The sequence below is a fragment of the Suillus fuscotomentosus genome (assembly GCF_016647785.1).
Source record: "Suillus fuscotomentosus strain FC203 chromosome Unknown F5891scaffold_83, whole genome shotgun sequence".
NCBI classification, from domain to species: Eukaryota; Fungi; Basidiomycota; class Agaricomycetes; order Boletales; family Suillaceae; genus Suillus; species Suillus fuscotomentosus.
In genome coordinates, this window is record NW_024539595.1 from 43,307 (window position 1) to 101,224 (window position 57,918).

The 57,918-nt window shown below is 47.4% G+C and overlaps 14 protein-coding genes and 1 non-coding gene across 15 annotated transcripts; 11 read left to right on the plus strand and 4 right to left on the minus strand.

Annotated features, from left to right (window-relative positions):
- Positions 1-1,114: 1,114 nt before the first annotated feature.
- Positions 1,115-5,907, minus strand: F5891DRAFT_1281702 (uncharacterized protein; the record flags this gene model as incomplete). Its single annotated transcript, XM_041370495.1, has 11 exons — positions 1,115-2,877; positions 2,930-3,074; positions 3,127-3,323; positions 3,376-3,538; positions 3,598-3,780; positions 3,837-3,944; positions 4,010-4,138; positions 4,191-4,319; positions 4,362-4,842; positions 4,887-5,104; positions 5,740-5,907. 11 exons carry the CDS (start codon positions 5,905-5,907, stop codon positions 1,220-1,222), a joined length of 3,579 nt encoding a protein of 1,192 aa, XP_041219776.1. The 3' UTR covers positions 1,115-1,219.
- Positions 5,908-6,373: 466 nt separating this feature from the next.
- F5891DRAFT_1116208 (uncharacterized protein) lies at positions 6,374-7,263 on the plus strand. The gene is made up of 3 exons (XM_041363794.1): positions 6,374-6,703; positions 6,752-6,790; positions 6,847-7,263. The coding sequence occupies exons 1-3, from the start codon at positions 6,408-6,410 to the stop codon at positions 6,968-6,970; spliced, it is 459 nt and encodes a 152-aa protein (XP_041219777.1). The 5' UTR covers positions 6,374-6,407; the 3' UTR covers positions 6,971-7,263.
- On the plus strand, positions 7,043-7,642 carry F5891DRAFT_961830 (uncharacterized protein; the record flags this gene model as incomplete). The annotated part of the gene is made up of 1 exon (XM_041375848.1): positions 7,043-7,642. A coding segment is annotated over one exon (600 nt), but the record flags the coding sequence as incomplete, so codon positions are not given.
- Positions 7,643-8,335: 693 nt separating this feature from the next.
- On the minus strand, positions 8,336-8,425 carry F5891DRAFT_t111. The gene has a single exon. It is a non-coding gene; the product is annotated as a tRNA-Ser (tRNA).
- A 628-nt stretch (positions 8,426-9,053) lies between these two features.
- On the plus strand, positions 9,054-9,974 carry F5891DRAFT_1195469 (uncharacterized protein; the record flags this gene model as incomplete). The annotated part of the gene is made up of 6 exons (XM_041368130.1): positions 9,054-9,350; positions 9,396-9,447; positions 9,503-9,618; positions 9,659-9,770; positions 9,817-9,842; positions 9,897-9,974. The coding sequence occupies 6 exons, from the start codon at positions 9,054-9,056 to the stop codon at positions 9,972-9,974; spliced, it is 681 nt and encodes a 226-aa protein (XP_041219779.1).
- Positions 9,975-10,205: 231 nt separating this feature from the next.
- F5891DRAFT_1063239 (uncharacterized protein) lies at positions 10,206-15,444 on the plus strand. Its single transcript, XM_041362995.1, has 13 exons — positions 10,206-11,383; positions 11,613-11,971; positions 12,147-12,166; positions 12,237-12,385; positions 12,498-12,613; positions 12,732-12,847; positions 13,258-13,383; positions 13,440-13,470; positions 13,521-13,804; positions 13,876-14,015; positions 14,067-14,630; positions 14,695-15,011; positions 15,068-15,444. Exons 1-13 carry the CDS (start codon positions 10,325-10,327, stop codon positions 15,195-15,197), a joined length of 3,411 nt encoding a protein of 1,136 aa, XP_041219780.1. The 5' UTR covers positions 10,206-10,324; the 3' UTR covers positions 15,198-15,444.
- A 143-nt stretch (positions 15,445-15,587) lies between these two features.
- F5891DRAFT_1063244 (ubiquitin-related domain-containing protein) lies at positions 15,588-16,243 on the plus strand. Its single transcript, XM_041362996.1, has 5 exons — positions 15,588-15,677; positions 15,732-15,749; positions 15,804-15,833; positions 15,890-15,972; positions 16,030-16,243. Exons 1-5 carry the CDS (start codon positions 15,660-15,662, stop codon positions 16,112-16,114), a joined length of 234 nt encoding a protein of 77 aa, XP_041219781.1. The 5' UTR covers positions 15,588-15,659; the 3' UTR covers positions 16,115-16,243.
- Positions 16,244-17,313: 1,070 nt separating this feature from the next.
- On the plus strand, positions 17,314-18,375 carry F5891DRAFT_1195472 (GTP-binding protein; the record flags this gene model as incomplete). The annotated part of the gene is made up of 6 exons (XM_041368131.1): positions 17,314-17,457; positions 17,516-17,548; positions 17,598-17,770; positions 17,824-17,906; positions 17,959-18,165; positions 18,233-18,375. 6 exons carry the CDS (start codon positions 17,314-17,316, stop codon positions 18,373-18,375), a joined length of 783 nt encoding a protein of 260 aa, XP_041219782.1.
- Positions 18,376-21,224: 2,849 nt separating this feature from the next.
- Positions 21,225-22,214, plus strand: F5891DRAFT_1281708 (uncharacterized protein). The gene is made up of 2 exons (XM_041370496.1): positions 21,225-21,250; positions 21,309-22,214. The coding sequence occupies exon 2, from the start codon at positions 21,309-21,311 to the stop codon at positions 22,080-22,082; it is 774 nt and encodes a 257-aa protein (XP_041219783.1). The 5' UTR covers positions 21,225-21,250; the 3' UTR covers positions 22,083-22,214.
- Positions 22,215-26,514: 4,300 nt separating this feature from the next.
- On the minus strand, positions 26,515-29,440 carry F5891DRAFT_1195475 (uncharacterized protein; the record flags this gene model as incomplete). Its single annotated transcript, XM_041368132.1, has 10 exons — positions 26,515-26,646; positions 26,714-26,805; positions 26,862-27,213; positions 27,770-28,023; positions 28,077-28,383; positions 28,456-28,782; positions 28,834-29,150; positions 29,211-29,231; positions 29,291-29,315; positions 29,369-29,440. The coding sequence occupies 10 exons, from the start codon at positions 29,438-29,440 to the stop codon at positions 26,515-26,517; spliced, it is 1,899 nt and encodes a 632-aa protein (XP_041219784.1).
- Positions 29,441-29,922: 482 nt separating this feature from the next.
- On the plus strand, positions 29,923-31,415 carry F5891DRAFT_1195476 (uncharacterized protein; the record flags this gene model as incomplete). The annotated part of the gene is made up of 7 exons (XM_041368133.1): positions 29,923-29,964; positions 30,023-30,044; positions 30,573-30,687; positions 30,739-30,915; positions 30,970-31,171; positions 31,232-31,241; positions 31,291-31,415. The coding sequence occupies 7 exons, from the start codon at positions 29,923-29,925 to the stop codon at positions 31,413-31,415; spliced, it is 693 nt and encodes a 230-aa protein (XP_041219785.1).
- Positions 31,416-32,260: 845 nt separating this feature from the next.
- Positions 32,261-35,255, minus strand: F5891DRAFT_1131024 (uncharacterized protein; the record flags this gene model as incomplete). The annotated part of the gene is made up of 14 exons (XM_041364610.1): positions 32,261-32,295; positions 32,327-32,611; positions 32,644-32,999; positions 33,053-33,176; positions 33,223-33,368; positions 33,419-33,532; positions 33,560-33,822; positions 33,859-34,036; positions 34,092-34,212; positions 34,246-34,285; positions 34,337-34,719; positions 34,759-34,793; positions 34,827-34,969; positions 35,019-35,255. 14 exons carry the CDS (start codon positions 35,253-35,255, stop codon positions 32,261-32,263), a joined length of 2,460 nt encoding a protein of 819 aa, XP_041219786.1.
- Positions 35,256-36,416: 1,161 nt separating this feature from the next.
- Positions 36,417-37,012, plus strand: F5891DRAFT_1195478 (uncharacterized protein; the record flags this gene model as incomplete). The annotated part of the gene is made up of 3 exons (XM_041368134.1): positions 36,417-36,468; positions 36,530-36,836; positions 36,886-37,012. 3 exons carry the CDS (start codon positions 36,417-36,419, stop codon positions 37,010-37,012), a joined length of 486 nt encoding a protein of 161 aa, XP_041219787.1.
- A 15,250-nt stretch (positions 37,013-52,262) lies between these two features.
- F5891DRAFT_961930 (uncharacterized protein) lies at positions 52,263-52,894 on the plus strand (the record flags this gene model as incomplete). The annotated part of the gene is made up of 2 exons (XM_041375858.1): positions 52,263-52,749; positions 52,797-52,894. Coding segments are annotated over 2 exons (585 nt in total), but the record flags the coding sequence as incomplete, so codon positions are not given.
- A 339-nt stretch (positions 52,895-53,233) lies between these two features.
- Positions 53,234-54,047, plus strand: F5891DRAFT_1195485 (uncharacterized protein; the record flags this gene model as incomplete). Its single annotated transcript, XM_041368135.1, has 4 exons — positions 53,234-53,449; positions 53,504-53,550; positions 53,616-53,799; positions 53,847-54,047. 4 exons carry the CDS (start codon positions 53,234-53,236, stop codon positions 54,045-54,047), a joined length of 648 nt encoding a protein of 215 aa, XP_041219789.1.
- Positions 54,048-57,918: the final 3,871 nt, after the last annotated feature.

Below are 57,918 nucleotides of genomic sequence, written 5' to 3' on the forward strand. Positions count from 1 at the left end.
CTATGACCCAATAAGGGCTTCCCCACTTGTTGTCCTGTGTCTAGGTTCCATAGCCGAAGACTTTTGTCGTCAGAGCAGGTGACGAGGAGACGGGTACCAGGGATGAAAGCAATGCCTCTCACCCAGTCTTCATGACCCTTGAGCGTTATTTCGGCCTGAAGTGCCTTCTTTCGAGCAAGAGGTGTAAGAGCTTGTGGAGATACGGCGTGATTTGACATTGGATCTAATTTTTGTTATCGATGAGCAGGAATATGGCACAGGAGGGGAGCAGATACTTACATGCGCTATAATGGCAGGTCGGTGGGGAGCGATAAGGAACTGTGCCACTTCATCTTATCGCAGTGGCGCACGCCGCAAGGCGCCTATCGTTTCGGGAGAATGACAAGAATACATAAAGTTGTTGGTAACTGACACTCAAGCTGCCTGCAGAGATGTTGCGCAAGACATACCATAGGATAATGCCCTTGTGAAGAGCAGGGTACGATTCTCGTTAGGTCAAGTACTGATGATGTTCATGCCGGGAAGGACAACTTTGTTTGTCATAAGCACTTCTAGTGGGAACCGCAATCCCATGTCCTCTCGAACGAAGATAAACTCTCGTCTGTATCTTCCCACTTTATAACACCCGCTCTATTCTGGCCCCATATGCCTTGGCCCTTTACCGACCCAGAGATAAAACCATACCTTGCAAGTTTTGCTGATGCTGCAACTTGAAAGAACTCCAATGCTGGCAACATAGAAATCAGTACAAACATATACCTCATCAACCGGTCTTTGCAAGCCGCGAGTAATGCTCGAGAGGAACGGCTGGGGTGCCAGATGATCGAGCGAGGTTCAATTTTGTAACTCCTTGTTTGCAATTCAGGTTGTGGATGTGTTTGTCAAAGAGGACGGCGCTAACTGACACCTCGTGCAAGCGTCATAATGCGCTCCGCAATGGGCGTCGCAATGATTGTAGTAGTGTCCGGGTCGTGCACTGCTGATATGTGATCTTCTCAGTTCTGCACTGTGTGGGAAATTGTATATTTTGAATGTCTCACAGTCACTTTTTCATTCTTTTTGCAACACGCAGCATCACGACATTATGAAACTAGAGATAGACGGTCAATTACATCTGGAGTTGAAGAGACAGAATTCGGAGATGTACATGTTTACATCGTGTATCATGCATAATAATCTAGTGTAGCATTGGCAATCTTCGTGCTTGGAGGTACACAAACTACAATATCTCTAGCGTCCTAATGTCCATCGTGTCGTCAATAGAAGCCATGTCCTTGACCTTGGCAATGATAAGGTGGTCCGAAGCAACTCTCTTATACTCCCCACCATGCTGTTGCGCTAGCAAAAGCGCACCAAAAGACTGTCCAAGGCGAACAACCAACCTCAACTCTCGCAAGCGAGCCTCCGAATCAGCCAGCTTAGAGTCTACAAGAGAACCACGGACAGATCTGTCTGTTCGAGAGACAGGCTCAGTCCAATCGTCCACACTCTGTGCATCATCTGCAAAGTCAGGCTCCGCAAAGTCAGGCAGCCCAAGATCATGACGGTTCCATGGACGGACAAGTAAAAATGTTTGCTGAGTGGGCCGTGTCGGCGAGAACTGAATCAACTTGTCTTCAGAGGTGATTAGTAGGCCTTGAAGACCATCTGCCTTGATGTCATAAGTGAAACATGTCTCCGGGTCTGGACCACGCCTCCGCCTAAGTTCGGTGATTGGGAATACGATGCAAGGTAGCTGCAGTCTGGAGTGTGCGAAACGAGGAGCACTGAGGTTGTCAAGGAGGGTATACAGTTTCGAAGTCAACTCCGCTGACACAGTGTTTCGCAGCATGGAGACAGACATCTTCATCTCATCTTCGGGCAAAGATGACAGCATACATGGCGGAGCTTTGTATGATGTAATGTCAGCTGGGAGACAACTATTGAATTCAGAAGCTTTTCCGATCCAGTCAAGGGGGGTGATGTCGCCTGAATGCGCAATGATCTCCTGCAAGAGTCGTCCGAGCGCGTTTTGTCTCTTCTCGCCGTAGATTACAGGGAGGTGGACGTGGAAGATGCCAAATAGTGAATACGCAATGTCTTCTTGCAAAGTCGTGACACGGCTGGATGCCCATCGAAGTTTCTCTCGGGCGCCTCTCATGCCCGGGCGGAAAGCAATGAGGGCTTGTGCATCTATGCCTGTTGAATCCTCCAACTCCTGCATGATAGCAAGAGACGTCTTGTGGTTGGGAGAGCGATCATCGAGATACAAGGTCCAATCTGCTCGATAAAAGCGAACAGTGTGAGGAGCAAGGAATTCCTGCACAGTCCACCCCCGAGTGTTCCAAGTGCTATTTGCGAGTGCCCCGGGTTCCGACCAAGGCAGAACATCTGCCAGGTAGATAATTGTGAGCGCTGAGTGGCGGTACCAGACGAACATGGAGTTGACTGATTCTTGAAGTTCAAAATTGTTGCTCTGGTCAATGCAACATGTATCGCTCCACGCCCAGCGAAATCCCGCGTCACGAGCGGTTTTGCAGAAGGTTTGTAGCTTTGCTACGGTTCCGAGTGGAGTTAAGGTGTACACGTCCTTGTCCTGAATGTCGTGCAGCCGCGGCTCTTTATTCTCCCACCTATGCGATAACATGACCCAACTGAAATATTCCGTGACTATGGCCTTGATGAGCTCCGTTTGGAGGGTTGCATGTGCCATCAATGATGACAAGACTTCTTTGTACTTTTCGCTTTTAATGAAGGTATTGATTTGTGTTTGTCTATCACACAAACGCCCAGTGAAGGTGTTGATGAGACGAAGTGGGGCATTTTCTAGTTGAATGTGGATAGCTCTTTGAATGGTGTCATGTGCTTCCGATGGACTGACATATTGCTGACGCAACTCTGGAGAATGGATCAGCCATCTTCTACTCGACGCAAGGTACGCGGTGCTTACCTCGTATCTTCGGGTCGATTGCATTGTCCAACTTGAAAAGCATGGTTTTTAACGCCTCAATCGCTTCATCGTAGCGTTGTACTTCGTGAAGTACTGCATACTTCAATTTGTACCCAGTATAAGACGAAGGGCTCAGTTGAATGACCTGTGCATCGCTGGTATCAGCACTTGAGCTCGACAATAAACATCACTCGCACCTTTTCTGCATCGTCAAGGGCCTCTGTATAGAGCCTTCGCGTCAAATTTGCCTTACATCGGCGCGTAAAAAGAGACTCGCATGAAGAGTCCAGGCTTATCCCTGCTGAATACAGTTCAACAGCCATTTCATAATTGCTCGCAGTAACAGCTTCGTCTCCCTTTGTGACACAACGTGAAGTACACTTGTACTTGAAGGCTGAAGGACACTAGAATGAGTCTCGATTTTCAGATTGTCCACAACTACTCACCGGCAGACCACTCGTGATAAACAGGCTTCACAGCCTCGCTAATCATGAGCATCATATACTGATGAGACCCAGCCGCTTCAATCACACGATCAGCGCAGAGAAATGCTTCACAACGTCTTTGGTTGGCGGTCTGCCATAACGAACCGAAGTCCCAGCCGAAGAACTGTGCAATGCATATGATCAATCAGTGGGGATATCCTCTGAAGCTTCGTAGTGATATACCTCCGTGAACGTATCCATGAACCCATCCAAGTTATGCATGAGTTCACCCGGTATAGGTTCATAAGGTGTTGGACATAGGAACCTGTCGGCGATAGTAGTAATACCGGCCGTAAGTTGATCAGCGGCTTCGCTGTAGTGCCCGCCATCGAAAACAATCATTGCACGTTGCACGTGAAGGTATGACTGGCGAGTATATTTAAAATGAAAAAAAAAATTGTTAGGTCTGACGTAGGACTCACATCGACTATGTGGCACTGAAATGTCTCTGAGGACTGACAGGTGGCGGCTAAATCTTGAACCCGTCGTATCGCTTCATTGTGGCGACTTGAGTTGAAAAGCGCAATAGCCTGGTGAAAATTACATTGGAGTCTTAGTATAACAAACGCGCTATTAAAAATAACGAAGAGAGTACCTTAATTAGTAAGATCTCGACAGTCATTCGATTGTGATTCGAAAATGAGAGAGCAAGATCAAAAGCTTCCATGGCATCCCAAAGTCGTTGCTTGCCGCAGAGGGCAATGCCTTTAAAAATATAGCCCTTCTGCATCAAGTATGTTCACATTCAGTATTCGCATCGAAGCCAAACAACTTACGATGAATGATGAACAACTGCCGGGCTCTTGGCGACTTTCCTGGAAATGAGTGTTTGTGCCGCCGTGATCGCTAGATAGCTCAATGTTGGTAACATGACTGCAGGGCTGTATGTCGCCCGTCGAGAATGACTTGAATGTGGATTGAATAGACAAAGAAAAGGGAGAACATACCTGTGCGAAATCGCGTCCGATTTCGATCTGTATTCTGACGGATTTGTAGATATCCTCCATGCCGCCCTGATAATCGACGCCGAGCTGTACGAAATCACCATCTTTGAGCTGATATGGTGCGCTCTCAGAGCCTGGACAGCTTATGTGGACATGATTGAGGAAAGTGCCTGATGATGATTTAGTGTCCTTGATGTAAATGTTGCCGTTGTCTGACCAGATTTCCGCATGGAGGCGAGAGAGTACACGTGTTTCAAAGGTAATTTCGTTCGTGGAACGGGCGTCTAAAGCTGAATGACCTGAGAGGCGACCAATGCGAATGGGGGTGTCGCCGTCTGTGAGGTTGCGGAAGATTGGCTCGAAATGGAAGATGTGGTTGGAATCGACGTACGGGACCAGGCAGATGCGGTGGGTGAGGGGGTGTGTGGCAATGGAGGGAACATCGTTGATGGGTGTAGTGCGTGACAATTCGGTGGCTGGGGGTCTTGAGGAGGTGAGTCCTACTTTGAAAGATGGGCTAATTTTGACAGTGCCTGGAGCAGAATGATATCGCTGTCGGGAAGGACGATAAGGAGTTGACTCGCGAGGAGGTAGGCCGGAAGTGGCTGGTTCGGGAGAGTTTGATGTTTCTCTTCAGCATCCGCGCAGAAAGGAGCCCCAAATGGACATGGTTGACGGTAGAGGTCATGGAGAATCAAGTACCCAGCTGAATGTCGGTACTTTATAATCACATCCTGAGCAGTGCCCTGAAAGCGAACAGCCTAGCTTCGGGCCTGGTTCTCGTAAGTTCTTACTTTTGGTTCAACTACAGCTTTTACTTCTCCCACCATCTGTCAAATGCTGTCCCTAGACTTTGTATTAGAAAATCAATGGCTCGTCTTATACTGATTACTACTAGTACTTGCCTCGTTTCTTGTCGATCAATGAATATTGATCAGACATACTCAGTAATTTTCGCTTGTCATGAGCAACTGTGACCTCTCGGTGAACAAAGTTAACCCCGCGCCATGATCTTTCCTCTTTAGGACACCCGTCAAGTCCCGGCCCCTGTTCCGGCCCCACCGACCTAACTAGTGGTGGAAAATAGATAAGATAGGCGTCACTCTTTTCCAACACGTCTTACATAAGCATAACCCTAACCCTAAACGCGGCCAAACCTTCGACTTGAAAATTTTCAAAAATTGAGACTGCCGCAAGAAGGATTAGTGACGAGTGACGAGTGATTAGTACATGCTACATGCAGTAACACTATATTCTAGTGCATTAAGCCTTTCTAAGTGTCTCCTTAACCTCGAGAATCATGGAGGGAGGTAGAGTGCGATGTCCATGGTACTGACGGTTAGCCCAAGCTGCCTCGCCACCAGTAAGACCTTGCGCATACGCGGAAATGAAGCGTGCGGAACCCTATATCATCCTCAGAATCACTGCAGCTCGAGTCCGACTCCTCCTCAGAGTCAGAGACATCTTCAATTGTGGTTTTGTGGGACCTGGAAAGTGCAGACTGAATATTCCTGAGACGAGCCTTATTAGCTTTAGATGTTGCACCCATTGCGAGATGCTTTTTGTGGGTAATATCACTGATTTTTGCTGCCTTCTCCTCCTCGTCCTGCCCAGGCACACATCACGTGATGTATTATATAAGCGGCCAAATGTTGGTGAGTCGAGAACTTCAAAATTATTCCCTGGCATCTCATGGCCTTGTAAACCACTTTCTGACTTAATAGAACAAAAAAAATTGGACAATGAAAATCTCATTCAGTTTTGAATATTTTTTATTTCTGCTTCCTGGCAGTTCAAACTATACTGCTGTTAAATATTTCCTAGGATCCAATAACATCAGAAATAAATATATGTGCCCATAATTTGAGCAACGGCGAGGCTCTCAATTTGCTGATGTAAGCGGTGCTGGATAAGAGTGACGCCTATCTTAGGCAAGTATAGTAGGCAGAGTTTTACAATGGAGCTGGAGTACTAGTCCGAGCAAGCTAATTACAGGATATCATTAGGGGCTACTGAAATGATCACGCTGGTTCTTCATCCCTTGCCACCATGAACGTCTCTGGTCCCTCGCGACTGCATGGTCCACATCCGGTCCCTAATTCAAGAGAAAAAGACAACGATGAGGATCTTACCCGTATGGTCGCTGAATTAGGTCTTTCTGATGTTGAGAGATTGCAGAGCCTATATGATCACAGAGAGCGTCGAGGAAAGGGGCCCTCTGATCGTGAAGTTGCTTTCATATTGCTGATGCAGAATGCCCGAGAACTTGCGGAATTTAATGCTGATCTAGCACTCGCCCAGCGACTCGCTGTTGATGGAGATGAGGAGCCTGATCCTACAGCTAGGTCAGGCTGCATATTGTGGAATTCACCCAAGCTAACATTGTTAAGCAGGCCAACACCGGCCGTTGCTCTCCAATGCGACATTGAAAAGTATGCACGCGAGTACAATGCTCCCCTGGAGTTCCTGACAATAACTTTAGAACTAGATCAAAGATGCAAACATGGAGTCAATTACTTGACTCCTTTCTTTTGACGCCCGTATCGAGTGGTCAGACAACACCAACCCCGGGTCAAGCGCCGACTATAACGGCTAGATGTCCTCCTCGGTGAGAGTCGTCATGATACTGGTGTAATGCTTAAACCGAACGAACCATTATACTAAGTAGGGCAACTGGTCACATCTGTGTGATTTGCCATGATCCTATCTTCGGAGAGGAAGTTCTGGCACCATGCAATCACTTCTTCGATATCAGTTGCATCACCGACCTATTCCGGTCAGCAATGCGCGACGAGCGCCTGTATCCTCCTCGGTGTTGCCATCAGAACATTCCGCTACCGCAAGTTCGGCCTCACTTGACGCAGGCATTCCTTACCGAGTTTGAACTCAAAGCCCAAGAATATGGGACGCTGAAGCGCGTTTATTGTGTCGAATCAACGTGCAGCCGTTTTCTCGGGCCATTACATGACGGGGGTTCCTCGAAGATCTTTACATGCCCGTCCCCTACATGCATGACGATGACATGTGGAAAATGTCGCGGGAGATACAAAAGATTCACCCACTCCTGCACTCCCGATGCAGAGACTGAGGTTGTACTCACGCTTAGCCGCGCCTCAGGATGGTCCCGTTGCCCAGGTTGCGCTCAGATGATTGAGCTTAGCGTAGGGTGTTTCCATATGAGCTGCCGATGCAAGACGGAGTTTTGCTATCTGTGCAGAGCATTGTGGAAGACTTGCAAGTGCCCCCGATGGGATGAGTCTAGGCTGCTTGCTCGCGCACAGTGAGAACGTGGGGTGAGTGCTCTGCTGCAGCTGTGGAGCATGTTCATCTTCCTCGAGAGGCACCTGGAATGAACGGTTGAGTCACCGCGTGTCACTGGCCCTGCCAAAATTCCCCTGGCCCACATAAAGCACTGGTTTGGTGTTGGTGTTCCGGAGAGGAAATACGATAATCACTGTTGAAGATTTGAAGCAGCCATCAGGGAGGAACAATTAATACATACATCCCGAAAAAAGTATGAATCTCAAGGTCTTTGACTTGTGCGTTGATACTGTGATCCGGTGCAATACTCTTATACTCCCCACCACGCTGCTGCACTAGCAGGGGTGTGCTAAAAGGCGAACGATCGAGCAAGGCATGATCTGCATGGTAACTTGAGAACCTTCGGGCCCACCTCGAACTTGAAGTAGACAGTACCACAACTAGATGATACTCGAAACACCGCAACCGTTGGAACTAATGAGCACCATGTTGAATTCTAAAGACAGTCTTAAGTGTCATCCGGTTGACCTTGCGAGGCTCGAGGTTCGAGTCAGAGTAATCGTTGGGCATGACAACAAAATACTCACCAGCCACAGCTGCGTATCATGGTCAACACTTTCTCTGCTCACAGCATCTAAGGTGCTGGGTGCCAACTTTTAAGATTCAGGGTTAACTGGCTTGATGCTCGACATTGACGAGGTTGCAGGGACAAAAAGCGACACCAGCAGGATTTGAACCTGCGCACGGGAACCGTAAGAGATATCTATGATTCGAATCTCTCGCCTTAACCACTCGGCCATAGTGCCGTGAGTGAGTCTCTCAGTTGTTCCGGTCAAGGATACATCTAAACGTGGGAAAAACGCACGTACCCACAAGGTTGCCGCAAGGGCGTCGACGTCGTCTCAACGCATCTACGTATTGTCGCGCACGACGTCAAACTTGCACTTCTCTCAAAATACATGCGCTCTGGCTCACAAGTTTACAGCGGGTATACCACTGTCAAGCCCGCCAAACCAATCCCGAATTCTTCCAGTCGATTCCGAGTCAGAGGAAATAGCCTGAGATGAGATAACTCATTCCAAGACCACGACACAGCAGATCCCGCCCGTCCGGTGCACTGATACCTTTACTTCCTATGGCTCAGCCTCTCATGTCACATGTGTGTCCTACTTCGACCACTATCTTCACTCTCAATATTGCAGAAGACCAGCTTCACGCCTTTTTTTCGAGCCCCTCTTGCTTTCCTTTCGAACAGTAGAAAACAAATATAACGAGCTCCCACAGATTCTTGCTGGTTAATGGGAGCAGAGTGAGCTATCTGACGCGGTTTGCTCTGGGGTATGAGAAGACTGATACTAGTGCGCATCGTGGTAAACACTCTAACCAAGAAGATACTGATGCTGGAAGACAAACGGAATCTGGCTGACTTGAACAATGCAACAGCCTGCTTCATTTCTTGCTATCTTACTTCTACATTCAGATCTTAATTTTGTTATCTACTCGCGGACCGTGCACCACGTTACCGTCTCTCGAAATGCCACTCACAGCCGACATTTATTTCATCAACATGTCAAACCAAGTCGCTCGCGGAAGAGGAAGAAAGCGAAACCAAAGGTGGTTACACCATCCTCCGTCGAGCGTCTGGAATCCCCTATGGAACAGACTCTCGATTTGGCGGGTAACTTAGATACGCACGCAACTCGCCATAAGAGCGTTTCAATACCGTTAAAAGTGACTCGGTTGACCTTGCAAACCACGTTCTAACCCATACCTCAGAGGCTGCAGCTCCCGGTGCTTTTATGGTCGATATCTTACCATTCTGTAGACTGTGAGCTATATTATTCTGTCCTTTTCGTTGGCTTCTGATGACCTGATAACCTTAGTGGCAAAGATCCCTGCGTGGTTCCCCGGTGCTGGCTTCAAGCGCATAGCACGTGAATGGCGTGGGAGCCTTGAAGAGATGGCTTTTGCACTCCACGAGTTCGTCAAGGATCTGATGGTGACCAATTCGCATATTTATCGAAGTCCAAATTTTACAGATCGCTGACATCGCCCTTGTGTCTTTTACTTCGAATCTCTTGGAAGGTAGTGATGTGTCTGCGGAAGAGGAACATGTCGTGAAATGGTCTGCTTTGTCCCTATACGCTGGTGGTTCTGATACTGTCTGTTCTTAAATATTTATATTTCTAATCATCAGGTGGAACCCTTACCGGGTGTGACCAGGTATGTCGCATATTTTGTAATGTCTAAGACAGGCCTAGATTGACACACTCCAAGCCACCCCAAACCCTTCAAGTGTTCTATCATCCCTCTGCAACTGCCCTTGGGCTCGTTGAACAAGATGCTAACTACTAAGCTCACGATGGTGAGACCGGAGACACGCGCGGGGATGGCACATCGCATCGTCGTAATTTGTATGTTACACTGAGGAATTATGCAATATAGTTCGGGAATCATTTGCTTCCGCGGAACGAACGAGATTATGTACTCATAATATTAACCTCGATATTTCGTCCTGCAGCCGCCCAATCTTTGCATGTTCACTAGGCTTAAAATGTCCTACTGGTCCTGAGGCCAAGTCTATAGCTTCAGTAGATGACGTATATATAGTAATCGGTACAAAACCGTAAACGCGTATGGACGTGGGAAGAACGCGGTTCATTACTTTGTGGTTGCTCGCAGCACTGACAAGCCACTGAACTAGAATGCCGACGCCGTCTGAGACGTCAACGCGCTCACGTTTGTCGTTGTCGCGCACGACATCAAACTCAACCACTACACGTACTTCCCTTAAGACGCGTGCACTCTCAATCACAAGTGATGCAAGCGGTTGTACGACTGTGAAGCCCGCCAAACTAATTTCGAATTCGAATTCTACTTCAAACATGCTCTCCACGATGCCGACGCACTTGAAGCGTCCTGGCACAGGTCCGCCCAGTGCTTTCCCGCGTTCCTTGTCTGCTTCCACTAGTAGCACTACAGGCTCGAATGGAAATCGAAGTGTGGTGTCATCAACCCCATCTCGAGCACGCGTCGTTTCCGAGACATCCATCCCAACTCCATCCCATCAACACCGTGCTTCAGTCAACCTCGCCTCTCCAAAACCCGCCATAAACTTTACATCTCCGAGTCCCGCAAAGCACAAGAACAATCCTTCATCCCCATCAGTCCGTGTGCTCGCAAGCTCTGCTAATTCCAATTCAACATCAGTATTTGGGAGCGGCGAAACGGCTTCCCTGACCAGGACCGTCTCCATGGAGAGTACTCCGACAACTATACCCCCGTCTTCCGCGCCTAAGCCTCATTCAAGTAACACACCCTCAAAACCTTCAACAAACACGCCTTTGACCATTACGCCCTCTAAATCCTCTCCTCTCGCTCGTACACAGCTACAGCGTACACCATCAAAGACATCCAATATGACACGATCCCCTGGAGCAAAAAATATACACTCCCCAAGTCCAAAAGTCCGTTCTCCTGGCTCAAACTTCGCAGGTAAAGAGCCTGTCGCCTTGCTGTCCGAATCGCTCGCCTCGAAAAACGGTATGGCTGCAAGTGCCATGGGCGGGACCAGAATAGGAAGCGTCTTTAATGATGGTACCGGGAGTATCATCGGTGGTCCTAGACGCGTGAATGGACGCGTCACGAATGGTGCCGTGATCAATCTGAACGATGATACGGGTTTGGAGGATATATGGGATCATGAAGATGACGGGATGACGTTTGATATGGTTACGGATGTGGATGGAGAAGGCGATGAAGAGGTGAGTTCGTTTCGTTTTAGTGTTTCGTTTGTCTACTCTTTTGTGTCTGCGATTATTGGATTGTATGCAGCCTTAATGTCGTTGCGTACGCACGTCCTCCTGACGCGCACTACATGCACACATTTATTCCCGCTCATATCACTATCCAAACCCTACTTTCACGTGCATACATCCACTCATCCTTCTCTCCTCTCGCTTCTTTATCAAACCCACTAACTCAAGTCTACAGCTCGACCAAGCCCTTATCCAAATTCGCACCCTCCACACTTCCAAACTCCTTGCCTACAAGCGCCTCCTCGAACGCGCGCACGCAAGTAGTGCAGCGCAGGTTTATCATCTTCAAGCTCAACTTGCAGAATTGCGTTCTCAGTCTCAGGCTCAGGCGCAAGGATCCTTGCAACTGGATGGGGGTGAGTATTGTGTTTGTGGTGAGAGGAAGAGGGGGTATTGGGACGGTGTTAGTTGGGGGAATGTGGAGGGGGATGAGACCGCAGAGGGCGGCGATTTGGTAAATGCTATGAAGAAGCTTGATGAGAGGGCTATTAGGAGGGCTATGAGAGGGTTGGGGAGGGAGAAGCGGGGGAGGGTGTGAGTCTTTCTTTGTTATGGTTTGGGTTCCTGTGTTTTGTCGTTGGAGGTCGTGCCTGCTGATTGGTGCAGGGGCGAGATGACGTGATGGTCTCTGGATGTATTCCCTCGTCTCTCTTTCCTTTTTTACTCCACTTTTTGTTGAAGACGCTGACACTTGCATTCTATCGCGTAGTATGCAGATCATACTCGAGTGTACGTCCCGCACATCTTCATAAAGGAGCGCTAGCTGATTAACTCTTCTCTTCCCCGACCACCCCAACAGCAACCCTCCCAGGTGACATCCCCCTGCAAATCCTCCTCCTCCAAAAATACCTCAAAAGCTCATTCGACATCATCGGTTTCCTCGCGCCTGAGCTCGCCCTTCAGATCTTGAGCAAGTTGAGCGTGAAAGAAGTTGTGAGGGCTGGGTTGGTGAGTGTTTTGTTGTGGGCTTGTGGGATGTTGGGGCATTTCGGTTCCGCTCGGATCCCTTTTTTCTTGAGACACTGGTCGGAACCATATGGGTACTGACGGCACATGACAGGTCTCGAAAAAATGGTACACCGCAACTCGTCATCCTGCATTGTGGAAGTGGCATTGTCTGCGCTTGACTGCCAATGATCCGGTCCGTGTGAGAGCACCAGCGCAGCGTGAGGGATGGTGAGTTCCCTTTCCTCGCTTTTCGTTTTCCCCCCGATTCGTACTCGCCCCTGTTTTTCCTCTCCATTGTAGGCCTAACACTTGCATTTACTGATTCTTTCAATGCGTTGCATCACAGGTACCCTCTCTACCGATCCCTGCACCACCGCGAGTCCAATTTTGCTCATGCGCTCCCACAGAGCATACGTTTCTTGAATGGACATACGAATTTCTGTACGACGTTGTTATTGAGAGGTGAGGGGCGTTTTGCGGGTGTTTTTTGGTGTCATTATTATTTTTGGGGAGGACGGCACTTTTTTTTTTAGGATGGGGAGGCTTTTCATGCTGACGAAGAGCCGTAGAATGTGAATCAGGGGAGGCTGAAGGTCAGCAGCTGTATTGCAAGTCCTGCTCTTCCAGCCACTCCGATTCACAGCCACTCTACCTCCATCCGCCCTACCTCCGGTGCTTGCGTGCCCCATTGACTCTATACGTAGGAGATGTAGAATGCGGATCAGGGGGGCTGAAGGTCAGCAGCTGTATTTAAAAGCAGGTCTTGCTCCTCCAGCCACCCTGATCCACAGCTATGCTCCATCTGTCACCCTTTCCCCTTCACATTTGCCTTTGCTCTCCCTAAATAAGGACTTTCGTTGATGCTTTCGCAGGCAAGCGCCTCATCTCAGGCTCCTACGACGAAACTATCCGTTTCTGGGACATCGACACTGGCGAGATGAAAAAGTGCCTGCAGGTGAAGAAGCCTGTGAGCTGTGTGGATTTCTTGGCGGAGGAAGGTGTGTCGTTTTTTTTGTATAGTGCATTATGCATGCTCGGAGCTCATGTGCCGAAGAGGTTTTCGTGGTTGGATTTCATGATGTTGGGTGCGTCCATTTGTGTACATCTGATATTTGAAATAAAATTATTGCCACAGCCGCGTCCACCTTTTTTCCTCCGTTACATTCACACCTCTTCAACAACTTGCCGGACACCTCAACGGTATCCGCGCCGTTGCACTTTCCTCCAAGAACCTCGTCAGCGCGGGCGCTGACAAGGCTCTCGTGTGTTGGGATTGGCGCGCCGGGACGAAGATCGTGAGGTTTGGACAGCAGACAACAATTAACATCGGTGTGCAGATTGTCCAAGGGGGCACAGAGGCAGAGGGGGAGCGTGTAGTGGGTGTGACTATCGATGGCATCGTTCGGGTTTTCTCGATTAGTGAGTTTCTGGTTTCTTTGCTGTCGAGTTTCTCTTTATTCTGTTGCTCATGGTTTGATGATGGTGCGCAGAGAGGAGAGAGATGATCTCGCAGTTCAAGCTCAATGAGCTCGGTGGTAGCGACCCTGTGTTGCATGCGAAGCTGTTTAATGTGGGCTCTGCACCTAATAATATGTTGCAGTGGTTCGCGGCCAAAGGCTCGCAGATGACTGTAAGCGTTGTACTCATCTTTGGTCTGCGTACTTCATTCGCTTCTCCTTAGTGCGCGACTAAATCCGTGATCTTGCATCTGCAATGGAACGAAGATGAAGACGAGAGGACTCCTGCCGAGACAACTACAATGAGCCCTACATTCACTGGAAGGACTCTTACCTCTCCTACGCCCTCTTCCCTTAACCCGAAATCACGCGCCGTCTCATCCCTTATACGGCCCACGCAGACGTCTACTCCCCAGCGCAGACAGTCTGCACTCGGAGTGAGTACATCGGGCTTGCCCAAATCGCGACTTTCGCTTGGGACACCTTCCACGCCTCTCTCCTCCAATATCAGCGCATCTCAAATTTCTGGTATATCACCATCTCCGCTCTCCCTACTACCTCGATCTGGCACTCCGCTGTCCCCGATGGGTGCACCATTATCTCCTATGGGTGCGGTGGGTGCAGATGGGTTTGCAATTCGGTTCGGGCGCGCGGCAATTTTGACTGCACCTCCCAAGCTCGTTGCGCTCGTAGAGACACCTGATGTTGCTGTTGGCGCAGTGGATCCTAGGAAGAGGAGGGTAGTTACTGCTACGAGGTTTAGTTCGCGGGCGGGGGCTGATCGGAGGGTACGTCTGTCATTTCATTTTCTTACCCGAACCTGCTCCTCACTTGTTCATATCGTGCACCCAGATTCTGATGTCGACGCATCAAGACAAGGGCAAGATTGATGGCCTTGATGGTCCATTGGATGAAGACACGGGGCCTACGACGGACCATGCAAACCCGATGTTCTCATCCCCGACGCCAAGCGTTGATATAGATGCAAATATCATTCCTTTGTCAGGCGCATGGGAAGCGCATGCTCATGCCACACCTGTGGGTATGAAAGGTCTTCTTGGTCCGTTACCGCCCAAGTTTGCGGGCTTGGCGATGCCAGAGAAGAATCCGATGTCGATGCAGCTCACACATGAGGAAGTAGTGGTAGGGTGCGCGGACGGGACAATTTAGTGAGTGACTTTTTGTTGCATTATGTATTAGGCACGTGCTGATATGTTGCTGGTAGTGTAATGAATTTCTTGGGGCATGAGTATGTGAAGGAGAGGTCTAGGACGGAGGAAGGGATTGATGAGGATGAGGAGAGCAGTGAAGAGGGAGATGCATCCGTGGATAGGAGTCTAATTTTGGGGACTTGAGAGATGTCGAAAACTTCACGCAGCCGCACCAAAAGGACAGGCACCAATACCACACCGAACTAGCAAAGGAATACCAACTATTACCGCACGGACTAGAGCATTCGACAATTTTGATCGGCAGGACAGCTACTACGTACCACACTCGTTTTATACCATCAACGACTCGTTTATTTGGATTGATATTAGCGTCAGTTAGAAGAGACAAATGGCTCTTGATATATAGCTCGTGTTTAATTTTCTTGCTTTGTGTCCTGAGGGAGCTAGTAATGTTGGCCATTAAGGAATCATATATCATACCTGAGCTGCTTCGTTGAACGAGCCATGCAAAGGAGGCATGGTCGAAGAGGGTTCGCGGAGCTTGAACTTGAATATAACGCTATGCCTCTCAATGTGGGACCGTCACGCGCACTACCATCGAGTAAAGCAGGGGCGTAGTATAATCCACGGCGTGCAACTTTGAACATGCTTATCAAAGTCAAAGTGAGCATTTAAGCTCACTCTCAACAAACGTTCCACTACATTGATGACCGCTAGACGCTCACTGGCAAGGAGGTGCCCAATCCAATTCTCGCGATCTGTTCATGACTAACCGTCATGTATGGACAGATTGAGTTGGACATAGATCTCGAAGACAAGGTATCTACAACCAAGCGTACTCGTCGCTGTCAAGTTCACGAACCATGGGAATACAGATTACTCGCATCAAAGAGAAGGTTGAAGAGCAGTCTGGTGTGCCACCACAACAACAGAGGTTGATCTTCGGTGGGAGACAGATGTGCGTGGTCGCCTTGATTTCCATCAGATCATGCAAACTGACCATGTTATGATCCAGGCCGGACGACAAGACTGCCAAGGAGTTCAACATCTCCGCAGGATCAGTTCTCCACCTTGTCCTTGCTCTACGTGGCGGCTTTTGAGATCGCGGACGGTTGTTGCGCGTGTTGAAATCGTGCTATAGCAAGGCAGAAACTCAATCATCGCGAGATGTACTTTGTGTGTTATTAGATATCATTCATAATTGATTTTCAATTCTTGTATCGCTCTCATCCTGTATTGCCCATCTTTGAGGATGGGTAACTCGGCATGGTAGATATCTCCTTTCTGCTCATCCAACTAATCGTTTCCAGGTGGTTCCACGTACTTCTGATGGACTCGGATATTCTACGTCTGCGTCTGGCTTAGCAACAGCTTTATTCATCTAATCGTCAACTTTTCAACCATCTAGTCAAGTGGCCTATACGTAGGGTGAACTCTAGATAGTACATTACACTGAGCCGTATGGCATTGAAACATGTTCGACACCACAATTAGAGAAAGGTTAAAACCCACTTGTACTACTCCTGGAGCGCGAGATAAAGCATTGAAATCGCAGCTTCACCAAGCTCCACCATCCTAAAGAGGGATTTTTCAGGGCACTGAAGGCAGAGAATTACCCCCGCATGTAGGGCTGTCCCAGTGACATCAGGCACGTTCCATCTGTAAACGCAAAAATATATCTCGGACAAAAAATACAGTGATGATGGCATGCACGTACGGTGCTGGCGAGTATTAAATGGTGGTACACCATTAATGTTCTAATTCTCAGCCTACGACTCTACGAGAGAGGTTGGCAGGAACTAACTTGGTGGGAGATGAGGACTATCATACGACCGGATGTACTAGGTGAAAATCGATGGATCCATCATTCGGACGCAGCCAAGTAAGGATTCGCTCGCCGTGCCCTCTCTTGATTCGGATGCCTATGCTTTCGATGTGCGGTGGCTCCTTGATGACAAGAGCGAAACCGGAGTGTATTCGGTGGGTGGAAGGAAATACAGGAACTTCGAGGTGGATACTAATAAGCGGGAAAAGGAAGGTTTGGGTAAAAGCCCATAGGACTTTTCGGCCCGGTGCATGGGTCCGAATCCAAAGGCTTCAAGGTGAGCTGTGATCCCATAAAAGTATGAGAGTAGCGAGTCTAGCGATGCGGACTGCGAAGCTTAACATCCAGTAAAAGTACTAGTAGGAGCTGCACTCACTCGACATCCATCACAAAAATTCAAACTGAGATGCTACCCGATTTAGACTGTTGTGCGCCACAGCGCTTGACCTATCAATATATCATCCACCATACATCATGGATTCCTCAGAGATAAGACAGAATTTTGACCGCTTCCGAATCCTCATTATAGGAAGAGCGAATGCAGGAAAAACCACCATCCTCCAGAGGGTTTGCAAGACACGTGAGAACCCAGAAATATACGACAGGGCCGGGCAAAAGGTGCGGTTCATGATACTAGCAGTACTACTGGGACGATTATAAATTGACCGGAGATCAGATCGATCCCGCCGTGTTGATGGCATCTAGAGAGGTAGGGCGTGTTCTTTTTTGTTTGGTAACATGACTTGACGAGATTTCAGCGCGGGGTACACGATATCGAGAATGAAATGGTGTTTCAAAGCAACCAAGGATTCATTTTCCATGATTCACGCGGGTTTGAGGCAGGAGGACAATTTGAATTCGACAAGGTGAAGGCTTTTATCGGACGTCGTTCTAAGAAGAGACGTCTGAGTGATCAAATCCATGTCATATGGTAAGTAATTGGTCGATTTTTTTGGCGTGCGCTATCTCACATCTTTTGCATAGGTACTGCATTCCGATGGATGAGGATGCAAGGTCTTTCACAGCGGCAGAAACCAAGTTTTTCTCTCAGTGCGACACAGGAAGTGGTAAGCTTTTGTATCTGCTATTGTGTATCATCGACTCATTCCCAACCCTCAGTTGCAGTAATGGTGTTGTTCACTAAATTCGACGCTCTCTATGACGATGAATTTGCAGAGCTGACGAGTAAGGGAGTATCGAGAAAAGATGCTCAAACGCTGGCCTCGCAGCATGCCAAAGAAGCATTTGCCAATGGGCCACAACTAAAGCTTTTGTACGACCACAAGAACAATCCACGTCCTCCAAGGTGTCACGTATGCCTGCCTGGTAAGTCGACTAATTCTCGAACTGCTAATCAATTTACTGCTTATTTCTGTTCTCCGGCATCTACTAGATATGGACAAGGATGATGCAGACTGCGGAATACTGATCGAACGCACGGCCGAAACTCTGGATGATGATACACTCAAAAAAATGTTTGTTTCAACTCAGCGGAGCAACTTGGAGTTGTGCATGAGATATGCAGTCGAAATGTAACTCTTCAAACCTCACTTATCAAAAGATAACTCACTGTATATTGAGAACTCTTGCACAGCATCTTGACTTCTCCAAGACAATCTCGTCGCACATATCTGGGAAATCCGACTGCCAGATCGTAAACGAGTTGGGTGTATGGTTTCCGCATAGTTCAGTGAGATCGTAGGAATTTTTGAAATTTCCTCATTTATATTCGGCGCTTACTTTTAGGCAGTACTAATATCTGATCATATGTGCCAACATGCTGACCTAAGGCATTGCTAATCCCTTGACAGGACGTGAGTTTGTTGAGCCTGTGTCGAGCTTGAGCCTCGCTGACCGAACACGTCGCTGATCCCTTTACAGGGTGTGAGTGTGTTGATCCTCTGTCGAGCTCGAGCCTCGCTGATAGAACGCATCCCTGATCCCTTGACAGGCTGTGAGCGTGTTAGTCCTCTGTCAAGCTCGAGCTCGCTGACCGAACACGTTGCTGATCCCTTGACAGTTGGTGAGTGTGTTGATCCTTTATCGAGCCCGAGCCTCGTTCACTGACTATATCGCTGGTCCCTTGAAAGTTGGTGTGTGTCGATCCTCCGTCGAGCTTGAGCCTTGCTGACCGAACATGTCGCTGGTCTCTTGACTAGTCCGTGAGTGTGTTGATCCTCTGTCGGGCTCGACCTCGCTGACCAAACACATCGTTGATCCCTTTGACAGTTGGTAAATGTGTTGATCCTCTGTTGAGCTCGAGCCTCGCTAATCGAACACGTTGCTAATCCTATAACAGGCTGTGAGCGTGTGTATCCTCTATTGGGCTCGAGCCATACTAACTGAACACGTCGCTAATCCCTTGACAGCATGTAAGCATGTGGATCCACTGTTGAGCTCGGCCCTCGCTGATCGAACACGTTGCTGATCCCTTGACAGGATGTGTGTGTTTCCCTCTGTCAAGCTCGAACCTCACTGATTGATCACGTTGTTGATCACTTGACAGTATGTAAGTGTGTTCATCCTTGATCGAGCTCGAGCCTCGCTCACTGAACACGTCGCTGATCCCTTGACAGGATGTGAGTGTGCTGATACTCTGTTGGGCTCGAGCACTGATGTGTTGATAATTATAGTATGCAAGTATATTTATCCCCAACCATTTTTACCTTTTGATCATAATTCATCAGCGTTACCGCCCTGAAGAAGATGAGATGTGGTCCATCTTACGATTTTCGGCATGTGTCATTGCTCACAGCTCGTCTACATGATTCTTATCCCAAATGCTCACTAATAGCGCTCCGGGTCGTCAACATTGGAGAAAATTATGCAGCTTGGTTCTGGTGAGACTTTACGCCATATCGCAATGAATCTGCTGATTATTGATCATAAGCTGCCGTTATTATCTTCGAAAACGCTTTCTATCTTTGGGGCCAGCAACGCTATAGACTTGGGCAGGAGTCAGCTTACCCTATTCGTGTTGCTCTTCAGCAGTACATAGCATCTTCCAATGCAGCTGCTGTCAGGGAAGCTCTGAGCTCTGCCGTTCACACATATGAAGCAGGCTTCTCTCATTGGATAGCAGGGTCGGCCAGACGCTCTCAGAGGAAGGCGGAGTTAATCGACACAATTTTTGAAGTTGTTTTACAGCACCGCCTACGTATGTAATATCTAGTGCAGTTGTCAGAGTCCCGCTGATATATTCGTATTTAGCAAGACCTTGAAGTCTAAGCAAATATGATGATATTCAGAAGATTGGATGGCATGTCTGTGAAAGTGGTTAAGGAGGTGGAACTGTATGAAATGTTGTATGATCAAGCAATTGGCGATATTTTATGGTGGACGCGCGCGTGATAGATAATGCCCTACGTCTTTCATATGATGCTTGCAACTTTCCTCAAAGAAAAGAAAAGAAAATTTCCACACGATTGCTTATGGGTTGGCTTGATCGGCGTTGGCATGGTGCATAGCCGTTTCCTGCTGAGGGCACACTACAAATACACATGACTACAAATTCACAATCCTAGTCATATCATGCACGAATATGACAGTATGTCCTGAAAATTACAGTGGGTACTTTGTCATCGTGGCTAACTGCCGAGGAGTCAAGTTCCTTTCAGCCAGTACTGCAGGCATTGTGCGTTCTGAGCCCTCATTTAATCCTGACAACATGATCATTAAGCTGCTCTGGACCAAGACATTGCTACCTTGAGCGTGAAAGAATGTATACCTGCTGTATCCCACAGCCTGAAGCAGCCTGCCAATCGTTACATCATATGGAGTGTGTGATGCGAGGGCGTCAGGAGATGTTTTCACTACGTCACGACCTGGCATGGGGTTTATGAGCAAGCTCTTGCTTACTCCACTCTCCCCACAGAGCACCACGTTACATGGTCGACCTCAAGCTTGATGTCCCTACAGGAGACAACAAACACATCCATTGACCGATCTCGCGGATCACGAACCTGCTGTGAACATGTACTCCTTGTGTCTACTGCACCTGTTGTGTCTGTGGAGTCGTGGTTATCAGATATCTTCTCCGGCAGACCCAATTAGTTTTGCAAAAGGAGATGAGCACAAGCCTACTTCGCTTGCAATCCATTGAAGAGTTGGATAACGGCTACTGCCAGTGGGCGTTGACGTAATTGGCTCTGTGACGAGTGCCTTTGGCCAGAATCAACGTGTTGTACCCTGTACCACGGCTATGAGGGCTGCAGTAGCACTACAGGAGAATCCGATCAAAGAACACAACGTGGTAAGCATCGAAATAGCTAAATTCCTCCGTATGGCAAACGCACCGAGGAGGCGTGGCTCCAACACCTTTCGCATCATAAATACCAGTTACAAATAGGATCATTCTGGGGCAATTGCCATTGAACAGCACAGTGCGGAAACACCACAGTGGGCTACATAGGTACGAGTAGCACTATATCCAACCTGAAAGGTCGTACTGACCTCGAGTCTAACATAAGATGGCACCAGCATCACTGACTCGGAACATCGTGATCTTTGGAGAAACAGGAGCGGGAAAAAGTTCCGTCATCAACTTGATGGCTGGCCAAGAGATTGCGCACATATCGCCTGACTCTCACCGCTGCACTCTGCATTGGACGGAGTACCAGATAACCTTCGAAAATGGGTCTCGATACAAGGTGTTTGATACGGTCGGCCTCGAAGAGCCCCGTTTACAAACCGGAGAGTACCTCTCCGCAATTACAAATGCATGTGGCCTCGTCAGCACTTTGAAAGAACGTGGAGGTGTCAACCTCTTGCTCTTCTGTATTCGTGGAGGAAGAGTCACTGAAACCATGCAGAGCAACTATAGGTTGTTCTTCGAATTTCTCTGCGAAGAAAAAGTCCCGCTCGCGCTAGTCGTCACAAATCTGGAAAGAGAGACAAGGATGGAAGACTGGTACACGCGGAATGGGTGTTACTTGGAGAAGTATAACATCAGGTCCGCGGGACACGCATGCATCACTGCGGCGCAACTTCTGGATGGGAGGCATAGAGACAAGTATGAGGCGTCACGTGGAGTACTCCGTGGAGTAGTTGAGGCTCATTGCAATGGATCCATGGAAGGGTGGACCGGTGGACAAGGATGGCTTGCTTCGTTCATCAGCAAGCTCGTGGAATTTGTCGTTGGACGTCCCAAAAAGACGGATATCATTGGGATCCTCACGAAACGATGTGGAATGACCAAGGAGGTGGCTCGGCAGGTAGTGCGGCAAATGCAAGACGAAAATTAATCGTAGGATGATTTCGGACTCATCAGTAATTTCACCGATGCCTTATTTAGCCTTATTTTACTCAACCGCCCCAGGTTTTCGAGCTGACTTATAGCTTCGATCCGAAGCTTAAGGTCGGAGCCACACTCCAATTGGGAGCCTTGTATGTTGGGAAGTTATCAAACGAAGACTATCAGCTCTAAGGAACAATAAGCTTTTGGCAAGAGGTGTGCGTTCGCAAAATCCCGAACACACAGCTTGACTTTAGATAAGCAAAAAAACCTTAATACATAGCCACATGAAGTTACGAGCGATACGTTTTGAGTTCCTCGCCAGCGGCCTCAAATCATCGTAAAATCGTTTGGCGAGTACCGTAAAGGGGGTGTTTTTACCACTGAAGAATAGATCTAGATAATTATTTTAATGAAACACGAGCATGTAAAGATGGTACCCGCTAAATGTGAGATTTTGGATGTGATTTTTGAGAACACGTGACTAATTGATATCAATACTATTACGATGCGTCAATATCGATTCGACGCGTCTCGTCAACAACTCGCATCTCTCTCTCTTAAACCTCATTCATTATGTATTCTACGACTCATAAACCTACACATTACGACTCATGGTTTGCTTCAAGTAATGACAACGACAACACTGCATATTACATCACGGACTTCGAGGACGATTCCTATCAAACGATGCATTACGGATCAAATCATCATTCACATTATTCTAATACATCATCTGGACATTCGCAGACACCGACTATAGATTTTCAAGTACCATCACACACGGACAATCATTTGCATAGCTCATCTCGTAGTATACTTGACCATACCATTGGAACTGCTGTTTCTGTACCGAGTGCTTGATTACTTACTTTACACACCTATTCTAGTCGCATATGTACTTGTTTTCACGCTGCAGCTGTCTATTTTGCTTTGCGATAGTTGAATTGATTCATTTTGACTTGACATTGTACGACGAACGACTACCTAATATGGCTAAATTGCATGATCGGTAACACTGTCATCACACTGTCATGGTAGGTGTAGGGGGTACCCAAGTTACAACAGGTTAGTGTCTTGAACTACTCGATCCCACACCTCTTGGCTTTTGGAAGCTTTGATACTGAGTAAACATATACAAATACATTGTCTCCGAGCCGAAAAGGGATTTGGGCGTCTCCGTGCAGAAACGATGATGAAATGTGCTACTACATAGTACGCGCTTGTTTTTTGCACTTTCAGTCGTGATATTGATAATCTTCATCTCTAGGTGATATCCCAATGTAGTCACATATTGACCTTCTCATTCAGTTTAGGACTGATACTACTGAGCTTATGCGGATGTGCTACTACTGGTATGGGCTTGTTCTTGCTTGCTTTTTTCACTTTCGGTTGTTGTCTAGGTCTTGTGATATCCCAATGTGGTCAAATAACGAGCACAAGGCTTCCAATATGTAGCTTTGAAGACTCACTTCGGTGGACATGAACTCCATCTCTACAAGATATGGTTATCTCCCCATCCTAATACAGTATACATAGTAGGACAGCCCTCTCGATCGCCATCTGACATCTTCGCGAGATGCCGCTTGAAAATGACTACTTATTCGTGTACTTCATATCTCGTATCAACAGTCAGCCCAAGCATCTACAATCATCCAAATCATGGTAGCTTCATATCATTGATATCATGTCAATTACCCTCCCCTCAATGGATCTCTGTATGGAAAGCAGGACCACCTAGTGCTGCCATGGTCCGGTCCAGAACCATGGTTCAAACCGGACTTTTGGTCTGGTTCTCCGCAGTTCGGTCCATGGTTCTCACACCAGCCAGAACCGGACCGGAAAATGGTTCTCGGTTCTAGGTCTGCCCAAACGAGGACATCTCGATCCTGGAATATCCGGGACATCTGAGACATCTGAGACATCCGGCCCATCCGACCCACTTGCATGTATAATGCAGTCACAACATACCATGTGACCCACAGCGCCACCGCGCGTGTCGTGGCTGACACAGTGACCATGGCTGCTACTAGTATTCATAGTTATGTACACTTATGAGGTCTAAAAATATGAAATATTTAATATTCAATGACATATAACATGATACAGTGAAAGAATTATGAAAAAATGTGTGAAAATGGTAAAATAATTGAGCTAGCTGTGTGCAACAGCGAGCACGAAGGTTTCGGCAATGCACACAGTGAGTGCGCGAGTGTTAAGGTCATACTCTTGTAGGATCGGATCCGAAGAACTTTGGCCTCAGCTTGTACACTGTGCCCCTTTCCCAAGTACTTGTCCTTTATTTCAAAGTACTAATGATAACACATCTGAAGGTCCGGACGGGTCTCGTAGATATATCCGGATGACTTCTGGATATTGGAAAAACGTATAAGACTAATCCGGATGGATCTGGACTAGAAACGAACAGAGTATAGACTATCCGAAGATAGAGTTGGAAACATAGACTATCAGAATCGATCCGAAGTCTCGGAGGTTTGACAAGAGTTGAAGACTCAAGTCCGGAGGACAGAAAGAGGACAAACTAAAATGATATTTGAACTGAGGTACTACCAGACATATACACGGGTTTATATACTAAGAGGATAACGAAACAATAAGTAAGCAAAGGTCCGAAGGCTATGTACGAAGCATGTGCAAAGGTTATCAAACACGAGTCGGAAATGAAGCATAGGTTAACGGATCAGTAATCATACCGGTAATAAGTATAGCCGAAACACCAGGAAGAGGAAATACCGAATAGGCTGTGTTTAATATTAAATGAACAGGAAATGAGAAGCAGATCTATGCATCGGACCGGACTGGATCTCAGGGTCCGAAGTCCGGAAGAGAAGCGTGAATATATGGGATATGACAGCGAGTGTACTTACCTATTTTGGTTATCATTTACACATCGCTGTTGTATCAGGTACGTGGGAACTACACGTGATACTAAGTCAGCCATGGGTTGGATGTCTTGGATGTCCCGGATATTCCAGGATCGAAATATTCTGGCCCAAATGGTCCCGTTCTGGTTTGGCCTTGCCGAACCATTCCGAACCATTATCGACTTCGACTGCGACAACTTCAGTCTCCACGTCAAACTGTTGTCTTCGGGATTTGCATTATTGGTTAACCAGGCTACCTTTAGCCTTTTTAAAGGTAAGTACTAATCAATCAAACTCTCACATGACTTGCTGTCACAATGTGCCACTGACTCAATGTTCAACCAACTACTACTGGGAGAATCTGTCAAGGCGCGCATCATACTCAGCGCATGCTTCCAAACAAGCACCTTCAGTCTCTTTTCAATTTCCTGCCTTCAATGTAGTTCCCAATACCCTTTGGCTCAGGTGACACTGCAATCAGCCAGTTCTTCACATTCAATGCTCTCTTCGCCATGAATGATGTGACCTTGATTGTGAGTACTAATTCTATCCTCGTTTGAGCTCGAGCCATGCTGATCTAAGTCGTTGCCCATCATTCGCAGTCTGTGAGTGTGTCGGTCCTCGTTCGAGTTTTAGCCATGGTTCACCTCTCGTGCCAACCTAACTCCCAGTACCCTCTTACTTCCTTTGGCACCCTCTCACTACCTTTGGAGCCCTCTCGCCATCAAGTTCGGCACCCTCTCGCTACCTTCAGCATCCTCCCGCTACCTCTTTGACTCAGGGACTGGTGCTCAATCTCATGCCATCGCTACCAGTGCACAACCCATCACACGCCACACAACCTGCGCCTATGTTGATGGCCACCACCTCACTGCATCCCCTCTCACTCGCTTGCTGTTCTTGCTGGCTGGCTCGCCATGTCTCACTCACCCACTGTCTCTTGCTCACTGTCTCACATGTTTGCTGGCTGCTCTCGCCCACTGTCTCTCACCCTTTGTCTCTCACCCTCTGTCTCTCGCCCGCTGTCTCTCACTCGAGATGCGCAGGTGTTCACATTCCCCACTAACATCGACGGTAAGCATTGGTTGTTATTGTGTTTTATTTCATTCTCACCATTTTGTATAGATCAAATCAGTTAGCTCTTGGATCAGCGGCTACAGAGGCAGAGGGGGGTATGTAGCCATGTCATTGGAGTAGCTACTCAATGTGTAAACTAGTATTTCAATGATGTTTTTTTCGCGCTCACCACTGAAAATTTTCAGGTTCAGTTCAAGTTTGGACCAGAAAAAAACCAAACTGGACCACAGAGAACAGTTCTCTGTGGTCCGGTTCTCAGTTCTCATCCAGGACCCTCTGAACTGGATTGAACCGGACCACGGCAGCACTAGGACCACCGTGCTTAATTTGTCAGTGAAATCCATACCATATAAGGCAAGTGCTTCCTGAGGACCTCATACACTTCAAGAATTTTAAATTTAGATGTGGTTGATATATACAATATTTGGTGCTGTAGACAAGTCGAGAGCCAAGAAATACCACGTACAAACAGACATAGCTCTAAGGAGTCGTCGGAGCACCTTCCACTTCCACTTCATCTTCCACTTCGTCTTCTGCTTCTTCTGTCTGCTCGACAAAGGCCTCCAATCCAAACCCTGGCCACTTGCAAAATTTATTGCACTTATGCTGCTTCTAAAACATGCGAACCGTGCATTCAATATTCCTGTCTCCAAAGATATCTTCCCCTTCACCAACTGACCTGGTGAAAAATATGATCAACATTGCAAGGTGAAATGCTATTGACACTCAGGTGTGTCAGGATCTGTGGGTGTGTCAGGAGCTCTGTACTTCCTATTGGGATGTTACTATCAGCAATGTATCAAGCCGCCAACAAATAATAAAATTACCTTGATAGTCCAATATGAAAGCCAAGCCACCCATCTTGATATACTGTACATGCTGTGTGAATGCAAAGAACACGGCTACTTCATAGCGATAATTGTCATAATCCAGCAGAGGGTTAGAGTCCATATTGTGAATGAACTTCACAAATTCAGCGTGTCCACCTTCAATAAGCTCCTCGATGAGATATCCCGCACATGACGACCCTACTTTCAAGCCCCCCTTGGCAGGAGCTTTAGAACCACGTTGAGAGTAAGATAAAGCCAAGCCAGCATCGACGAAGCGCACATGAGGGATTTCAAACAGTGGAGATTCAGTGGAAGAGGTAATACAGCGATCAATGAAGGCATATGTGAGCTGCAGAAGAGAATTAGACCAATATAAGATGTTCGCTTCCCTAAAAAGCTTGGGTGTTACGAACTCAGATAGTTCTTCCGTAACAACTCCAATAAAGGAGGGTCAAGTGTACGGTATCAAATGAACGACGACCAGAGGTAGAACTCTGGCGAAGTGATCGAGTAGTGGCTAGTCTCTTCGCAAAGAGCTAGATCGAAGGCACCCTTAGGTCCTAGTCTGGTATCAGGAGGAACTGAGTAGATTCAAGTTAAGGAAAATGTACAGAAGTAGCTAGGGTTTATATACATAAAGAAGAGTGCACAGACCAGCCCGTGAGGCGTTGTAAAAGTACAGGAAAAGGAAGTCAGAGATAAGGAGAGTCCTCATGGTCGACATGAGGTGCGCTAGAAGTAAGACGGGGATCAAGAAGTATAGTACATGCGTAGTCCTGCAGGTGATGATGGAAAAATGATGGGGTCATTGTAACATTGGGTATTTCATCAGTGAGAGCAAAACATCCTATTTTGTATGAAGGGTTCCCAGCGGATGTATACACCTTGTAAAATGGTCACTTGACTGCGACAGCCTGACCAGCGATCGATCCCAGCCCGCTTTCCATAAGAGGAGTGAGCGAAAGCCAGCCAGGATGAGCTGTCTTGAATACGCCAGCCCCTAGCATGCTGCATATGGATGCATTCACTGTCAGCTGTCCAATGATAGACTGTGATGAATCCAGTGTATAAGAACGATACTTGACATTCTTGAGAATGTCTGCAAGTGGACGAGTAGGGATGCGATAAAACTGAACGTGCTCAGTGTATGTGTTGAGCACTACAAGAAAGAACCAGTCAACAGTACATGCTGATAAATCACACCAAACTCACCTTGTGCAACATCCAAGCTTGTGGTGCCTCCACTCCTCAGTGCTTGCTTCAGATCACTGCGATCAGGTGAGCTAAAGAGGGATCTGGGTGGTACAACCTGCGCAGGTGCGAGTTTCTTGTGAGGTGGCAATGAAGACGTTGAAGAGATGCTCAGATTTTGCCTGTGTGACCGCTTGGTGGAGGCACTGGGCTGATGTGTTGATGGCACAATAGTTGGCTGGGACACCTCTGAGGCAGGAACAGATACCAGCACTGCTACGCGCTGATACACCTCCAAGGCAGGAACAGATGTTGGTACTGCTACACACTGATGACAAATTGTAACCTGCAACATATAGATGATCAAAACCGATGCTGGCTGAGACTCAAATCAACATACCTCCTCCGCTTTTTCAAGCCACTCCTCATACTCATTCCATTGAGCCTCGGGGATGACAACCATCAATGCAAATTGCTTGGTCTTGAACATCAATGCCTTGGAAACCTTCTTGCTTGTGACCATGCATTGCAACAAAAAATATGGGATTGAGGCCTTGTGCGTAGAGAGGTCAACCCACATTGCATCTCGAACAATGAACTCCTCGATGCACCATGAGAAACCTGCACCAAAAGTCAGAATTTTAGGAAGGATGGTATCAAAGGCGATCTCCATGAGCCCGGGAGCATCAATGCATGCATCAATATCTCTTTTGCCTTCACGAATATTCTATGACTAATGAGTGAGTGATGTGCTGGCTGAATAAGCAATACTACATACCCCAATTGGTACCCCATGTCCGTTTTTCCGTTTTCCACCCTCATGAACAGCTGAAATCTTGAGCATGATGGCGTCCATCGGTGGAAGTGCATATGTGAGCTTTGCCCAATGCTCATGCTGAGCACCATAGTGGGCATGGTTTTCTGAATAGCCCGAGGCACCACTGCTGCGATGAGTATGAGCCATGTCCTGTGGCTGCCCCCATGACAATGGGACTGTGATGTCTGGTCCGGCAGAATGAGTGGCTGATGCAGGACACATACTCTGACATATGTATGGCTGCGAGAAGGGAACAACAGGAGGTGGATTGATTGTTGCTATATGTATGAGTAGTCAATTAGTTTGAGTGCACAGTGATAAGAATAGATGGGACGTACACTTTCTCTGTGCTGCATTAACTGCCTGGCAGATCGTTCATGGGTCAGGAAAAGTATGGGAGCATTGTGGTCCATTTGACATTGAATTGGATTGAGAACTGGCTGCTGCAAAAAATGCTGATCAGTTGTTGTATGCCATGATGCTAAGCTAAGCATACCAGCAGTTCTGATGGGTCTAACTGACGTGGCTGCCTTGGTTTGATAGCGGGTGTAGCATGAACTGCATACATGGTGGCCATGTTTCCCTGGTTCAATAGTAGCGACATAAAAACAAGGAGCACCTTTTGCAATCTTTGATTGACAAGCAGGGCGTTCACAGAAAAAATCTTCCATAGCATATGCGTCTTCAGTGAACTGGGAGACGAGCTCAAACCGAGACTGAGACTGAGACATGATAGTGGTGGTAAGAATACAGCAAGACCACAAGGCTGAGTAGATTAAATATCGTTCAGAAAATATCTGTCTGGCGCCAGTGATAAGTTACACCTTGGAGATACTAAACATAAACAACACTTGTACCATGCTTGTGTTGTCTTGAGTAACTACTAAGACAAAAGTGCTCATCAAGATGCATTTGGAAAATATCTGTCTGGGTGGCAACTCACTTGAGCTACTCCTATGAGTTTGCAGAGACGAGCTTACTGGAAGTATCCACGCTACAGTTCTAGACCTCCACCTAGGGTCAGAAAACACCTGGCAAATGATCAGCTGCATGCTTGGTCTGCTTTCCATTGATGAATGCTTGCAGACCGATGTAATTCGGCAGTAAGTGGAGGTTTTGAAGAGCTTACTCACAGTTCTGGACCACCTAGGGTCTGTATCCCGGCGTCTTTGGTAAGTAATTTGTAATTCGGCTGTCACTTCGGCCGTCACAGTTCTAGACCTCCACCTAGGATCTGTATCCCGGAATCTGTTGAGTATAGTCAGTTATTGTTAGGAGTCCCATCCTGCTTCTTCTGCACTATCATATTACCTGTTCTTCTTGTCAAATCTGAGTTTACGTACCTGAACGGTCATAGCAGCCCACTGAGTAGCAGTCTAAACACATGACACACATAATCTCCTCGGTGACTGGGCCGATTCTCCCTTCAGGCTGCTTCTGCTGAATAGAACAAGGGTCCGAGTCAGTGCACACCATACTAGAGAATCTGCATTCTGCATTTGCTGTCGTGGTGCCACTGGTGTGGCAAAGTCAAACCACTTATATATCTATCGTTCACCGTCAATGTTGACCGTGCATGCTTGCTTCAATTCTCTCTCGTCTTCATTGACACCTGCGTGTTTGATGCCAAATCAGAATAAGCCATCCCATAAGTACTTGATGTTCTTCAACACTACTACTGTGTTGACGTCAAATTCTAGCACCTCTTGAGGTCATTTCTCCGCATATCTTTCAATTGTGGAAGACACGACAAACTGACAAGCAAATTGTTCAGAACCTATGGAATCATTATGATACCTCACACTATGGACTTGGGTAAGTCATCCAGTTGGAATGTATCTGTGGTGCTCGCTCACTTTAATCTAGACTCATGAAATTTGTACAGATACAAGTTGGAATGGGCCTTCTGCACACATGGCAACAGTCTCATACTGTCGAAAGTATTGGCGACGCTATGATAGATCTTCAAGAGATTTATCCCAATGCAGGGGCCCAGGAGATGGTCAGTTTGCTCTTTCATGAGCGAGCCATGAGTGTTTCAAGGTAGGAGCTATCTTGTGCATCATGTTGTCCACTGAATTTTCTATGATGCTGCAGAAACATAGTAATGGCATACTTCACTAAATATGAGGTCGACCTTGTTCGCCAGTGCAAGGCTTGTAGGCTCTGGAGAAAATGGTTCTGGGCAGCAGGTGTTAATGACTTGTTTGCTGTCAATCAGCACAACAAGTGGCTTAGGTTTGGGCTTGCATTACACACTGGCATCGAGCTGTTCTCTGGGTGCATCATGTGGATGCAAGTATGGCACTCAAACCAGAATCCACAACTCATACTAACATACTACCTTGAGACCATCCAGGAGCTTGGTCGTAAGTTGATTCTCTGTTCCATAGCCCCACCATTGATTCACTGTTGTAGACATGCCTATGGTTACTCAGAGTGACCCAGGATCAGAGAACTTCAGTATCACCAATGCTCACACCATGCTCCATCAGTGGCATGATCCAACACTGCAAGGTACCCTACAACATTGCTGGATGTGAACAAAGAAAAATATAATGCCGGAAATCACTTGGTCTTAGTTATGACGCCGGTTCACTCCAGGATTTGAGATTTATCTAGACCGTGGCGTTCAATCTGGCTGGTATGACTGCAGCAACACCTTGCAACGGTGTGTGGTTCATTTCTTACATTGCACAATCCTTATGCAGATGGTTTCAGTTTAATCTTTCGATGGGTGTTTATTCCATGGCTGCAACGAGAGCTTGATGGGTACAAGGACACCTGTAGCTGGGATAGTAATGTATCACTTACTCTTATCATAGTGATATTGTAATACACGAATCAGTCTGTTGTATAGTGTGCAGTAATACATTACTTCCCTAGGCCATACCGTCCCCTAGTAGGCAATACATTACCTCACCAGGCCATACTGTCCCCTAGCCATAGGCATGCAGATCTGGTATGTTGTTTCTTGATCTCATAGATCTGGACCATCTGGTGTACCTTGCGATCTTGATAAGATTGGCTTCTAAGTTCTTCTAAGTTCTTTTGGTCTCTAAGTTCTTTTGGTCAATGACTCATGCGTGATTACTAATGTTTCAAGGACAGTACATGAACGGATGTGCTACAAATTGTCCTACAAGTGGGGTTGTTCAGCACTGACAAGGTCCGGTATGTCTTTCCACAGGTTCTGAAAAGAGGCTACAAGCGAGAGATGCAGTGCTGCCTGATGATATGCGTATGCAACTGCTCCTCCCTTATCAGCCAGCTCGAGGGCTCGAGTACTAGCCTGTCCACTCCACCACTCCACCTGCCACTTCAAGAACACTACAACCCTTCACATCTCCTCTAGTAAGAGCTCAACTTCTTCTGACCAGCGATTAACTCAGGCATGTGCTTTACACCACTCCACGTGGACACCTATGACATTGTAGTTAGCATCATATAAAACTATGCCTCATAAACTCACAGTCCTGAACTTGCTCATTCTCCGAGCTGCTATTGTCTGCCCGTGAGTCCAGCCAAATCCATGAGATGGTCCCAGTACCCTGGCTCTCCATATCACCCATAGGTCGGACATCCGAATCCAGGAGTGGTGGAAGGAGAATTTCCCAGCCAGACTGGTGAAGTCGATGGCTGAGAGTCAGGAGCGCATTGCATGCGTGGCGGTACTTTTCGACGCTAACCTGCTTCCTCAGTTCCACACCATTGATGATGGCCTGCGTGCATGTAGAAGCTGCTTGGCCATGTATGTTTCTATCCTTGTACATGTATATAGAGACCAAAGGCGAAGGTGTGATCGGAGTTCGGTGAGAGCATCCAGAGCTTGCGCATGGCATAACTTCCATTCATGTGCTGCCAGGCTCTCGTTGCACACTGTCATAGGTTGGAGTTCTGATGGCAGCCACAGCTTGAAGGTGTCAGGATTTAGCTCCACTGTATTCAACATACTAGCGTCCGATGTTTGATGATGCAGTTGGGACATGACAGGCATGTACAACTCCTGGACATGGGCCCATGCATCCAGACGACGTTGCAGAGTAGTGATGCGTAGCTGCATGTTACTCTTCTGCTTGTCTGTAGGGTGGAGAGACGCACTAACAATGTCCATCTTCAGGCGCTGTCTGCCGGTTTTTGTATTAGCGTGATGAACTTGATTCTTGCAGAGGAGACTTACTGTTGGTCTTGCAGATCCATGCCAGTAGTGATTAGTCCGCTGGGAGATATATCAGTGTGCAAGGAGACATTGGTCCCAGCCTGAAGCTCAGCGAGTTGTAACCAAACTGCTGCCTGTGTGATACCTGCTAGATATTAATATATGAACTGAAACAAACAAAGACTACGCACGAGTATAACGACTTTCAAATGGATTGGAGTTAGAATTATCCTCCTCCCAGGCTTCTACTTCCTTCCTCCATTGAATGATGAGAGTAGGTTGGATGGTATTCTCGAGCTCTGTGAGTGCTTCCCATATTCCCTTTTCCACTTGACAGCTTCACGAATCTTGCGCAGGAGCGTTCAGCCTAGTTTCCTGAATAAGTACAGGATAATAAAACTGAAAAAGAACAGACCTAACACTATGATTTTTTTCCAATTCCAGTCCCCAAAATGGTTGTCGAGGGTATCCCGACGGGACCCAGGACCCATTTCTTTGGTACTTGAAGCGACACAGTTTATGTTGGACCATCCATGCTTGGGAGCTTCCCGTCCATTCGTCCGATGTGTTTGGTCCAATTGAATGAAAAATTCTGCTGATACTCTTCTATGTGTGCTTTGAGGTGGAATTTCAGAATGAAGAACCGGATGGACATGGAGTAGTGAGGAATATGTAATCTTGATGGCATGGCTTCCAGCAAGTCTACTGTCTCCGACACTGTTTGCCAGTTTCATGTTGTGTCTAGCGCAGTCCACAGCCCCAACACCTGTCACTGCGAGACCACAGGAGGACTTCGTATCTGCTAAATTGACAGCATTGTGACTTACGCACGTGCTGCACTCTTGTTTCACACTGGCTTGATCTGCCAGGTATGACTTGTACGCAGCCTCCTCAACAAAATATGCCCACCCAGAATTGAGGTTGGGGTCGATGTTATCCAATGAGACTGCCTTCCATTTGAGCCGGAAGTTCACATCGATTGCAACAAATAATGTGTATTTCCACCTGAAAAGAGGCCCATCAGTTTGAGTACCTTGCTTAGCATGTGATTAGTATTTACCTAACAGTTAGTGGCACATCTTGCCAGCCCTCTGGTATATTTTTCCCAGAGTGCGGGCACACTGGGCATTGCGCAGCTAATTCGCCCGCAGAGGTGGCGATGACACCAGCAGGATCATGGCCTCATCCTGCGCGACGAAGCTGCATGAGATGACACCATTCACGCACAATATGCATGAATGCAGAGTAACGATCCTAGAAGTCATATATCAGTACTCACAGTATTTATACATACCAGCTACATACCCTTATAGGTAACAACCCTGCATTATTGTTTCGTCTTGCTAGGGATTGGTAGAATTCATATGCGGAAACCTTACTCTTGAATGAGAGGAGATGGAAGTGCTCGAGTAGACTGAAGGTCGCAGCAGTATGAGGCTCAGATGTTGTAGCTGGATACCAGTGAGCACGAAGTAACTGTTTGTAGTGCACCTGACTGCTTGCACAGCCACAGAAATCGAGCATGATCTCATGAATGCCATGGACATCGATTACAATGAAGTCATCCCCGGTAGAGGGATGAGGGTTGTAGCAGATCTCACCTGGATTATGACCTAACTGCATGCAGAGACTGATTTGTTTCAGGGAGGTGCACTGGAAATATGAGTTACTCCACATATGATAGGGTGCTGTGAGTCTTTAATTAATATAGCAAATAAAAGAAGTACATACATCAATCCTGTGTAAGGGATTGCTCATGTGACTGTGAAGCACACACTGGTTGCAAAGCATTCACATCCCAAAGCAATCCCAACATCTGAAAACAGGTGCAGCGAGACCACAAAAACATGAATCTCCTGCATTTCCACAACCCTTGAGGTGCAGCGTTTCATCTAGAAATGCCTGGCACTCAGGGATCCAGGCTAGTAATGGTGCATCCTGAGGGGTAATTTGAGTTCTGCAGATATTACAAGACAAATAAACTTACCGTAGCAGTGCATTTCCGCTTGTCAGAGGACAGTTCGCAAATGAGTTCTGCTGAGCCCTCCTTACATATATTCTGGAGGGCATTCATCCCAATCATCACCAAAGAGAATCCACTCATTGGATGTGATGTGTGATAAGTCAGGGGGAGAAATAGTGCTCGCAGGAATACAACTTGTGTTGACGTTCGTGCGACCCTCAGAGGTAATCCCTGCTGTATGAAGGTGCAAAAGTGGGGCATTGTCTGCAGTTAACGAGGAGGGCACAAATTGAGTTCGCTCAATTTGAGCAGTCTTGACTGGGCGTCCTGCAGGCATAATGGATCTTGACTGACAGAAAGAATCTCAAGGCTGAAAATGCTGAAGAACCTTAGGAGGATCTTGGAATATATATATATATATTTCTTACTGTACCTAAGATTTCTGCTGCTTCACTCTGTCCTATCACCTGGCTTGTGAGTCTAACTGCAGACAGTAGTGTGAAAACTGCTAACAAGTACTTACAGACAGCATGCAGTCTCCTTTGACTCAGCCTGTTAGCACGGCCTCCTTGATATGTAGATGCCAAGGTGAGCAAATCACAATCAGTTGGCATTGCCCTTCATAATCAAACATCTATAACCAGATGTGATTGCATGTGCCCGTTCAATTGTGGCCTTGCACTTTCGAACACAGGTGTTACGTTTTATGCCTGCTCAGGTGGAGTGGCTGAAAGAGCGCCTACCAGCCTACATGACACACCATCCGAAGTCTGAGGAAACCCGACACTTGATTGAAACAATGCTCACAGAGTTTGACACATTGTGGCCAATGCACCAAGAGTTATGGCCGGGATGCGACACTGATGCTCCATTTACCGATGATACACATGTAAAGCTGTTAGCCAAAACATCAATCTATCGAGCGGTAAGTGAATATGCACATAATGAGCGCCAGACATTTCCACTGACCTCAGAGAAGACTATAACCAGCTACCTGTTGTGGACAACACAATACAAGCTGCGTCACAAGAAGAATGAAACAGGAAAGGAACCTGCCAAATGGTTCTGGTACTGGGGCATTGGGCAAACTTGATGTAGTAGTTATTACAACTTGTCCAAGATTCACATGTGTTCCGGCCCCATATGGGACGAACAACGCCAAGTGAAGGCCTATGATGGACTATCTCTGTGGACTTGCCTGTATTCACTGTCGAGGATTATGGGTGTGTGCTCAAATTCTCGGGCTATAAATCCCAGAGTGATGCATCATCTACTACTGACAGCAGCTCTACTACTTATTCAACATCCAGCCTCGAAATCATGACTCAATGTGTGTCTCCTTCCAGTCAGACTGACACCGTGGTGTCTGTTCAACTGGAAGGTCTGATAAATATGCTTCAGGGTCTCTGTCTCAAACACAGGATGGCCATATCAGTGGTGTTGCTGGCTCGTTCTGATCCAGATACACCCAAAGGTGAATCTCTCAGTATTGTTGATTTATTATGACTGACATGCCAGCTTCCTCAATGTTTCAGGGCCTGCCCCAGCTGCTTCTACCACCAATATCTCAGTGCCTGTTCCAACCACCAAGGCTCCCTCTGTCCCTTCCGCTGCCCCTGATGTAGCTCCAGGATGGGTATATGGGTCTGTCACCCTCTTGGCAGACTCTGATGATGAGAAAGACTCTACCGATGACGAGGATGCGTCCAATGCAGCCAGTTCTCTTGTGGATGCCTCCCACATCCATCGTTACCGTGGCAAGTATTTCAATGTGCCCATTAACGATAAGGTGCCCTTGTACTATATTACGAGGGGTCGGTACATTGGTGTTTTCTCAGGCTGGTAAGCTAAGTTTGCTTCATTTATCATGTTGACTAAATTTTCGTCTCAGGGATGCCACTGGCCCCAAGGTTCTCGGTGTTTCTCATGCTATATTTCACAAATTAAACACTGTTGAGCAAGGTATTATGATTGTGAAGCATGCAATAGAACGTGGCAAGGCAGTGCAGATAGTCTAGATCTTAGCAGTGCATAATATTGCTCAGTCGTTCATACTGGTCCATATGAGCAGTGAAAGACGTTGAACAATTACAATTAAAGTCTGAGCCCCTTCAGTGACAAATTCCGTATTATACGGGCCAGCGGATCATGGGCCCATGTTGTGTATATTCTTGATGATGACGGATGGGCCAGGACACATATTATTTCCAATGGAGATGGGTGGGCCCATGTATGCCAATGATATATATATCCTTGATGTTGACAGATGGGCCGGGGGAATATGATCATTCATGGAGATGGGTGGGCCCATCTGGGTAATATGTAGAGTAGGATATTATAGACAGCTGGGCTGAAGAGAGATGTAAGGCAAATATTGTTATATAGACGGGCGGGCCGATGGGGGTGTATTACATATATGGGTGGGCCGAGGTAGGGGAATATTACATAGATGGGTGGGCTGATGTGGGGTGTATTACATATACAAGGGGGCTGACGTGAAAAGTATTACATATACGGGTGGGCTGACAAAAGGGATATCAAATAGACGGGTGGGCCGAGGGTGCGATAAAATATTTATTACATAGACAGGTGGGCCGAGGTGGGGTATAATTATATAGACGGGCGGGCTGACGTAGGATGTATTATATAGACGGGTGGGCCAACATAGGATGTACATACCTACCATCTACCACCAAATCTAAACCCCTAAGCACAAAAACATGAATCGACCATGTGTGGCATTGACCAATAATTGAGGACTGAAGTGGAAAAACCCCACACCTGAACCCTGGTGTGCAACATATCCTATTTATAAGCATGGACACCAGAAGCACAACACTCACAAAAATATATATGTCAAATTTTCAGTGCCAAACCCCAAACCAAGATGTACCAACCCCTGAATCCCAAAACCCGAGACTGCTGGGTCTCGGGTTTGGGGGTTTGGGGGTCTGGAACTTGGAACTTGGTATGTAGAACAAAATATATTTCAAACATGGGTAAGTCAATGTGTTTGTCAATAAACTCATTTGTAAATCAAATTTTATTGATCTCCCCAAATTTCCTGAGTTCCGAGTTCCGAGTTCAGGGACCCCCGAACCCTGAAACCTGAGACCCGGCAGTCTCAGGTTTGGGGATTCAGGGGTTGGTACATCTCGGTTTGGGGATTGGGGGTTAGTAAAATGTTTACAGATATACGTAGGTTGATTTAAACATTGTCTGAGAGATGTTGTTCATCTCAAATGTCAAATCCTGAGTTCCGAATTTCGGGACTCGGCACCCGGCACCCGGGACTCAGGGTTCGGCACTGATAATTTGACATTCTGGTGTTTGGGTTTCAGGTGATATCTACCTCAATCTACAGTTTTGAGTTCTGGATATCGGGAGTGATCATTGAATCATTCAATTGTGGCATAGGTAACATGCATTGAAAAAGATTTATGTACATCTATCACTGAGCAATTATGTAGCCATCTCAACCTCCTCACCAGGAAGATCAACCTTTCCCTCAACATCCATCTCCTCATCAGGAGAAGCATATTCTGGCAGGAGGTTACCTGGTTCATTAGGGACCACAACATCACCAGAGGATTCTGGCAAGAGGTTGCCTGGTTCATCCTGGAGCACAATTTCACCAGAGGATTGTGGACCCTCAGGCTGAACTTGGATGGGCTCAACCATGGGACCTACCATAGCAGATCCATGCTCAGGCATCAAGGGTGTGGGTTCCATCACTGAAATGTCCAAATCAATGAGGTTGGAAAGTGCAGAGGGGAGGGGTGACATGGACGGGGGGGACCTCCTTGATCAAGCAACATTGATGCATCGGCCGGTGTGTCTGGACGTGAAAATGAAGGGTGCCGATCGATTACCGTGCGCCGGAGGCTCTCATGGAAACATTGCAGGGTATCAATCCTAGCGTCCTGCTCCTGCACCCAAGCCTCAAGAATCGCGATGCGAGCTGCACCATCCCGAATCGCGATTGCCATGGAATGGAGATCCGGCATGGGAACATTGAGTGCTGCATGAGGCACTGCGACACTGGCAGACCTGACTGCTAAGTAAAAAATTAGGTCAGCCAGTCATCAAGGGTTTGGGTGACTTACCAGCTGGCGCAGGTGTAGGGACAGGTGCAGCTGCAGGTGCAGGTGCAGGTGCAGGTGTCTTCTTGATGGTGATGGTCTTGCTGCAACCACGTGACTGCACCTGGGGTGTAGTTGCAGCAGGGATGGCCAGAGGTCAGGACGGGCCACGAGATTGACTATGAGTTCGGGCCCTTGACTGGGAGGGAGACGGAGCATTGGATGGAGCAGGGGCAGGTGTCTTGGAACGCGTCCGGCTGGTGGTAGACTTCCCTCAGATCCATTTGGGTGGGGATCCCAGAGATGCAGGGTTGCATTTGATCTTCTTGGGGGAGCAGTGGATGCAAGACAAACAGGGGAGACTGGTCCTCTTGTCCAAACGAGTCGCACAGGGCCAATTCTCCCTGACACAATAATGGCAGGGGTTGTTCTGTGGTATCCGTTAGTAGATGGACCAAGGGGAATTAATTGGAGTACTCACTGGGCTGGGAATGGTGATATCAAATGTGGTATTGGCCAGCGGGTCACCATCCAAAGCACTGGAAGTATCTTCAGAGGGCTCCTCACCTTCCGGACAACTGCCGGAGGTTGCCTGATGAATTGTGAATACACATATGAGTTGCTGGAGAACTTCTAAGACTTACCCAAGCCTCCGGACGACTGCCCCGATCCTCCAGATGACTGATGCGAGCCTCCGGATGACTGATGGGAGATTTCTAATGTAATGGGAATGAGTGACAATTATACATGGGAGGTCCGGACAAGTCTGAACGACTCACCGTAACCTCCGGACAACTGCCGGAAGTCAGCTGTGGACACATGAGCATATATTTAAGGTCCAAACGGATAAATCAGACTTACTGAAGCAGGCCCAAATGATTGCTTCTTGGGGGAACCAGGTGACCGAGGCGACTGGGGCTTCCTTACAACAATGGTGGAGTGCTGGGGAAGGACGACCTCTGGCACTCCACGCGAAATCGGCTGCAACAAATTGAGAGCACGTCACAAATATGCCAGAACACATACCTGAACAATTGGGTCTTCATCATCTTCCGACTCCACAAATGGCTTCGACTTCAGGAGTTGACTTGACTTGACACACTTGTGTGCCTTCATCGCCGACTTTGGAGGTTGGGAGGAGTGTCCGGAAATCATCAGAGACTTCCTTTTGTTGCTCCCCCCAACTTCTGGCTCCAGGTCGACGGAGGTGGCCTTACCTTTTCCTTTGTCCCGGACCTCAGGGGTCGTCTTGCCAGAAGGTCCGGCGACGATCGGAGGTGAGGGAATGATGGGGGTGGGGGAAGGGACAGGTGCAGGTGAAGGGACAGGTGGAGATGGAAGGTTGACAGTCAGTGGACCAGTGGAAACATTAGGGACAACAGGGATATCACAGGAATTGTCACCCAACGCCTCCCAGGCATGGACTTGCTTGCGCCAGGCGTGTCTAGCCACCCGGGGGTCATCATGGCCAATGCTGAACCAGTTGGGCAATGCCCGGGGAGTCATGGAACACACCCTCATCAGCTCCTTGGAGCAGGACACCACAATTCCAGGGATGTATTCCCCTTTCTCATAGGCCCGGATGATGTCAGCCTGCCTGGACATTAGAAACATTAATGTTACACTAATGTGATGAGTTCAACATACCAAAAGAGTGGTGACTTGCATTGTCAGAGCAAGGTGGACGTCCACTGAGCTGGCCAGGATGTGCCGGGCGCCGGCAATGATGCCCACAAGTTGAGCAGTGGATGCCTTGAGGTCGGCCAAGGAAGATTGAACTTGAGTAGACATTTGGATTGAGTTGAGAGATGTGAGAATGTTGAAAGCAGGGTGAAATCTGTTATCACTAGAATGAAGTTTCAAAGAAACAATACAATTGAAGGATGATGTTGAAAATCGTTCATTGTTTGTGTTTGTTTGGTCATGATTCAACTTTCAGCAATCGCCGGCCATCTGTTGAACTTCGACGTTATCAGTTATCAATCAGTTCATCAGTTCATCAGCTCATCAGATATCATGAGTTCTCAACCTGGGGTCAGATTTCATGACCCTCTGGTCACTGAATTCACTTCAATGGATGTGGATGAGTCCTCCCAGTCCCGGATGTCCCTTGGTATGTTTTGTTTTTTCTTATTTCAGTCAATTGATCTGACATGGTTTAGATCCATTAGATGATATATACCTTGGGCCGGATGATGAGTTAGACTCTGATTCTGGGTCGTCCGGTGGTTTGGATGTGTTGAATGTGATTCCCGGTATGTTTTCCAATTCAAATGTACATATTCCACATGTGCAAATTCGTCACATACTTCCAGATCCATCATCTCCGGCTCTGGCAGATGGACTGGCCCTTTACGATGACCTGTACTTGTATCTTGGTCCAGAGGATACCTTGATTTCGTCTGATGATGCTCCGGTTGTACCCGTGTAGAGACTCGTGTGTCTCATGGTCTGATATGACAAGTTTTCACTAAGGAGTACATAGCACGAACTTGTAGCATCACTCCGTGCGCTACCCGCAGCTATCCCTATATGAGGCGCAGCTTTCCCACGCAACACGCGCCATGTGCGCACCATTCCCGCGCTTTGCGATGTATATGCGCGCACGCGCGTTCCCGCGCTTGAGTGCCCTATAGCACCAGCCATCCAGAAGCATCCATCCACTGTCCACCAAGCTCCCTAGTGCGTATATTTCCATTTCCTTTATTAGCATATTGTTCTGTCTTTATTTTTATCATGGATTCTCACTCATATATATCTTTACATACCTACTCGGTAACACTTCGGCTCCGCATTACAGCGCTTAGGCGTGCTATATAAGCTCCAGCAGTACATACTATTACGGACTTACTTTCCATTTTTTGACAACTTACTTTTCCTACCAGTCACTTACTAGTTAGCAGAACATAGTAGAGATCTATTTGTTTACACTTCAGATCACTCTTCTCTTACCTTGTATCATATCATCACTTAAGTTTAGTCTCTCTTATTTCCGCATACACGCGCGTGCTTTCCCGCGCTTCGCGCAATACACGCGCGCATTCCCGCGCCTTGTGCGCACCTGTGCTTTCTCGTGCTTCACTTTGGTGCACACCTCTAGATCCTTGCTGCACTCACTTCCCCTTTAGGGTCGAACACGCTTGTCATCTCAAGCATAGCAGACTAGGCAAACGCACAACCTTCAACATTTATAGATACAGTCTGGAGCATCTTTTGTTCCTCGTTGTATTGTTGTTTCTACAACTGGAGCCCACCACGAGGGGAGCAGTCAGCAAGATCTAGTTCCGCGCATTTTGCACATATAGGTCAATCTCTTTGCAATTTCAAAAGCTAATCATTTTCTAGTCACACATTCTCGCGCCATATTCCCACGCCTGTGCGCCTCGCGCGCGCACCTTTCATGCGCTTCAATGCCTTTTAGAATGCCCATCCGCGGCACAGCAAACACGCCCAAGTTCAACGGCACTACAGACAACCTCGCCGAGTTTATTGACACCTATGAGCAGGTTGCTGATGAAGCAGGACTCCAAGGACTTGACCACATCAAAGGTATTATCCGCTACCTTGAGCGCGATGATCGAGAACTATGGGGAGGCATGCCTGAGGTGCAAGTAAGCGATTACAACACATTCATGAACGAGGTGAAGGTAATGTATCCTGGATGGGATGGTAAAAGACGCTACGTGCTTGCAGACTTGCGCACCACCGTGCGCAAATATGCTAACAAACCAATGTCCTCTTGCACAGAACTAAGCAGTTACCTGCGCACATTCAGGAAGGTCATGCAGCCACTTATAGATGAAGACCGTATTGGAAAGGCTGAACGCGACTGCTTATTCATGGAAGGAATCCCTAGCGATGCTCAGGCGCAAATTTGCTTGCACCTTATGATCAAGTTCCCTGACCACCATCCATATGACCCATATCCATTTATGGATGTCTTCGCAGCTGTGCAGTTCCTATTACCTGCGCGCGCTTTTCCCGCACCAAGCGCACCAGTAAGCACACCAGTTACGCACCTGGGGTAGCGCCAAGCACACCAGTGCAAGCTAAAGTGGCTAAGTGCAAAGATCGCTATCACGCGAGCTGCGCAACCCAGGATACAACCATTAGCGCTAATGCGACAGCTGGACTCTTCTATCGCACACACTCAGATGTTGTACTTGGCAAAAGGCCACCAGTTCCTATTCACGTGCTGTTCCCGTGCCTTCGCGCAAATCACGCGCACCTCAACCATCAACTGTGCCAGCATACAAAGGTATACAAGACTGCATCGCTTTAGATCATGAACTCAAGCGTGCGCCCGTGAAGCGCAACCAGAAGCACACCGCAGGCGCCTCTTCACCTTCATCATCAGCATCATTCGCATTGCAAGTCAGGGATGACTTTAAACATCTATTGCACACTCGCGCGCCATCACTCGAGACATGCGCGCCTATCGTTATCGCATTGCCAGAAGTCAGGGATGACTCTAAACATCTATTGCACAATAATGCACCCATTATGGACGTTATTACACCATCGCTTGAAATGCGCTCGCCTATCGCATCACTCAAGCAAGAAGTCACACCAATTGCACCATCACCATCACCGCATTCACCATTCGCATCATCAGAGGTCAGGGATGACCCTAAATATCTATTGCACCTTAGCGCGCCTATAGAGGAGCCTCCTACCGCATCAAAGGCTCAAGTCGCACCTTGCATCAACCAGAGTTTGCCTCTGGTAACTCCACCTGCCACTAACACTCACACGCACATCGCGCTTTTTGCTTCCAGTGACTATCGCATGCCGGTAAAGCATCCGTGCATCATGCCGCCTAACCACCAAGCAGAGCATGTCTCAGGCGACCCTGGCGCGACTCAGGCGCACCATATTGCGCCTGAGGACGCGCAATGTGCGCGCCTAGAGGCATTGTATATTTACCCTCGTCTCATTTCGCGCTTTTTGTCTTTTTCATGTTTGAAGCTCTTAAGGAGCTATACAACAATTCCAAACACTTCAATTTCATCTTTGCACTACCCCTTGTTCACGCGCCATGATTGCGTGCATTCCCACACCTCGCGCATTCATAAATTTAGCAGAGTTTTCACATTATCGCATTTCTATCGCTTCTCCCCTTTTAAATTTCATTTCTGTCATTCAACACAAGGTATACTACAATCAGTCATCCAGGCGCAACTTAGGCGCGCGCCTGACACATACATATGCGCCTAACTCCCCTATCATCACCTTTAACTTCGCACTTCCCACATTTATTTACATTCTTCGCGCTTTTGCTTACCATGTCAATTTTGTTCCTGCGCGCCCTGATGCGCACTATTCTCCTTCACCTATGCGCCTATTGCACCTTGATATACCACCCTTACAGCCCATTTGCACAACATTTGCGCCTAATTCTACACTATATACATCTCCCACTAACACATTTGCAGAGAAATGGCCGTTCCTCGAGTGTTCAGCCAATATAATCAAATTCGCATGAAATCGCCTCAAGGCGCACACACTGCGCGCATCCTATCAGCTTGTAGGGCGCCCCTACACCCCTTGCAGCGCCTCCCATTGGCGCGCCTTCAACCTGCAGCATGTTGTGCAGGAATTCATTCTGCCAGTCACAAGCCCCCCCAAGCGCGCCAGCCTTGCACATTCCAACCCTACCTTGGGTAACGCATCAGCTCGCAAGAGATGCGAAGCGCGCTAGTCACGCGCATCAAGAAAAACACATATACCAACACAGTTTCATAGGATACCATTTGTTTTACCCTGGGTTTCATCCAGCGCTCTTTCATTCTCATTTTTTCTCATTATAACACCGTCCAAAAGACTAATAACACACTGATATATATGCATATAGGAAGCACCTAGAAGAACATAGAAGAAAAACAACAAAACAACCTTAGATTGTGCCTGCCTAGCTCAATAGTATTATTTTCTCTTCGCATGCATGACACGGCACCATGCTCTTTTTACCTTAGAACGCGCGCATATGTGCGCAATATTCCCGCGCCCATGTGCCTCATGCGCACGCGTGCGCACTTCCCGTGCCTTGCTTATAGGAAGGTATAGATGTTGACAGCCACACAAAGAAGACAAGTCGGATAGGACATCCGCAAAGTTACCATTTTCCTTCATATTTTCGCATATAGTTTTACTCACATTGTTCAAACCTTTAGCACCTAATATTTAATGCGCCTAGCAGGACTTGGTTTGGACATGGATTGGATCGCTCTTGGACCGCACCACTTCGCATCATATGCACAATACAACACATGCAACACTCACGTGCTTTCTTGCGCCTTGTGCGCACGCGCTTTCCCGCGCTTCACGCTGTACATGCGCATCTCGCTCACGCTTCGCGCGCCACATCCATATCACCCTTGCATCATCACCTCACACCCATGGAACACTATTCACACCAGAAGTCACCCTCACAATTCACCATGCTATGCTGCATTCTTGCACCTTGTGCATGCGCGCGCATTCCCACGCCTTCGCACCTCGCACGCACCTGCGCCTTCCCATGCTTCGCACATCGCGCAATAATTCCTGCACTCGCGCATTCATCGCTCAACAACCCAAGCATTGTACATGCATTGCACGTGCATATTATCACTCGAGATCCTCACCACACACGCGCTGAGTGGGGACACTCAGAATTTAAAGTCCCTGGGAGATGTAGAGACTCATGCCTCTCATGGTGTGATATGGCGCTTTACACTAGGGAGTACATAGCACAAACTTGCAGCATCACTCTGTGTGCTATCCACAGGTATTCCACTATGAGGCGCAGCTTTCCTGCGCAACGCGCACCATTCCCGCGCTTCACGATGTATACGCGCATGCGCGTTCCCGCGCTTGAGCGCCCTATAGTGCCAGCCATCCAGAAGCATCCATCCACTGTCCACCAAGCCCTCTAGTGCGTATATTTCTATTTCTCTCATTGCATATTGTTCTGTCTTGATTTTTATCATGGACTCTCACTCATATATATCTTTACATACCTACTCGGTAGCGCTTCGGCTCCGCATGACCGCGCTTAGGCGCGCTATATAAGCGCCAGCAGTACATAGTACTAGGGACTGGACATTTTTACCACTTACTTTTCCTTCAACTGACTACTTACTACTCACTTACCACTTAGCAGAATATAGTAGAAATCTATTTGTTTACACTTTTGATCACTCTTCTCTTACCTTGTATCATATCATCACTTAAGTTTAGTCTCTCTTATTTCCGCATACGCGTGCGCGCTTTCCCGCACCTGCACTTTCTCGTGCTTCACTTTGGCGCACACCTCTAGATCCTTGCTGCACTCACTTCCCCTTTAGGGTCGAATGCACTTGTCTCCTCAGGTAACGCAGACTAGGCAACGCGCGACCTTACAACATTTTTAGATACAGTCAGGAGCATCATCTGTTCCTTTCAGTATTGTTGCTTCTACACCGGATTTTCCTATGGCTGGTGAGGTCATTCTTTCTATTTCATGTTCACCTTTCATGGCATTTCCCCAGTGAATGAATCGACTCCGGAGCCTCATCCGGCCACTTCAGTTGTACCAGAGGCACCCATACCTTGTAGGTATAGTCATATCATTTCATGTTCTTTACTCATGTTATCTCCCAAGCTATTTCAGAAACTGCCGAACGTCAATCGCCCGAGCCGGAACTCAACAATGAAGCACTGCATGCCATGGTTCAGGAGTTCATGCCAATCGGATCTTATGATCAAGCTGAAAGTAAGTATGCAACATTTGATTATTTATCTCTGCTAATATCCTGCAAGTTCAATCAATTGTAGATCACCTGGATGATTACCAACAGCATTATGGAGATCTTCCTGCCCCTACAGTAGCACAAATTCTTGAGGCTAACAGACCATTCAGGATGGCATGGGCTGAAACATGCGACAAGCTGCAGAAAGCAGATGCTGACCTCCAGAGGATGCAAAGGGTAAGGGAGTCAACCTCCGAAATGCTGAAGGTATTAGATACCATCATTGAGGCCTTTGAGGACTCAAGTAACATGTAAATATTGATCAATGTCTGATAGTAGACACATTGCAGTATACTTTACCTGCTAAGTACTTAATACTTGGTACTTGTGTACTGTACCTACTCAGTAGGTAGTCCTTGGTACTTGTATACTCTACCTACCCAGTACTCACTGCCTGGTTTTTGGTGCTCGGTACTCGGTGCTTGGTACTCAGTGCTCGGTGCTCGGTGCTCGGTACTCGGTGTTTGGTGTTTGGTGCTTGGTACTCAGGCCTTGGTACTCGGTACTTGGTGCCTGGCGTTTGGGGTTCGGTACTCGGGGTTCGGTACTTGGGCCTTGGTACTTGAGATTTGGGATTTGGGATTTACAATTAGGTTGTTAGTACTTTGACATATACATAATAGCACATATGACATTACACATGAGGGCAGGAACATATATGTACATTAAGTGTGTCCCCGTGCTCTGGTTACTCTAGGTGTACTGTCTACTGGCATTTGCAACTTACTCTGGGTCGTCCTTGTGGATGGTTCAACAGTGACTCAAGTGCCCCGCCTCCTTTTCTGTGCCGGCGGCATGATACTCTCTTCCATTTCAACATCATCTCTAACCTCGCCCGTCACGTCTTCAGTTAACCCAGCAAGGAGGTCTCCCATTCGTGATGTCAGTAATGCACCTTTTTTGGCCGGCTTGGCCGGGCGAGGCTTTGGAATTGCACATGAGACTGCCGGCCCTCTGGGTGTAGGACCTCCCGTCCTGTGTTTCTTCAGCGGAGGTCTCCTGTCAGCCAGGTCATCATCCACATCATGCTCTGTATGATGAGTAGCACTCTCGTTATCACTCTCGGCTTCTGTTGATGACTCCTGAGGCCTTTGGATGGTAACCCTCGGCTGCCTTCTCACTATACGAGTCTGAGGAGAGGGCGAGTTGCCAGATATGACAGATGGTATCATGTCCCCATCTTTGTTCTTCCATGCTTTGAACAGAAATGTGGGACCTTTGCCTGTTTCCTGCTGAGCATGCCAGAAATGGAGCAAGGTAGTGGTGTCCCAAATTTGCAGCTTCAAAGGTTCCTTCAAGTCAACATCCGCTGGAAGATATGTCCGGGCCATGAAGTCATCCTGACTTTGTGCAATGGCACTCCATGGCACAACCACCTTGTCCTTCCCGGAGCATATCCCTTTGTCCATACATTGAACAATTTGTCAGGTGATGCAACGACAAACTCATGATAGTACGATGTAAGAAAGGCTCTCACTATGGCCTTCTTCTCCTCAAGTTTGGTGTCAGTGATGTCCGGAAGGAGTGGCATACCCTCCCCGTCCATTTCGAGTTCGAAGGCTGGTTTTCGAATTCGTTTTCGACCTCCCTTGACCTGATGTCCTCCATCCCGTGCCCCAGCACCTATCATCGTGATGCTCAAAATGTTCAATCTGGTATACATGGTTCAAACACTCACCGAACTGTTCCTACACGTACTCCTGCCACACTAGCTCAATGTCCTCCCAGTCCTTCGTCTTCATGAAGCTGTCCCCATCTCCTAAGGCCTCATTATCATCATGCCTGCATGAATATTTTGAGATGAAGGATCTGCATCAATGGATAAATGTACTCACATCCTGAACAGCACCTTGCCCTTTTCATTCTTCCAAGCCGACATCACAAACACTCTCATCCCACATTGCCTCCACATCTTGTTCGAAAAGTGCTCCATATATGCTGGACCCTTCTTATGAGCCACTTGTGCTTGTATCTCCGGAGGCAGACAGTTGTTGGACCACTCTTTGGCTGTTTCTTTCGCCTTCTCCAACTCATCATGGTCCAATTCAGCCATGACTCTCTTTACCGCCACCTGATAATGTTTGAACATACCAGGATCTCCTGGCTTTACCCCGGACTCGTCCTCAATCCTCTTCAGCACCTCTTCGCATTTCTGCTGGTAGACCACCATCCTGGGCATCCATTTCCTCCCATACTTGATCATGTCCTTCCTTTCCTTCTTTTTCTTGTTGTTGAACAACCAAGTCTTGTATACCTAAGAGTTGATGAAAGAATGTGATGTTGAAAATTTAGTTTTCCACACAACAAAGAAGCCTCACCTGCTTCCTCTTTTTCCATTGTTTTTGGTCCAACTTAGGAGCAAACAACCTGGCCGCCCTTGCTATGGCAGTGAAAATCGCTCACTTCTCACTCCTTTTGGCAGCAGTCCACTCAGGAAGGTAGTTCTTCAACTCCAAAATCTCATTGTCCGTGAGCTTCTGAGACTGTGGTTGACGCATCCTGTGTCTTCCAGAAGTCGTGTTGGTGGAATGACATGTTCTTGCCATAGTGAATCAGAATGCAGAAATGGCTAAGGATTTGCAAGATGGAAGTATTAATGAATTGTGCGAAGTTGAACTTTGAGCAAAGCCTAATGATGGGTTAATCGGCCCATATTGGATGTGAAGCCATTAATGGAAATGAATTTGTAATGCGCCAACAGGACTGCACCGCATCATATTGCAATAACAATTCATTACACCTGAGCTGATGCCTTGCTTGCAACATTAATAAACAAGATGAAGATAGGTAGATGCACCCCAGTGCAAAAATCTCACAGGGTGGAAGCAAGGGGCAGCAAAGGTAGGAAGACTTGGGTCAAGGTCCCACTTGCAAGCACGAGGCGACATGCCTATAGGTCCATGCCTAACTCTCCCCCAGAATCACCAACAATTCAGCCTGTTGAGGCACCACCTCCTTGGGAAGACTTTCCTGACAATACTTATGAGCAGGATCAAGGCTCATTTGAGCCTTTGCAACTCCCAAAAACCATGGCAAGTTCATGTACAATGTTGGAGTGTCATTCAAACTATGGCTAAGCATTCAAAAATACAGAGTCAAAATGACTACCTCAGGCAATGGCTGCCAAGGCAGGAATCATATCTACATCACCTCCTCAATCGAGAAGCTCCACCAGAAGACAGGAGATGCATCGTCTGCAAACAGGATGGGGTATACAAATGTCAAGATTGTCTTGGCGAGCCACTCTATTGCATGGGCTGTTGCAGGAGTCAACATTGTAGCAATCCTTTCCACTGGATCAGTCAATGGAATGGGCGATTCTTTGAGCGGAGTTGTCTAGCTCATGTGGGACTCATTATATACCTTGGCCATGATAGCAAACAATGTCTGGCAGTCACTGATCGGTGGAATTTGTTTGAAGAAGATGAACCCGAAGACCTGCTCGAGCCTGAAGATCTGCCATTTGTGTCCAGACCCGAGTTCCAGCCAAAGGAAAACACCATGGTCATCGTCGACAAGTCCGGAGTTCATCGCCTGGAGGTTTGATGCTATGAATGTCAGAATGCCATGAGTCTGGACATTCAAATGTTTCGACACAGATTTTTCCCTGCATCTCTTAACAGGCCAAAGACTGTGTTCACCTTCAGAGTGCTCAATGATTTTCTACTGGACAGCCTTGAATGCGGCACCTCCGCGATGAACTATTACAGCAAGCTCCGGTAAATGACCTCCAGCATGTTTCCACACCTTGTTCCAGTAATGCCTTACTCTCTTCATCTACTGGTCATCATATTGACAAAGCACATTGCAAGGACCAATACAGAGAGCTCATGAGGGTCGCTCGACAGTGGAGGCAGTTGAAGACAATGAAATGGCATGGCTTCGGCCATCGTTCTGATAACCCGAGCATAGGAGAGCTCACATTATTTTGCCCGGCATGTCCTCAGCCTGGGATTAATGTGCTGGTTGTCAGAGGATGAATCTCTTGATGAGTGAGTCCTATTCTCAACCGCTGTGGTCTCCATAATAATACTAGTGATCCAAGCTGGAAATACACCCGGTCATTTGTGATGGACGGAAATTTCAAAGCCGAACATCTGCATCCCATTAAGCCATTCGATGAAGTTTGGCTGTCTGATGGGCTTGGATTCATGGTAGGAAAGGACAGGTATAAAATGCATCTGGCAGAGGCTGCTGACACAGTGGAAAAATCAAGCTGCAACAATCACCGGGCAGTAAATCAAGCTAATGCTGCTCGGCACAAGCTGGAGTCCACCGGTATCGGGGGAGTTGCCTGTGCCAGACACGGTTGCTTTGTCCCTCACTCCATGGTGGATTTTCAGAAAGGCGAAAGGCAAGCCACATCCACCATTCCCCATTCATGAGTTAACCATGGGTCACTTGCAGACAAATGAACATGGACTACGCCCTTTGCGAGGCTTCCCGGCACAACATGGAAGGCATCACCAGGGCTGTCACCTTCTATGATATTAATTGTCAATACAACAAACACTTTTGGGTTCAGGTGGATCGAAGTTGATTTCTAGAAATGGCACCACAACTAACCATCATTCCCGGAATTGGGTTGTGGCACGTTCATGGCCATCAGGACAGCTGCTATGTCCGATATGCTTCTAACTTTATTGAAGGCATTGGTCGGATCAATGGAGAGATAATGGAGATGCTATGGGCATGGCTCAATCTGATCTCCCCTGCTGCTCAGGGAATGTCATCTCCCCACCGAAAGGAATGCCTTGATTATCAGATGAATGACTCCAATTTCTGCAAGATGATTCGCATGAAAAGGACTCTATGCCGGAAATACCAACTGGCTAGGAATGGCATCTCAGAAAGTGGAAAGGCATTCGACAGACTCGATGAAGCAGCACCCTCACATTTGAAGACAGAATGGTTAGCCAGGGAGAGGATAGTTCAGTCAAGCAGATTGAATGATCCTTCAGCCATGGATGAATATGAGATCAATATCAAAAAAGGTACATTGAGCTCCATTGTCTCCATTGAGGTCTGAATTAATATTGCACTCAGCACCTAGCAAAAAGGAGATCGAGCTTAGATTGTTAGAGGAGGGTAACGCCCGCAATGCAGCACCCTCTCGCAGATCTGTGGCAACATGGATATCAACAGGGTTAGCAATTGAAGAGGCTCAGATTGCATTGCTCATCGAGGTCTGAAGGATCGGAAGAAGATCCACTGAGACACAGAGATTAGACATTGCCCGTCAACAGGATCAGCTCCAAGGCCAGATAGATGGATTTGCTCGGTCTGCTCTAACACATCTCGGGGAGGGATTTGATGCAGATGATGAACCTGAGGACTTGGACGTAGACATTCTAGATGATCTCGATGATGACCCGGCAGATTTCACAGAGACATCTCATACATGGACAAACTCTCCCAAGCTCACTATAATCCCATTGCCATCGAACCTGGGGGTTGATAGATGCAGACGATGCATGGCAGAGGATCTGATTCCCCTGGAGATGTCACTTTGTGAAGGGCAGGCCAATGATGCCCTTCACAATCTCCGCATTTACCTTTGCAACAAGGCCATCCTGTTCCAAACAACTGTTAGGCAGGCCAAATCCCAGGCCCTGAAAACTCGAGCTTGGTCCCAGGTGACGTCGGTGCAGCAGGCAGTCTCCCTCCATGCCAGCATATATACAAAGACAAGGAAGCAAATGATGAAACTTGAGCCAGGGCAAGACCAGCTTCAGAAATACAAACCCCTGCTTCGCGAGCAACTCAAAATCAGCACAGCAGTGGGCGACCCAAATGTCCGAGGTCAACGAAATGAATCTTTGGCTTGGTTTTGGTCTGTTGAAGTCGACCTTGGGGGTCCCGATCAATCGTGGAATGAGGAATGTGAGTTTCTGCTTGCATGTCATATCCAGCGGTTACCTGACTGGACCCATGCCAAGTTTACTGAGTCCATTGGCTGAGGGCAAAGGCACCACGGGATCAATGGAAGGAAGAAATGCTATTGGTCAAATTGGAGATGGATTGGACATGTAAGTTCTTTTTGTGAAAAACAACCCAATGGGGCGACCACATGCAGGAATCATTGGAGAAATGACTTCCAGGTCACAGATGCTATGCCGGAAGGCAATCCCAAATGTATTCATTGCTCGCACAGGATGCGCAGGCAGCTTTTCAAGACCTACAAAATGTGTTGATAGAGGCTGGAGATGAATGAACATTGTTTTCTCATGAAGTCTCTTTTTCCACATACACAATTGAGGCCCGGGAATTGTCCGGGTCAGCCCATGTCGGAGTTTGAATTTCGTATCCATCCATCAGTGATTCTTATCTTCACATCTTCACCATCTTTCACTTGTATTGCCAGCGTCATAGTCCTGTATTAGCCATGTCTGCAACTCCTGCATCCACTTCTGGCACTCTGAATGCCGAAAGCCATTACCGACCCCTGAAGCTGAGCCTTGCAACTATTTCCTGCACATTGGCAATGGCTGGATCGCGCGTCTGTGCATGCATCTCTCAATATCGGACGGAAGCTGCCAACAATGGTATATCTTCTGACCGGATCAAGTATTTTAAAGCTGGGCTGCAATGGGAGATGAATGTATGTTACCACTGCCCTGATGACTTTGTTGGTCAATGCTAAGAATTTGAGCAGACTTTTGTCACACCACTCCTGCAGTACTCCGCTTCACAGAATATTGTGTTGGTGGTTCCGGTCCCTGTCGCTTATATCCTTAAGTTGTATCCCATGCTAACCTGGAACACAGTTCCGGACGACATTTTTCATTCCACCTCCTTTCATTTCATGATGAGCCAATTGCAGGACATCTGTCCCAGATTGTGTTCGCATATACATGTCCATGGTGGATGGGAAACACCACAATCCCTGATCAACCATGGCAGTGGGATGAAATAATGGCTTCCTGCGTCTCTCACTACCAGTATTGGGCTGTAAGATCTTAGCTGAATTACCTTGATTGATGACTTATCTGTTTCAGCTTAATGTTGAGGATGATGCTTTGGTTCTTCCAGAGAAGTTGAAAAACACTTTGACTCCACCACTTATGGGACTGAGGTTCATTAAAGAACACATGGAAGCATTGATGGAGGAGCAAGATCAGGGCATCAAAGCCAAGATGGGAGAGGTGAAGATGTACACTGACATGTTAGAGAAATTGAGGAAAGGCAAAGGAGTGTAGTCCCATTCAGTCTTCATTGTATACAAGATGTAACATATTCTATGCATTCAAAAATCTTACATCCGAGTCCCGGACGCCCAGGTCCCAAGTCCCAAATTTCGGAGGTCGGAGTTTGGCGACCCAGAGCTCGGCAACTGTGTTGGGTGTCAGGGTATCCAGAGCATTGGAGATAGCATGTGTCAGTATTTTGAGTTTCATGGTTCATGTTTCGTGGTTATGGAATCGGGCGTCAGGGACTCGGTATTGAGAACAGTGTCGAGTCCCAGGTCACGAGCTCCAAGTCCCAAGTGCCGAACTCCGGGTCCCGAGTCCCGAATTTCGGAGGTTGGGGTTTGGCGACCTGGAGCTCGGCAACTGTGTTGGGTGTCAGGGTATCCAGAGCATTGGAGATAGCATGTGTCAGTATTTTGCATTTCATGGTTTATGTTTCGTGATTATGGAATCGGGCGTCAGGGACTCGGTATTGAGAACAGTGTCGAGTCCCAGGTCACGAGCTCCGAGTTCCGAGTGCCGAACCCTGGGTCCTGAGTCCCGAATTTCGGAGGTCAGGGTTCGGCGGCCCGGAGCTCGGCAACTGTATTTAAAGCATTGGAGATAGCATTTGTCAGTATTTTCCATTTCATGGTTCATGTTTCGTGGTTATGGAATCGGGCGTCAGGGACTCGGTATTCAGAACAGTGTCGAGTCCGGAGTCCACAATGTCAGGGCTCAGGGTTTTGTCAAATGTGTATGGCAATAACAAATGTTAATTCGAGCGTATTTATACATCTTCCCCCAGTCTCAAATATCACATGCTGAGGTCTGGGTGTTGGGACTCAGTAACCTGGCACCTGGGACTCCCATATGTCAAGTCACGAGTTCCAATTATCGAATACCGAGGCTTGCATCCAAATTATTCAGTCCCACATATCACTTTGCAAATGCTCAAAATTGAGTATTGAGGTCCGGATAACTATTGGTACATGGTATTCATTTGTTGGAATGTATATAGGTCACAATGCTTGCTCTTTGTTTGATCTTTCACACGCTGTATGGACCATCCACACTAGCCCATCCACATGATGGAACACCAGCGTAAATGTGAACAGCATCCCTCATATACCATGCCCAAGCAATCTGATCCCCTTCCACATCATAAACTCCATGTCTCACAATCCTTCCGGAAAACACAATCATACAGCCGGAATTGTACTTGAACTCCAGCTGAAGGCTTGGCATTGTCATCCGAGCATTAGAATAGTTCCCCACGGTGGTGAGAATGTCGAAGCATTCAGCAATGGACATGTGGTCTTGATGATGGGGGGTTTCCCGATTGGAAATGATGGAGAGGGTGTTAAACACAGATGCCCAGTACTACAGGGCCTCCGGCATCTGTGGTAGATCCTTGCTTACTGCTATATTTCCAAGGTTTGACAAGGTTCTCAATCCTGCCCAGTACTGCTCAGGATGCATGACTCTGAGTGCCGCAGACGCGATGGCTGCTGGCCTTGCAATGGCTTTGAGAATATTCTCACAGGAAGGTCCCTTCAATGATGCAGATACCTCCGGATCTGACACATTCTTTGAGATTGGTGAGTATGACTGCCGGAATCACCATCCCATCAGATCCTACCTCATGTCCCTGTTGAAACCATGCCGGAGATAGATTGATGCATCTGGGAGTTGGTCCAACATCTTCCAAGCCCCGGTTGAACAATGTTTGATTAGTTCGCCAATTGCCATCAGCCCTTACACTTTTTTCCAGGCTTGGAGTGAGCAAATTGGTGGCCTCCCTGATTTCCTTCTGTAGGTTCCATTAATATTCAATATCCATTGAGTAACAATGTATATTACACACCTGGGTGGTGTCGGTCAGGGCGTCTGGGAGGTACCATGCAATGATGGCACCGGATGCATTGAGAATTGTGGCAGGTTCGTTGACCAACCTTTTGCCTTCATGGCCAGGAGGACACCTCTCAAGCAACCTCGCCTCTCTATGTTCATTATGCCTGGTGTCCTTCGGGGAGATCAATTTGCTATATCTTGCAATATCCATCTGCATCTAAACTGTCATGCAGGAATTTGAATGATAAAATGAATTTTCTGAATCTGCACGAAGACCCACTGAGATTTTTATATGCCTTTATGAGTACATCAGCCAAGCGATCGCACGCCATCACCAGATCAGTGTCTAGGTTGGGGGAAGGTATGACTGGGCCTCCTCCAGTCTTCTCTGCCTTGAATTCCTGTTTGGTATATCCCCATGCTTCATAAGTCACAGTCAGGGCCCAAGTGCACCAGATGTTTATGCTATCAGGAGGGGAAGGGGAAGAACCGTTCATGCTGGATGTTAATCTTGGGAAATCAGACGCTGAATGCTGGATGTCCGGACTTTGGTGTTATAGGGGGTGGAGATAGAAAGGATCAGATAAAGGAGCCTGGGATAATTTTGGCTGTCAAAGCTGTATTATTATCCATTGCTCAATGAAATACTACCTGTTTGGAAGTGTGCTGGTCATCAGATATTCATTTGTCGATTCATGGGTCCCAGAACTTGGAAGTCGGTACGGTTGACCCATATTTGGGTGGTCGGAATTTGGCGTCTCATAGGGCAACACAAGCTTCGCACAGCCATGTCAGGAGATCACCTGCTGCTCCGGGAACTCGGTAACTTTGATTTATTACCTCATCTGAGTACGGTTGACTCACATTTTGGTGGTCGGAACTTGGCTTCTCGTAGGGCAACACAAGCTTTGCACCCCAGATTCCACATTCTGCAAGACAACCTAAGCACCATCAAAGGCCATGTCAAAAGAGCACCTGCTGCTCTCTTCAGAAACATCTCAACTTCGGTTGGCCATTTAACACGGAAAGTATTAACCAAATTATGTGTTGGGTTCCGGGTCCCGGAACTCGGTACAGTTGATTCAAATTCTGGTGGTCGGAACTTGGCTTCTCATAGGGCAACACAAGCCTCGCACCCCAGATTCCACATTCTGCAAGACAACCTGTGCACCATCAAAAAGTATTAATTAAATTATGTGTTGAGTTCTGGGTCCCGGAACTTGGAACTCGGAACTTGGTACAGTTGACTCAAATTCTGGTGGTCAGAACTTGGCGTCTCGTAGGGCAACACAAGCTTTGCACCGCCATGTCAGGAGATCACCTGATGCTCTGGGAACTTGGTAACTTTGATTTATTACCTCCTCTGATTTGGTTGATGTACAACTACCTCAGCTCCATCATGTCTACAATTATGATACACATGGGCCCACTCATCTATATTTTATACCACCCTCGGCCCACCCATCTAATACAACATCCCATACAACACCCTCGGCCCACCGGTCTAATTAATATGCATCTGGGCCCACCCGTATAATACAATATTTTATAATACCCTCGGCCCACCTGTCTAATACAATATTTTATGATACCCTTGGCCCACCCATCTAATTTAATATGTGTCTGGGCCCACCCATGAATGTGATAACAAGTACCTACCCATCTATCTCATACACATCTACCTTAATACACCCATCTGCATAATATCCAACTACCTCGGCCCACCCGTCTACCTAATATTCATGTACATCGGCCCACTCATCTATTCTATATATTCCCTGCATGGGCCCACCCACCTCCATCAGGAATAATTTGCCTCCCGGCCCATCCGTCATAGTCGAGGATATTGTTATCCTGGGCCCATGGTCCACTGGCCCGTATCATACGGGATATTATGCATGTCCGTTCCCTCGTATTATACAGAGATAGGTCACTGTAATATGTGAAAGGAGGGTTAAAGTCAATTTCATCGTCTTCTGGCCTACTGCATACAGCAGTTGTCAATGCTCTGCTATCCGCTGTGAGTTGTGCATGCTTCCGAAGCCTG

What these genes read in the sequence shown, in the direction of transcription:
- F5891DRAFT_1116208 (XM_041363794.1), top strand. Translation starts at nt 6,408, where the DNA reads ATGAACGTCTCTGGTCCCTCGCGACTGCATGGTCCACATCCGGTCCCT. An exon ending in GAGCCTGATCCTACAGCTAG is followed by an intron (nt 6,704 to 6,751) that starts GTCAGGCTGCAT and finishes ATTGTTAAGCAG; the next exon opens with GCCAACACCGGCCGTTGCTC. An exon ending in CTCCAATGCGACATTGAAAA is followed by an intron (nt 6,791 to 6,846) that starts GTATGCACGCGA and finishes CTTTAGAACTAG; the next exon opens with ATCAAAGATGCAAACATGGA.
- F5891DRAFT_1063239 (XM_041362995.1), top strand. Translation starts at nt 10,325, where the DNA reads ATGCCGACGCCGTCTGAGACGTCAACGCGCTCACGTTTGTCGTTGTCG. An exon ending in CCAGCGCAGCGTGAGGGATG is followed by an intron (nt 12,614 to 12,731) that starts GTGAGTTCCCTT and finishes GTTGCATCACAG; the next exon opens with GTACCCTCTCTACCGATCCC. An exon ending in CCAAAGGCTCGCAGATGACT is followed by an intron (nt 14,016 to 14,066) that starts GTAAGCGTTGTA and finishes GCTTCTCCTTAG; the next exon opens with TGCGCGACTAAATCCGTGAT.
- F5891DRAFT_1063244 (XM_041362996.1), top strand. An exon ending in ACATAGATCTCGAAGACAAG is followed by an intron (nt 15,834 to 15,889) that starts GTATCTACAACC and finishes ATGGGAATACAG; the next exon opens with ATTACTCGCATCAAAGAGAA. An exon ending in ATCTTCGGTGGGAGACAGAT is followed by an intron (nt 15,973 to 16,029) that starts GTGCGTGGTCGC and finishes GTTATGATCCAG; the next exon opens with GCCGGACGACAAGACTGCCA.
- F5891DRAFT_1281708 (XM_041370496.1), top strand. Translation starts at nt 21,309, where the DNA reads ATGGCACCAGCATCACTGACTCGGAACATCGTGATCTTTGGAGAAACA.